Source organism: Macaca mulatta, chromosome 2 (assembly GCF_049350105.2).
Source record: "Macaca mulatta isolate MMU2019108-1 chromosome 2, T2T-MMU8v2.0, whole genome shotgun sequence".
NCBI lineage: Eukaryota > Metazoa > Chordata > Mammalia > Primates > Cercopithecidae > Macaca > Macaca mulatta.
The window spans coordinates 8,189,928-8,251,888 of NC_133407.1; the positions used below are offsets into that span (position 1 = coordinate 8,189,928).

The 61,961-nt window shown below is 35.9% G+C and overlaps 1 protein-coding gene across 1 annotated transcript; it reads left to right on the top strand.

The window, feature by feature from the left end:
- The first annotated feature begins 25,977 nt into the window (after nt 1-25,977).
- Nucleotides 25,978-48,552, top strand: TMEM207 (transmembrane protein 207). The gene is made up of 5 exons (XM_001093355.5): nt 25,978-26,178; nt 28,070-28,107; nt 34,562-34,606; nt 35,932-36,074; nt 45,590-48,552. Exons 1-5 carry the CDS (start codon nt 26,104-26,106, stop codon nt 45,724-45,726), a joined length of 438 nt encoding a protein of 145 aa, XP_001093355.3. The 5' UTR covers nt 25,978-26,103; the 3' UTR covers nt 45,727-48,552.
- Nucleotides 48,553-61,961: the final 13,409 nt, after the last annotated feature.

Sequence of the window (61,961 nt, forward strand, 5' to 3'; positions counted from 1 at the left end):
TCTGCAAACAAGGATAATTTGACTTCTTTCTTTCACTTTGGATGTCCTTTATTTTTCTCTTGTTTGATTGTTTCAGCTAGGCCTTCAAATACTGTGGTTTTTGCCATTAAAAAATGGCAAAAAACCAGTTACTTTTGCAGCAGCCTAATATGTTGAACAACAGTGGTGAAAGTGGACATCCTTGTGATGTGCCAGATCTTAAAGGAGAGACTTTCGGTTTTCCTTATTCAGTATGATAATGGCTATGGGTCTGTCATATAGGGCTTTTATTATGTTTAGGTATGTTCCCTCTATCCCAGTTTTTGAGGGTTTTTATCATGAAGGAATGTTGAATTTTACCCAATTCTTTTTCAGCATCAGTTGAAAGGATCACATGGATTTTGTGCTTCATTCTGTTGATATAATGTACTGATTGATTTGTCTGTATTAAACCAATCTTGTATCCCCGGATGAATCCCACTTGATCGTGGTGAATAATCTTTTCACATGTTGTATAATTCGGTTTCTTAATATTTTGTTGAGAAGTTTTGCATTTATGCCCATCTATGATATTGACCTGTAGTTTTCTTTCTTCCTTTTTTTTTGTCCTTATCTGGTTTTAGTGTCAAGATAATGCTTGTCTTGTAGAATGAGTTTGTAAGTATTCCCTCCTATGTTATTCAGTTTTTGCATTACTATGAAAGAATGTCAGAGACTGGGTAATTTATAAAGAAAAGGGGTTTAATTGGCTCATGATTCTGCAGGCTGTACATGCATGGCATCAACATTTGCTTAGTTTCTGCTGAGGGCCTTAGGAAGTTCACAGTCATGGTGGAAGGTGAAATGGAAGCAGGCACATCACATAACAAGAGCAGGAGAGAAAGGGGGGAGGTGCCACATACTTTTAATCAACCAAATCTCACATGAACTAACTGGGTGACAACTCACTTATCACCATGGGGATGATGCCAAGCTATTCGAGGGGGATCCTTCCACCTGATTCAGTCACTTCCCACCAGGCCCTGCCTCCAATAATGGGAATCACATTTTAACAACAAACATCCAAACCACATCACCTTCTCTCTTTTTTTGTTGTTGGAAAAATTTGGCTAGAATTGGTATTACTTCTTTTAAATGTTTGGCACAATTCTGCATTGAATCCATAAGGTCCTAGATTTTCTATGATGGGAAAATTTGTATTATGGCTTCAATCTTGTGACTCATTATTGGGTTATTAAGGTTTTCTGGTTTTTCATTGTTCAATCTTGGTAAGTTGTACGCTTCTAGGAATTTATCCATTTTTTCAAGATTTTCCAATTTGCTGGTCCATAGTTGTTTATAATAGTCTCTAATAATTCTTTGTATTTCTGTGGTCTCAATTATGTCTTCTTTTTTATTTCTGATATTATTTATTTAGGTTGTCTCTTTTTTTTCTTAGTTTAGCCACAGGTTTGTCTATTTTGTTTATCTTTTCAAAAACCCAACTTTTTGTTTTGTTGGTCTCCTGTATTCTTTTTAGTCACAATTTGTCTCTGCTCTGATATTTATTATTTATTTTCTTCTAATTTTGTGTTTAGTTTGTTCTTGCTTTTCTACTTCCTTGAGGCACATTATTAAGTTGCTTATTTGAAGTCTTTCTACTTTTCAATTTAGGTATTTCTCACTATAAACTTCTCTTTTAGCACTGCTTTTGGTGCATCCCATAGATTTTGGTATGTTGTACTTCCCTTTTTTTTTCTCAAAAAAGTTTAAAATTGTATTCATAGTTTCATCATTCACTCATTAGTTATTCAGAATCTTATTGTTTAATTTCCATGTGCTAGTGAAATTTGCAAGGTTTCTCTTGTTATTGATTTCTACTTTTCTTCTGTTGTGGCCAAAAAAGGTACTTGATATAATTTCTAATTTTTAAATTTCTTTAAACTTTTTGTGGACTAATTTGTGTTTTACTCTAGAAAGCATTCCACATGCTAATGAAAAGAATGTGTATTTGGATTAAATATTCTGCAAATATTAGTTAGGTCTCTTAGGCCTAATGTGTAGTTTAACATCAATGTTTCTCAGTCTTTTTTTCTGTCTGGATGATCTGCCCATTATTGAGAGTAGAGTGATAAAATTCTCTATGATTATCATATTGTTGTATATCTTACCCTTTAAATTTTATTAAAGTTTGCTTTATATACTTGGGAGCTATGATGTTAGGCATATAGATATTTAAAATTGTTATATTTTTTTGTTGATTTAACACCTTTGTCATTATATAGTTACCTTCTTTATCTCTTTTTACAGTCTTTGATTTACAGACTATTTTATCTGATATAAATATAGTTGCACCTACTTTATTTTGGTTTCCAGTTACATGGAATATCATTTGACATCCTTTTGCTAACACACTATATGTACTTTTATACGTGAAGGTCATTTCTTGTAGGCAGTGTGTAGTTGGGTCTTGATTCTTTAACCATTCAGCTACTCTATGCCTTTTAATTGAATAACTGAGTTAATTTATAGCCGTTATTGCTATTGACAAGTACAGACTTATACTGCCAATTTGTTGATTTTAAAAAATTTGTTTTACAACTCTTCCTTTTTTCCTGTCTTCCCTGTGGCTAAGTAATTTTCCCTAGTAGTATGTTTTACTTTGTTGCTTTTTATTGTTAGTAAATTCATTATAGATTTTTGTGTTATGGTTACTATGAGGCTTATAAAAACACTTCATGGATATTACAAGTTATTTTAAGGAGATAACAACTAATCTTAGATCACAAAGAATAGAAACAATTGTAAAGAAAAAGAAAAACCTCTACACTGTAACTCTGACCTCCACTACTTTTGACTTTTAGTTTTCTCGATTCATTATTTTTATATTGCCCATCTCATATCACGTTGTGGTATCTATTATCATTGTTGATAGGTTTGTCTTTAGCACTTCACACTACATCTATGAACAGATTGTGTACCACAACTTCAATTGTTAGAGTATTGTGGGATTGTCTATGTATTTAATTTTACCAGTGGGTTTTATACTTTCTTTATACTTTCAAATTTTTGTTGTTGTTGTTTATTTCAGATTGAAGAATTTCCTTTAGCAGTTCTTGTAATACGTGTCTGCTTGTGGTGAATTCTCTCAACTTTTGCTCAAGAAAAGATTTATCTCTCATTCATATGTGAGAGATAACTTTACTGGATATGATTTTCTTGGATGGCAGTTTTTTTCTTTCAGCACTTTGAAAATATAAAGTCATTGAACTCTATCCTAGCCTGCATGGTTTCTGTTGAGAAGTCTGTTGCCAGAGAAATTGGAGCTCCTTTATATGTTATTTGATTCTTTTCTCTTCCTGCTTTTAGGATTCTCTCCTTGTTCTTGACCTTTGAAAGTTTGATTATTGTATGTCTTGGGGTAATCTTCATTGGTCAGATCTGTTTGGTGTTCTTTGAGCTGTCTGTACCTGGATTTTTATATCTTTCTCAAGTTTTGGAAAGTTTTCTGTTATTATTTCTTTGAAATAATCTTTCCACCACTTGCTCTTGCTAAATTCCCACTTGAACATCAGTAATTCATAGCATTGGCATTTTGAGGTGATCTTCTATATCTTCCAGAAAATTTGCATTGCATTTCATTCTTCTTTTTTTCTTCTCTGTGCATTTTTTAAGTAGCTTGTCTTTGAGCTCACTGGTTCTTTTCTTGGCTTGATCCTTTCTGCAGTTGAGAGCCTCTAATTAATTTTTCAGTTCTGAAAATGTATTTCTTAGTTTCAAAATTTCAGCTTTTTATTGTTTATATCTGTTAAATTTCTCTGATAAATTTCTAATTTCTTTTTATTTCTTATCTTGTAGATCATTGAGTTTCATTAAAATTACCATTTTGAATTCTTAGCGAACTCACATATTGCCATCTCTTTAGGGTCAGTGACTGGTTTCTTGCTTTGTTCATTTAGGGAGATCATGGTTCTCTGTTTTCTATTGTTTATTGTGGATGAATGCCTATGTCTTCGCATTGAAGGATTATTTATTTATTCCAGTCTCCTCTGCCTGGTTTGTTTTGGTTTTTATTGAATACATTTGTTTAGAATAACCCATATATTAAGTTTTTTACCACTAAGTCACTGCCTCCTTTTCAGCTGTAGGTGATGCCTTAAGCCAGGTTTGTCTTAGCTCTTGTAAATGATGAAACTGCTGTCCTTCTTGAGTAAAAAAATGAAAGAGGCTCCAAAGAAGATATCCTAGCAGTGTGGGAAGGCTAGCCAAAGGGTTTATGCCCAGGAGACTTGTGGGATATACCTCTGACCCTGTGGTGCTGCTGAACAGCTATTTTGATTTGATGTGTCCTTTGGCCAATTACAGAGCAGAGTTCTCTGGGCTGGGGATGGTGGTCCCACCTCCCGGCTTTGTCTCTGCCTGTTTTCAAGGATATTGTTTTCTTTGGTTGTTAGCAATGCTTCTCATAGGTTAAGGCAGAAATAGCTCTTTTGCCAAGAAACCTAAGATGGTGAAGAAGCTGGTTGTCCACCTCCATCTTAAATTTTCTAGTGTAGAAAGAGTGATTTAGGGGGAAAACTTTCCATGTGTTTGGGGCCAGGCAGAATTGGGGGTGGGGTGCTGCAGATATGGAAGTCCAATTCTCTTGCCATCTGCTTGAAGTTTTTTCAATTCTCCATAGTCCCAGGAACCACTGTCTCATCTTCATAGTTGAGTTCTGAGATATTTCTGATGATTATCTTGGTACTGTAATTTTGTTTGTTCATTCTTTGGGAAGATAGAGAGTGAAGCCAACTTGCTTCTTTACCACCATTTTGGAGCCATACATTTGCCCTTGTTTCTGAGTTTCTGAGAAAAAACAGCCTCACTCCATTTGTGAATGTCTCTGTTTCTGCATGTGCATGTGTATAACTCTAATAATAATCTTTTTGGTTCTTTTGTGGCTTAATTTTTATATTCTAACTCTAAATAACTTTTTTAAAATATAGAAAGTAGGGTAGGTAGTCACTGTAATTTTATTTTCTAATATGTATTTTTAGATTATTATATTGTCATAATAGGCTTTATATTTGGTAGTGCTAGTCATCTCTTATTTCTCTACTTTTTCAAAGTCTCCTGAATATTCTTTCTCATATAATTTTCTATATGAATGTTAGAATCAGTTAATCTAGTTATTAAACCAAAATTGTATTCATATCTTTTAAAATAAAGGAGTAGAACAAAATAAATAGGCAAAGTGTATTAGCCTGTTTTCACACTGCTGTAAAGATACCACCTGAGACTGGGTAACTTATAAAGGAAAGAGGCTTAATTGACTCACAGTTCTGCATGACTGGAGAGGCCTCAGGAAACTTACAATCATGGTGGAAGGTCAAGGGGAAGTAAGCACCTTCTTTACAAGGTGGCAGGAGAGAGAAGAGAAAGCGAAGGGACAAGAGCCTCTTGTAAAACCATGAGCTCTCATGAGAACTCACTCACTATCATGAGAACAGCATGGGGGAAACCACCCCAATGATTCAGTTTCCATCTACCAGGTCCCTCCCTGACATGTGGGGATTACGAAGATTACAATTCAAGATGATATTTGAGTGGGTAAACAGCCAAACCATATCACAAAGGTTACGTCCGGAGACAGGCAAAGACTAATGTTCCAAATCAAGGCAGTCAAGCCAGAGGAGCTAACACTGATAATTAAAAATAAAGCTAAAGAAAACTTCACAGAAAAACAATACACTAATCAAAGCCCTCAGAGAGATTAGAGAAAATATTTCATAAATAAAATCACAACAAAATGCTATGGAAAATGTAAATTGAGTACAAGAAAGAGCTCCTGGGATTTAAAAATAATTGCTGAAATATACAATTCAAGGCAAGTTTCAAAAGATAAATTTAAAAATCTTCTATTTTATGCAAACCTAATATGATTCTTCATTTTGGAAGGAAATAATTTTGTTAGCATTAATGTAGACACTACAGTTTTAGTGTGTTTTGATTTACTTTATGAAATCTCCTTAGTTCCTCCAGACCAAATAAAACACACTTCAAAGTACTTTGTTATGTGTAGAAAGCAGGTGTTCATTGTTTGTTTTTTAGTGATTCTGAGAGTTAACTTTATGTGTCAACTTGACTGAATCACAGGGTGACCAGACATTTCGTCAAACAATATTCTGAGGGTGACCATGAGGGCATTTCTGGATGAGATTAACATTTGAATCCCCAGAATAAAGAAAGCAGAATGCCCTCACTGATGTGGATGGACCTCATTCAATCAACTGAAGACATGAGTAGCCCAAAAGTCTAAGCAAAAGGGAACTCCTCCTGCTTGACTGTTTTGAGTTGGAACCTTAGTCTTTACCTGCCTCTGAATGTAAACTCAAACATTAGCTCTTACTGGGCCTTGAGTCTGCACATATTTAGACCAGATCTACACCATTGGCTCTCTTGCATCTCTGGCTTACTGACTACAGATCTCAGGATTTTGGGCCTACACAATTATATAAGCCAACTCCTTATAGTAATGCTCTGTATACACACACACACACACACACACACACACACACACAAATACACACAATATTGGTTCTGTTCCTCTGGAGAACAGAATTTGGTAAAACATAACACAATTTGGTAAAAACATGCTGACCCTTGAACAATGAAGGTTGAGGAAGGGCAACGGGTTATAATGGAAATTAATAGACAGAAAACTGAGTTCCAGTCTAGGCTCTGCTAGGAACTCTCTGAGACACTGTCAATCACTTTACCTATCTAGAACCTCAGTTTCCATTGTCTATAAAATTTGGAGTTTAAGTAGATGAACCCCAAGGTAATTTTCTCCTTTACATTTCTATGACTTCTTGAATTATTTTTCTTTCTTCAAATTCTAACTCACTGCCATTTCTTAGGCAAAGCTTTCTCCTTTAAGCCAAATTAGTCTCCATTTATTTTGGCTTCTTTTTGCATAATTTTCCTCTCCTATTTTTGTTTAAGTATGTACTGTATTGTACTATAAATTATCCATTTATACATTTCTCTCACTCTTACACTAGAAATTTATAGAAGATAAACTGTTTATACTTTTAACACAAATTCCAAGGAAAGTACATAGTACACAAGACACGGTGGTCACTAAGGATTGCTGTTGAATGAAAATTCAGTTAAACAAATGCTGATTTACTGTGTAGCAGACACAATGCTGCATATTCTACATATGGAATCCAAGATGAGTAAGACACAATCCAAGATGCTTACAACTAAAAGGAAAGAAGCTAAAAATTCCAAACAAAACACATTATACACAAAAGCAGAATTTATCATTCTTAACCACATCACTGTTGATATTTTGGGCCAGATAGTTCTTTGTTGTGGAGACTCTCTTGTGCATTGTAGGATATTCAGCATCATCTCTGGCCTCCCCTTATCATAAAATCCTCCAAGTTGTGACAACCAAAAATATCTCCAGATGCTAACGAATGTCTCCTGGTGGGTATAATCGCCCCTGGTTGATACCTCTGAGTTAAAGTAAGGAGATCACTATTATATAAATTAGAAAGAGAAAGTGATTTAGGGGTTCAAAACAGGGAGAGACACACCTAAGTGAAAAGACGAAGAAAATTTTTGTGGAAGAGTTGTTTGAGAGGGGCCATCCTTAGAACTATGTCTAAAGCACATTTGAAATTCCGGCTGAAATATTTATCTCTGGCGCTCCAAGCAAGCTTAATTTGTTAGTGTTGAGCATGAGTGTCAGCAAAAGAAATTTATAAAGCTAGAGAAAAATTCTGCTGTTAATATTTTCTAGTATATAAATATGAACAAGAGAATACTATTACTTAGTAAGTTCTTTTTATATTTTCCAAATAAGTTGTTTGATTTATAAATTTTTGCTATCATTTTGAAAATACAATTCGCTAGCCTTAACGATATTCTTAATAAATTATTTCAATTTTCAACATTTAATAACCCTATTTATTCTTAATAATACATTTTGCCTTAATGTCTTTTGCCTATTATTAATATAGATAAACCAAGCATTCCTTCGGTTAAAAGTTTTGTATTTTTTCCCGCTTCTCTACTTATATAATTATTTTTATTATTATTTCTTTTTTTTTGTAAATAGTATATTTTGTTGCTACTTTTTAAAAGTCCATTCAGAAAGTGTTTTAAAAGATAACTTTATACTTTTATATTTAATAGGCAAATTTAGATGTTTTACGTTTATTATTATCACTGATATAGTCAGACTTACTTCATCATGTTAATTTTGTATATAGAAAATTTATAGTGGTAAAAGATAGGACTCTAAGGCCAGACTCACTGGGTTTACTACTTACCAGATGTGTGAATTTGAGCAAACTATTTAATCATTTGCATGTCAATTTTCTCATCTTAAAAATTAAATAGTTATATTTCTTATTTGACATCTTTATAAAAATTCAATGAGAGCGTACCTAACACAATGATCATACTGCCTAATTTTACTGTATGCACTCAATAACTTTATGGCATAGAAACTACGATGCAGGCCCCCAGGGCACCTGAGGCTGCCCTGTAAGCAGACCTGACCAGGCTAGGGCCCTTGGAGAGGCCAGCAGACCAAGGGGTGGTCAGGTCAGAGTGGCTCTGTCTGATGGGCAAAACTGTTCTATAGAGTTCAGATCCAACAGTTCCCCTAGGACTAAAGCCTCCAATGGGAGCAAGTTGAGTTTAGGGGGAAGGCTGTCCCTGGCCTTGCTCCACTACAGACACACCTACACCAAACCCTCTGGGTTCCATATCAGCTGGCTTGCTGCCCCTACCACTTCTCTTAGTAGCTCTTCCTGCCAATTCCAATGTCCATGGTGGTTGAGGGGTCTCCTCCTGCTGTGATTCCAGAGGTCTATGGCCAGAGCAAGTTGCTCCTTGCTCGTTCAACTCACCTATTCTTCCAGAGACACTGGCAGCCAGGAACAAGTCCCAGTGCACACTAGCCCTGTGCAGCGTTTCCAGATTCCTCCCCTGTGAGTCCAGCTTCCATGTCTTCCCTCCATCCACTCTCTATCCTTCCCTCTGAAGATCTGTTAGGAGTGTACCAGTCATCTGGTGCCTTAGTGGTAGCTGTTTCACCAGTCTGTGTCTAGTCGGCCATTTTGCCCCGTATGTATTTATTTAATTTTCTCATACCATTCTTTCTCCTTTGCCATTTTTCTATACTTTCATTAGATTAACTTTAGTGTAATAGAATGTATCTCCTTTTTTTTGAGAAAGGATACTTTAGTTTTTTTGACACTATCTAGGTAAGTTTTCAAAACTGACAAGTTTTCACTACAGGGACAGGTACTTATACTTCCTCTTGGATTTGTATCTAAGAGGAATGTATCTCCTTTTCTTGCCACTACTAATTTAAAACTTTTACATTTTCATTTACATATTTTTTTGCTTAAATTTAACTTCAGATTTGATGTAAACTTCAGTCAATAACTTTACCTTTCAAACAAAAAACATGAAAATAATAAGAATACTTCAATGTTTATATTTTCTCACACATTTCTTAATATTTTGCTCACCATTGCTTCTTATATTCCATTTATTTCAGGATGTAAAACCCTTCTTCCTGAATAAAAGCCCTACTGGGGAAAATCCTCTCAGTCTTTATCTGAAATTTTCTTTATGACCCTTACTCTTGATTGATTAGCTGGGTAGAGAATTATAGGTTAGCAGTTATTTTGTCTTCAAACTGAAGGTGTTTCAAAATCTTGACCTTCATTGTTTTCGTTGCACTATCTATAGTCTAACTGCAGTACTTTAAATACATAATCTATATTTTCTATTTAGTTGTATTTTGCATATCTCTTTGATTTGACATTCTGAAGTTTCACTAAAATGTGTCTAAGTGTAGAATTATTTATTCTTTATATAACTTTTAAACGTTATATAAAAAGTATGTAGAATTTTAATTTGAATATGTAGCTTTTGAATACGTAGAATTTTAATTCTGAAAAATTTCAACCATGATCTCTTCAACCGTAGACTCCCTCATTTTCTATTTTGTGTTCTGGAACTCTTATCAAATATATATTGGGCATTCTCATTCTATCCTCCCATTTCAGAGCCTGTCTTCCACGTTTTTATCTCATTGTCTCTGCTAAATTATAGATAATGTCATTTAATTTATTTTTAATTCTCTAATTCATATTTTAGTTCTTACTAATTTCTCATAATCTACTTTTATTGTGATATTTTTCAAAAGGCCTTCTTCTGTGAGATTTCTTTGTGGCCTGAATTGTAGAATTTCTCTTGAGAGTTATTTTGGATTTGCTTTTGTTTGGCACACACTGGTTTGTGATCAACTTTTATCTTAATGATTGAGACAAGGATTTCTATATCTTGCAGTTTTGGGCAATTTAGACTCTAATGTTTGGACTTGAGTTCAGATTTACAAATTCTTCTATTTTTTTTTGTTTTGATACAGAATCTAGATGGATAGAAACTTCATTCTTTTCTGTCTGCTTCCAATGTCAATGTGAAGATTTTATTTGTTTACCCTTTCACTGAGGCTTCAACCCTCTTAGGGGCCAAGGCCTAGGCATCAGTCACTTTTACAACTTTTTACTTGAGCAAGCTAAATTTACGTCATTAAAATCCAAGTGCTAGGTAGACTGAATCTGCTGCTCAACTGTTCTGTTTACTCTATTCCATGGTTTCCAGAGATTCAGCCCATGAATATATTACTCTTCATTTCTAGCAGTTAGAGATTCTTTTCCATCCTGTTAGTTCAGCTACACCCTTTCTGTAGTCTATTAAATCAAGCATCTTTAGTTGTCCATATAGGGAGGAATTTTATGCTGCTTAGCTTACCATTTTACCCAAATCAGATATGGTGTAACTGTTAATCAACATCAATAATTTATATATCGAAATATCAGCTTGCACAAGACATCATGGGAGAATGAGATGACACTTTTCAAAGAGTGTCATTTCAAACTTCTGCTGTGGTAATGGAACAAGATTTCTCCATTTAGAAGTGGTTGGAAAGCAAGGGGTTACTTGGTTTATCAAAAACTCATTCAACAAAACTCAGAGCAAAACTCAGAAGACAACCAGAGACGACTTCTAGCTTTACTTCTAGGGTCTTCCTATATATCACACAATTTGAAAGAGCAGAAACAAATATTCAGGACACCATAACACAACAAATCATTATCATAGTTCCAGAGATTTTACTTATGAAAGAATTATAGGAAAAAATAAAGATACTGAAATTATGTTAAAGTGAGAATTATGGACAAGTTCTTTGAAAATCTAAAATGAAAAAAGAAAATAAATTATTCACAGTCATTAAAATTCTGAGGTTCTCAACAATCATTTTTGGTATTTATCAGGCTGCATTCAAATATACCATCCAAATGTAAAATTTCAAATACAGTATTCATGAACTAGCTGATAAAATACCTTTAAGCAGAATATATTTCAGTATTCATTGCTAAATGGCTTTGCCAAGGAAATTGACTTGATAATGCTTCATGAAAAGTGCTGGTTATTATCATATAATTTCAAAGTCCAGTCTAAAACTATGTCAGTCTATCAAAAGGGAATAAAAATTACAATTCTTATATTAAAAAAAAAAAAAGTCATTTGCTTTCCTTCTGTCCTTTCCTTAATAGGATTAAATGAAATTTAAGACTTGAAATCTCAAATAACTTATTTTTGTCAGAGGTGTTTTATCTGTATGCCAGTTACAAGTAACATCTGGATACAAATTCTAGTAAACAAATGGGTATGCAGAAATACCATTTGTTCTGTAGGCAGAAATAAAAGTAACTGGATGAAGGATCAAATGTAATTTAAAAATTATTCCTTATTCCTTTACTGAATACCAAAAAGCTTATAAAGATAAAAATTATAGTCACAGTGGTTTTCATCTTAAATCTTTAAATTTCAGTTGTATTTTATTGCATAGCTATTCTTCTAAGTGATGAGGACCATAAAGAGCTTTCAAACAGTCTATTTTTCTGGGTTCATCATATTTTTAATTGCCTTCATTAAAAAATGAAACAGACCTATAAGTTAATAATCAGATAAGATAATTTCTAATTTAGATACTTAATTCCAAGCCTGCCTGAAATCTTGGCAAAGAAAAATATGCTTAGGGCGTGATAGATCAGCAGACGATGATTACTTTAGCTTTAACTGTGGGGGTGGCAACAATGTAGATAAAAAACTCATGCCTGTAGGCTTCTTAGTTTCCTCTTTTAGCTTTCCAAAATGGATGCATTAATGCTACAGTGCTTCTTAATAATCACAGATAGTAAGTAAAATTATCTGTTGAGATAGCTGTTTAGGATTGCGAGTGTAATAATCCCGTATTTTCTATAAAAGTCTGGAATTCATAAAGATTTGCCACAGGAGGTCTGATAATATAACCCCAAGTAAATTGCGGTTCTTAGAAGCAACATCCCTTTTCCAAGTACAAACAACTAAATAACTTCAACTTTGACTGAAACTCAGACTTTCCTTTCCCTGTACTTTGAACCTCGTCATTTACTAGAAGTGTAGGATAAATAATTGAATACAAATTCTTTTGTCACAATTCTTCCTCCTTTCCTATAATCCAAAATGTAATATCCTATAGAACATATGACCAAAAAATAAAATAGAACACATTCCAAAGAAAGCAGTGCAAGTTCCAGCTCTAGTACTGTGTGAGCTCCTAATAGTCCCACGATCCTACTGATTACAACTATAAATGCTACACAAAATAAGACAACTACCTTTTGCTTAGTCGGGATAGTAAACCAAAATAAATAGACTATGGAATGGAGTCAAAATGTGGAGAAGAAACAAGAATGGGGATGGGTCATCAGATTTTGTTTTTCGTTTGGTGGTACTTGAAAATGAACCACAGCTACAGAGTGGCACCATGTTGTCAACCAAGGCTCCAACAACCCAGAGTTTTTTTTGTGTGTGTGGCCACAGGAAACAAGGAAAGGAACTGAGATGGAGTAGGATTGTGGCTGGAGGGAAGACAGCAATAGCAATAACCCTTAATTATGGGAACGAACCCATAGAAGTCTGAGTCTAACTGCCTATACCAGACAGACCCAGAATTATAGCCAGAATCCAAAGTATAGAACAAAAAGTTGGAGAAAGGGTGAATTATATCTTTCTTTTGGAGCTGGGACTTTCATCTCCTCTCCTTTTACACTGGAACTTTACTGATTCTCATGCCTTTGGACTCTGGGGCTTATACCAGCATCCTCCTACCTCCTTCCCAGGCTCTCAGGCCTTTGGGGTCAGATTAAGAATTACATCATTGGCTCCCTTAGTTCTCAGTCCTTCTGGCACCGACTGAATTACACTACTGGCTTTCTCGGCTCTCCAGTTTGCAGATGGCATACTGTGGGACTTCTCAGTCTCCATAATTGCATGAACTAATTCCCATAAGAAATTCTCTCTTATATATCTATGTACAGATGGTCCCTGACTTACAATGGTTCAATTTACAATTTTTCAGTTTTATGATAGTGTGAAAGTAATATGCATTCAGTAGAAACTGTATTTTGAGTATCTTTGTGATTATCTGGTTTTTCACTTTCTGTGTAGCATTCAACAAATTATGTGAGGTATTCAGCATTTTGTTATAGAATAGGTTTTGTGTTGTGTTAGATGATTTTGGCCAACTATAGGCTAATGTTAATTTTGTGGTTTTTTTTTTTTTTTGAGACGGAGTCTCGCTCTGTCGCCCAGGCTGGAGTGCAGTGGCCGGATCTCAGCTCACTGCAAGCTCCGCCTCCCGGGTTCCATTCTCCTGCCTCAGCCTCCCGAGTAGCTGGGACTACAGGCGCCCGCCACCTCACCCGGCTAATTTTTTGTATTTTTTGTAGAGACGGGGTTTCACCGTGTTAGCCAAGATGGTCTCGATCTCCTGACCTTGTGATCCGCCTGTCTTGGCCTCCCAAAGTGCTGGGATTACAGGCGTGAGCCACTGTGCCCAGCCACTAATGTTAGTTTTTAAAGTGTGTTTGAGGTAGGCTCGGCTAAGCTATGATGTTGTAGAAGTTACGTGTAGGGAGTGCATTTTCAACTATTCATATTTTCATCTTACAATTGGTTTATCAAGAAGTAACCACATTATAAGTCATGGAGCATCTGTATATCCTAGTCATTCTGTTTCTCTGGAGAAGCATAACTAATATACCACCAAATGTCATACAGACATTAAAAAAAGATAATGAGAAAATATTAAGAACATCCTGATGCCAAAAAATTTGACAATTAGACAAAATTTGCAGGAAAAAAATACAATAACAAAACCTGACTCAAAAGAACAAAAAATAAATATCTTTATATCACTTTTATAAATTAAACTCATAGTTAAAACATTTTCTTAAAACAATCCCAGGCCCATGAGGCTCATCAAATTTGAGAATTTACTGGTAAATTCTGTCAAATCTTCAAGTCAGACTTATCATCAGTTTTACACATAGTTTTGCAAAAAAAGTAAATATCCAAAGAAGATATATGAATGATCAATAAAAACAAGAAAAGTTGCTAAGATCATTAGTTGTCAGGAACATGTTAATCAAAACCACAATAAGATTCAACTTTATACCTACACCTAGACTGGCTATAATTTTAGAATGTCAATAATAGGTATTAACAATGATGTGGAGAAGTCAGAACCCTCATACGCTCCTGGTGGGGGTGTAAGTTGGTATAGTTGCTTTGGACAAGAGTCTGGAATTTCCTCAAAAAAACTAAATATAGAGTTACCATTTGACCCAGCAATTTGAATTATTTATTTATGTATATGAGATATGTAATTATTTCATAAATAAACATATTTATTTCTTTGACTCTACATATGATATGTATCTGTATGAGATATATAGAAAGAAACATTTGTCCACGCAAGAACTTGTACATCAATGGTCATAACATTATTCATAAAAGTTAAAAGGTGAAAACAACTCGAATGTCCATCAGCTGATGAACACAGAAATATAATGTGGCAAATTCATACAATGGAATATTATTTAACCCCAAAAAGGAGTGAAGTAATAATACATGACACAGAATGGATGAACCTTGAAAACATCATGTGAAGCAAAAGAAGGCTTTAGGTAGAATATATTTCAGTATTCATTGCTAAATGGTTTTCCAAAGATTTTCCTATTTTGCATATATAACGCAAATGAAATCATACAATATGCAATCCCAGAGATCACATATTGTATGAATTAATTTGCATTACATATGCAAAACAGGAAAATCTATGGTGATAGGAAGTAGCTTAGTAGCGTTTAGGGATGGGGAGGATAGAGAGTTGGGAGGGTGGATGATAGCTAAAGGGTACAGGGTTTCTTTGGGGGATGATAAAAATATTCTGAAATGATGATGTAGCACAGCTCTGAGAATATATTAAAATCATTGAACTGTACACTTTAAATGGTAACTAGTATGATACCTGAATTATATACATCTCAGTAAAGTTGTTACTAAAAATAAGGTCGTATGTTAAGACCGATTCCTATCTTAAGAAAGCAAGGAGGTAGAATTTGTGTGTTGTGGTGGGGTTGGGAGCAGACACTGAGAATGACGGTATAACAGGGGTAACTATGTTTCTTCTTTGAGTGATGGGGTGGATAGAGATGATGTATTCAAGTTGAGGACAGATTTAGCTGGAAGGATAGGTGAAACTTCCAAGTAGCTATGTCTGTGAGACAGTTAAATACACAGGTCTGCAGTTCAAAACTTTATCTAGAGATAGAAATCTAGAAACATTTAGCATATAAATGGTAGCTGAAGATAAAGGGCAGAATGAAGTCATCTAGTGTATCTTTAGAGAACATGGCAAAAGGATAAGCTACTGGGAACATTGTTGGTAAAGGGGTTGGTTAGTAACAGAAAAAGAATCAAGAGAAAATGAAAGAAAATCTGAGATGCAGGAAGAAAACCAGAAGAGAGAAATGTCTCAGAAACTGGAAGAGGAAAAAATTGAAAAGATGAAATGGCCAACATTTTCAAATGTCGATTTGGGATGGTCACATTTTACGTGTGGCAACTGAAGTGTTTAATCCAGAGAAGTGAAGACGATCGAACAGAAGAAGAAGTAAGTGCAGAGTTAGTTACCTGATATCTGAAGATTAATCATATATAAACTGGAATAGATTTGTCTCTTTGTGGCTCTAAATGCCAGAGACAACATATCCATTTCCTCAGTGGCTCATTGTTTCTTTGTGGTGAAAACATTTAAAATCCATTATTTTAAGGCCAGGCGTGGTGGCTCATGCCTGTAATCCCAGCACTTTGGGAGGCTGAGGCGGGTGGATCACGAGTGAGACCATCCTGGCTAACACGGTGAAACCCCGTCTCTATTAAAAATACAAAAAACTAGCCGAGCGAGGTGGCGGCGCCTGTAGTCCCAGCTACTCGGGAGGCTGAGGCGGGAGAATGGCGGGAACCCGGGAGGCGGAGCTTGCAGTGAGCTGAGATTGCGCCACTGCACTCCAGCCTGGGCGACAGAGCGAGACTCCGTTTCAAAAAAGAAAAAGAAAAAAAAAATCCATTATTTTAGCTATTTTGAAATATGCAGTACATGACCAGCTACACACCCCATATTGTGTAACAAATTACTAGAGCCCATTTCTCCTTTGTGCCCTTGGCCAACCTCTCCCCTTTCTTCATCCATGTCCCCATCTGCAATTTCATTTGATAATTACAAATTAAATAAGACAACATTTACTAAAAAGACTTTAAAAATCCAGAATTAAAATCAATGTGTGGAAAAAAAATCAGTTCCATTAAGGAAGAAAAGTTATGTATTTTGTGAGAATTACCCAAAGATAAAATAGACTTCTCCAGTGGGTTTTTCATACTAGAGTGATAAAAGTGTCCATGTTCAGAGATATCATATATCTATCATCATCACCTAGACGTTCTTAATAAATAGTAGGTTGAATCATATATAATTGAGAGTATTAAATCATTTCAACCAACAAAATATAATTTTATGTGGTTCAATCTAATAATTATTGAATAAATAGAGGAATAAATGAATATTAGAGTAGGAAGTCCTTTTAATTTTCAGTAGATAAAAATATAACTCCTCTCAAAAACAGTTTTAGCAGTACGAAAAAAAATAAAAACACAAATTTACTACAGAGCTTGCCAGAAAAAATAATCTTTTCTTTCCCTGTGTGGTAAACATTTTTGAATAGATCTAAAGCAGTGTGTTAGTTAAGTATTGCATGTATATTTATTTACTGGAGTAGATTTACTCAGAAACATTACATTGAAAATCCATTGTGCATTTTATATTCTGATAAGCAAAATTATTTTACTATTTATTATTATTATGAATAATGCCCCAAAATGAAAAAAGCTACCTAAAAAACTATGTGAATCAGAAAATGTAATAGCAAGGTATTTTTTTTCATTTAAAAGGAAAAGACCTTATCCTTTAATTCAGCTTATATAACTTATATGATTCAATATTTGTCATCTTTGCACAAGAATCTTAAGCTTCACAGAAAGAAAGAAGTTGCTAGCTTAAAATGTTGTTTTTCAAGATTCTAAGTTACTCTGAATATAATTTTCTTATGTTGTTGCCAGGGAGTCATGAATGTCACCACAAGTGCAATTTTTTGTTCTTCTGTTGATTTCCATTAACTAAGCCTTTCCCTTTTCAGCCACTTAGTGTCACCCTATCGCAACCCAAATTACAGTCTAAATTACAGACACAAAGTGCTCCTGTCCTCAGTCATAGAGGAATGCAGACTTCATGGAGCAGAAATTCTCCCTAGGGCATTCACTGGTCAACCTTTGCTTTTCTTTCACATTCCTCATTCAAGGGAATTTCTGTCAAAATTATGTGATGGGAAAATGAATATTTGGTTTCCTTGATATTTTGGTACATTTATAGCCTAAATTACTTTCATCATTCTGTTAAAAATCTGATCAACTATTAACATGTTTAACACCTGAATAAAAACTAAGTAAAGACATGATTAATTATTAATAATATGCTGAAGTACGTGCAACCATTTTGTGGTTTAGATGTTAATAGTAGCAAGTACTTCACTTGACATTTTCTCCAGCCAGAATGATCTCTAAATGAGATACTAATCATGGTATCACTTTGCTTAAAAATCCTCGAAGCAATTTCATTTCCTGAAGAGAAAGACTTGTTCAGTCTTCTTATTCTGATAATCAAAGCCTCCACAGTATATCCCCGCATTCCTGTTTCTAGCCTCATTGAAGTCCCTTGTTGCCATTCCCCAAGTATGTCTTACACACTCTTGACTCTGTACCTTTGCTCATCTGTTGTCTTCCACCTGAGATGCTCAGAACATTCACTTTTCTTTATGCATACTTAATGATTCATCTCTGATAATGTCTCCTCCATGAAACTTGCTATGAAATAGACACAAGGTTTTAAACGCAAAGAATTCAGAGTCAGAAAGTTTCATCATCCTCCAGTTAATATTTTATAAGTGTGGAGAAATGTTTCTATAATCCGAATTCCCCATAGTATATTTCTTCTCGTGTCTCATTATCTAACACTGGACACACCTAAACTAATACTATGTCTAAACCAATTGTTAACAAGGTGAATGAATGTATACCACAAATGGTTGAGCCTTCCATGGGGATAAAACCTAAGCTACATGGAAGAGGAGTAAATAGTTCAATAAAACCATTGCTATAAGAGGAATCGATTTTGATTAGGCAGTTATTGTTTTTAGCTCTTTCCAATGCAAAAACTAATTGCTATCTCTTTAAATCCAAATTGCATTTTCTTTACACAGTTATTAAAGAAAACGTATTCCAGTCCTCTGTGTGTTTGACATAAGAAACAGACTTGAGACTTCATCTCTGTATCCCCAAAATCGAGCACACAGTGAGTACCAACAAAGGTCTGTGGAAGCAAATGCCATCAGTGTATTCGTGACTAACAGAATGATGACTCTGTATGTACTTCATGTCTAGACAGCAATACATTGAAGTTAAAGAGAGAAGAGGAGCATTTGTGTACACATGCTGCTGGCAGACATGGTCGTTTCTTTTTCCAATTCCTCTTCTCTCACTTGCTAGCTATATGAACGTTGGCAAGGTGCACAAGTTCTATTGTTTTACCATCTCCATCTGTAAAATGGAATGACTTTACATGAAAGTAAGTTACGGTAAGGCTTAAGCAATCACTAATTGCAAATAGCTTATCCAGTGTCAGAGACTTGGTTAATAGTGGCGACAGTTAGTACGATCTGCTTAGATCAGAAAGTTATGGCTATTTTGGTCGGCGTGATATGTGAAAATAAAAGAAGCTTCCAGGAGCTTGTATTCTCTCCACAAACCAAACAGAGCCAATTTTCATAGTGAGGGATGGGCCTAACAAGTCACATTTGCCCTTTACTAACTGTCGTGGAAACAGCAAAATTGATAAATTCTGAATTCTCTCATCACCTCTTCTGGATTTAAAACAACAAAACAAACAGCTTAAAAAGTATTCTTTATTATTTTTAAGATAACCCTGACTCTAATATTTATGTACAAAGTGAGAAAATCTGGCAGCCCAAAATGAAAGTAGGAAGGGAGGTATGTCAAATGAGATATAAAAGAACTAAGAGTATTTATTCTTCATACATTCACAAAAGTTTGGGTAATACTCTGCATAACCAATTTTGAAAGTTAGAATTCTAAACTTTTAATATTTTACAATGAAGAAAATTCCAGTAAAATGTGTGAAAGGAATCATGGAATAGAGTTTAATATCTGCCACATTGTATTTAGTAGACCAGTAAACTCACCTATTAAACAACGGCAATGTTTATTCAATGATTTTAAAAACAAACCAGAATTTGCAATTTATCAGGAATTCGATAATGTGGTCAGTTAATGAAACAACTCCTACCCTTAAACACATCTAACCTAAGCACGGTTTGTCAATTATTACCATAAGCAGTGCCACTTATAGCAAATGTTTAACTCCAAGTTATGTCAAAGCACTTTTCAGAGTGATATAATTTGTGTTAAATTTGCAAAGGACTACATTTAATGGTCCATTTCAGACACGGCCTCTTAGTTACTGGTACAATCTAGTAATGAATGTCGAACAAACCAATGTCAAGTTTTCCTATTCGAAAAGCTGTAGAGATACTATTTCCCCAACCTGGCCTTAGATTCATCTACCGACTGTGCCTTTGTGGCAACATTGATTCTCTTCTTTCCTCTTCATATTTTTCTGGTTAACGGTTTCTTATATTCACATGACATTAGCTTAATCAGTAAAATTCTAGCAAAAGTGACCTAAGCAGTTTCCTTTCTAGTTAGCCAACTGTTATGATGATTTTTAACCAGCCTCTAGTCCAGGTCACTTAAACATTACTTAGTTAATCAACTAGTTCATCTATTCATCAAATATTTATTGAGGACATAGTATGTGAAAGGTTCTATTTTAGGTACTGGAGATACACAGTGAATAAAAGAGGCAAAATTCCCTTTCTTCATGAAGTTTACATTCCAAATGATGGGGAAAAATAATAAATAAATACTGTATATGTAGTATTACAAATGAGCATTTTCCAAAATTTTTTTGAAAACATAAATTACAAACATAGGATAGAGAGTGTTGGCTGAGAGGAGATGGTTGTGATATCGATTATAGCAGTGGAGGAAAACATCAATGAGAATGTGGCATTTCAGCAAAGACCTTAAAGAAGTGAGGAGGGAAGCCATATGGAAAGTGTGAGAGGTGCATTTCAGACAAAGGGAAGATCATAGAAAGCCCTGAGGCAGGAAAATGCCTGGGAAGTTTGTAAAAAGGCAAGAAGGCCAAAGTGCCCAGAACAGATTGACTTGAGAGAAGATTAGTAGGCCAGAAAGAGAAGGGAGAACAGACCTTGTGAGGCCTACTAAGCCATTATAAAAAGTATCTTCATTTTACTTTGCGGTAATTAAGAAGTTACTTGAGAGTTTTGTGTGGAGAAGTGACAGGATCTGACATAGTTAAGAACATCATGACTGGGTGCGGTGGCTCATGCCTGTAATCTCAGTGCTTTGGGAGACTGAGGCAGGTGGATCACCTGAGGTCAGGAGTTCAAGACCAGCCTGGCCAACTTGGTGAAACCCCATCTCTACTAATAATACAAAAATTAGCCAGGCATGGTTGTGGGCACCTGTAATCCCAGCTACTTGGGATACTGAGGCAGGAGAATCGATTGAACCTGGGAGGTGGAGGTTGCAATGAAACAAGATTGTGCCACTGCACTCTCTAGCCTGGGTGGAAGAGGGAGATTCTGTCAAAACAAAAACAAAAACAAAAACAAAAACAAAAACACCATCATTCTTGTTGCTATATTGTAGATAGGCAAATGGAAAAACAGAAGTACCTGCTAAGAACCTATTGATGGTAATTTTGGTAACATATGAAGGTGGTTGGTGAGTAAGTTAGGTAAAAAGTTGCTAGTCAAGGTAGTAAAAAGTGTTGAGGGTCTGTATATATTTTGAAATTTGAGACTACAGGATTTACTGATACATTAGACATGGCACATGAAGGAGAGAACTAAAAAATATTTATAAGATTTTTGGCCTGAGAAAACAAAAAGGGTGTTTTAGCTTACTGATATAGGAAATATTTGGAGAAAACACAAAGGATAGAGAAGAGATAAGAAAAGTGAGAAGCTAGGTTTGGGTTAAGTTTATTTGCAGAAGTCTAATATGTCCAATGATGACATGGATGTGATGTGACATGTGATGTTTCCTCAGCTGCTACCACAACAATCTCCTCCCCAGCCAACTGACAGTCTCTGCTCAACTCCGTCTGTTCTAGGCACTCTGCCTTCTTGCTTTTCCACACACTTCCCAGGTATTCTTCTGTCTCAGGGGGCTTTGCATTTGATCTTTCCTTTGTCTGAATGCACCTCTCCCGTTTTTCCATGTGGCTTACTTCATCACTTCCTTAAGGTCCTTGCTGAAATGCCACATTCTCAGTGACGTTTTCCTCAGCAGCTATATTAAATATCACGACAATCTCCTCCCCAGCCAACTGATATGGAGTTGATTACATGAGTTCAGGGGAACTATCTGGATTGAAGATACAAATCTCAGAGTTGTCATTTTATGGATGATAATCTGTAAGACTGACTGAGATTCTTGAGAGAGTGGATGTATATAGAAGAGAAAGAGGTCTGAGAGCTGAGTCTGAAGGCATCCCTAACATGTCAGGTCTAGAGAGTTGAACAGAAATGGTCAGTAAACTGGGAGGCAAATCAAAACGCTATTGTTCTTGAAGCCAAGTGAGGAAGGTAAAGGAGCAAGAAGTGATTAACTGTGTCAAATGTTGTCCATTACTTAAAGTAAGATGACTAAAAGTTGATCATTGATTTGGCAATGTAATCAATATTTCCTTTCACTGCGGGAAGAAGCAAATGGAGAAACTAGAGACTCCGACAGCTTGCTGCCTCATTTTATGTCCTCCTTGTATTACCTCAACTCCTATTGTTTCCATGGATCTCTGAATTAATTTTGAAATTCTCGTTTATTTTATTTTATTTTGTTGTGTTTTATGCTCTAGTAATCAACATCTTACATCTGTGCGATATCTGATTTCATGTTGATAGTTTCAATGTGATCTTTAATGAAATTATTTGAGAAAGATAATTCAATATTATTATCATTATTTTAGAAAATGCAGCTTTTATAAATAACTGTTATTGTCATACTGCTGCTTATTAGTGACCAAGGCTTCCTAACTCCTAGAACCTTAACTTGCACTTTTAATTTTGATAAAGAGAGTAGCTGGTGCTCCCTTGCTTGCCCTTTGGACCTTCCTTTATGCATGCCCACTTTTATTCATACCTTTTATTTATTCTTGCTTAATTCCTTGAATTTTGGTCCTCAATCCTTTCGAACAGCTGCATGCCATGACCTTTAAAGACAAATATTGATATGACTTCAGAGCTTCAGGGAATTTTGACTTATGTCAGGCTCCAAATCCAGAGTATAGTTTTCATATTTCCTGAATTCCGGCCATTTCAGAAGGATTAATTCCTTCTCACAAAGAAAAGAGACAGGTGAATAACCAGAGCTGTGAAGTTGAATATATGTGTGCCCATTCTCTTGCAACAAAGACGTAGATGAAAGGTCCGCCATCCAAGTACTGGGCGAATTTTATACACTGTCACAGTGCATGTCCTTTCCTCTTCTACAGATTCAAGTTTTGCTTACTTCTACTCTTATAATCAAACATAAACAGTCCCTAGAATCTTAGTGATCTAAGAGACCATACTGCTATGTATAGCACTCATCCATCTTCAGCTTGACTTTCCAGTGATGACAATTCACTACCACAAGTTCATGCACATAAGGATGTAGCTGGACTTATAAAATTAATCACACATGTTAAGTGATAAAATATCACATGTGCCCCATACATGTGAACGACTACTATGTACATAATTTTTTAAAAAAATCATACAGATGGTGGATTTTCTCCATGTCAATTTTCCGGTTGTGATACTGTATAACAGTTATGTAAGATGCTACCACTGGGGTAAACTAAATGAAGAGTATATGGGATCTCTGTAGTAGTTCTTAAGACTGCATGCGAATTTAAATTTATCACAAAATAAGCTATTTTAATTGTAAGTATCTATTTAAAAAACTTTGCAGGTAAAATTGTACTTATGGTCAGGTTTTCTATTCCGTGACCACCACACTGTCATGATGCTAGGAAGGAAATATAATGGAGAAACTACTGTCTTAGAAAATATTATGCTGGACTTTGGAAGTGGCGTGGGGAAGTCACAGATGTAAATGGATAAATGGCAATTTGGAAATAGAAAGGTGGAAATGAATGTAAAATTTGATTTTAGCACCAAATATAATAGTGGTGTTTGCGTTACTGTTGTGACTATAGACTCCACCTCCACTCAGCTACCATACTCCTAGTCAGGCAGCTGCTGCAGAATCATGCTTTTTTTTTTTTTTTTTTGGACAAGAATTATCTAATCCATGTATCTAGTTGGTCATTATTGCAGTTTCTGAAGCAAAACCAAATATGCTGCCCTTATTTCCATTCTCTTTTCCAGTCATCTGGCCTCTTCCTTTCCCAGAAATTCTTAAGATCATTGACTCCACTGACGGAAGTCAGGCTTCTGACTGCCTAATAAATAAGTTCACCAGTGAAAAGCCTATTTTTCATTCTGTTTAATTACAGGCTTCAGAGACACTCAAAATGGAGGGTGTCTTAGGGATAAATAAATCTGTAGATTTGGTTTACTTTTCTCCTATTGGCATTGGCACCAAGCCTTCCTCTGCTTTGAAATGCATGGCTGTGACTGTGGCTGCATACTAAACAGACCATGGTCACCACACAGTTGGCTTCACCCATCCAGATGCAGCTCAACTAGTCCGTACACTATGATGGCCAACTCTGTGCAGTAGTTTAGATAACTAACACTGCTGGTTTGTTTCTAGAGTAATCTATGTGTGTGATCATAAATGGGTTCATATATTACAATTTGAATTGGACTTGGTGAACTACACTGGAGCTTGAATTATAATATTCTCATTCTGCATTGTAGATGATTGCCTTCAAAATTGGCTGTTAGAAGTGAATGTATGTATAAAATAATTAGATGACATCTAGACATTGTAAAAAATATCAAAAATACAAGGAAGTAACAGTGAAAAGTAAATTTCCTTCCCACTCTTGTTTTCTTAGTTTCCAATTTCCCTTTTACAGAGCAACCACTGTTAGCAGTTTCATGCAGAGACAGCCTATGCATATATAAGCATATATGCCTAAGCTTTGTGTATGGAGAGAATACTATAGCTCTACCTTCCTATTTTTGCATACAAAGGTAACATGATGTACACAATATTCTGTGATTTTTGTACCTTTTACTTAATAACTGTTAGAGACCTCTCTATATCAGCATCTGTGATCTGTCTCCACCTTTTAAAGCAGATTCCTAGTATTCTGTTAAATTTATATAACCATTTTGTACTCAGTCACATTTTCATGAATATTTGCTGTTTCCAATATTTTGTTAACACCAACAATGCTCTGATGAACATCATTGCATATAATAATTTGTGCCATGTGTAAGGGGTACGTTCACGTATCTTGCGAGGAGAATTCTTGCTGTCAGGGCATATTTATTTTTTATGTTGATGTATATTGCCTACTTGTTTTCCACATAAGCTGTACAGTTTTCCCAAACATATAAGAGAGTATTTGCTTCCCCATATTTATCCCTCCTCCCTATAGTATCAATTTTTTGAATCTGCCAATCTGATTATAATTCTAAGGTATGTTTATCTAATTATGACTGAGGTTAAGCATCTTAACAATCATTCGTTACATTCTTTCCACATAACCATTTAGTTCTTCATTGTACCCTGAAAGATATCCATCTTCTCTCCACTAGTTTAAAATGGAAGCTTAAATAAATTTGTTTATTTGAGTCTAAACTCTCCATTTCTAAACTCTCTATTCTTTTACATTTACCTTATTATTTACATGTATCAGTATTACTTTTTGTCAAATGCATAGATTAAGACATCTTAATATACAATAGGTTAGTGCCTCTTCTTTCTTTCAGAATTTCCCTAGATATTCTAGCTTTATTTTTCAGTGGTAGTGATGGAGTTGTTTCATAAAATAAACACTGAAATAAACCTGGTTTAAAAGAGGGATATTATCGCAATAAAACAGGGAAAGCTTTATGCCTAAGGTTGGGTTAGACCTGGAACTGAAAATGGTGTGTAGGAGAACAAAGAGTACCAACAAAGGAAGAAAATTGACTAAATGTTCCAAATATGAGATAGTATTAGAAACTCAGAAGTTTCCTGGAATAAAACATGCACTTGGATGCGGAAAGTTATTAAGTAGCCAGCTAGGGCTGGAGGTCAGCATTTATAACCCCTACTTTTACAGGCCTTGACAAACAGTACTGAAGTTCTGACCTTAAACTCCTTGGGCTCTTAGTACCTGTAAACATGTACCCAACATTCCTTCCCCTAGCACGCACTTTATCAGTCACAAGGAGCCATTATTAATGCATGTCCTGGTAGGAAGCGTAACTTACAGGGAAGCCAGTAAGTTCTGAAAAGAAGGAAATAAACACAGGCACCAAACCATGATCCTAAGCTGATTGTCCTTTAAATATGTCAAGATCCAGACTTTTCAGTGTCACTTCAGTGATCTCAACAATAGGGATCTTGTGTTTGCCACTATTCCAGGTAACTCTCTCTCTTTCTGGGTTAAGGTTTCCAGAGGTACTCTGAGGACTTGATTTGCTATAGGTTTATATGTGAGCAACTTAACTGTTCTACATTTAAAAGATTTCTTTCAAGCGTTACTAGTATCTTATGATTTCTTGTATTCATTGGTCAGAGGGACAAAACAAAATGTCCATGGCATTAGTCTTATTTCTCCTTTAATTAGTTCTATTGCTACTGAAATAATGTGATTGCAAATTTAACCTTTGTTTAACTTTGCTATGCTGTAATTTTTTTTTTTAATTCAAAATGCTATTGACACAGAACAAAATGCTATGGCTGGATTAATTTAAGACGTGTTTACTATTGCCTGCAACCATACTGGATGCTTGACAGTTTTTCAATGCTGACTGATGTAGACAGAACCATTTTAGGATTTATTTCAGTTCCTCTGCTCCAGCATCCCTTTCTGACTAATACGTGCATCTCTATATCTGTGCTACTTCAATGTAAGGTACCTGAAATATTTAGATCTAAAGTAAATTATGGCTTTTCTTACCTCTTCATAATAACTGGAAGTTTGAAAGGTAATGTGTTGGCAGTTAGGTGCTAATAATTTAATACTGTGTACTATTGCTAGGTTACAACACACACAAAAGACATGGAAGTGACCAGAAAGTGAAATGCTGGCATCATTTATCTGTTAAGCTGGATCCCAGATGATTTCATCTACTCATAAATAAACTTTCTTTATGGACAAAATGTGAATGTTCACTTTCCTTTCACTTAGTATGCAAATCTATTTGCAGCATCCTAGCAAAAAAGAATGCAACTCATTTTCTGTGCTTATAAATTGTTCATTACCATGCTCTCTGATGGCCAATTCATGGCTCCATCTGCAACTCCACAAATCTCTTTGCCCAGATAAACTTGGTGGAGTAAATACAAGGTGCTGAAGAAGATGTATTTGGGATTAAGGGGGGAAAAGACACATCTCACATAGAAATCCCAAGTCTATCATTTTAAATTTTGTAACTTCTTTTACTTTTATGTGCATGTTATAGTCCAGGAAAATAAATACTTCAACTGACCTCATCAACGAAGTATTTAGAGCTACATATAAATGCTATTTAAAGACTTTCTCATTGTGCGAGGAAGGAGTCCTGGTTCAAAGGGTCAAGCAAGCAAACAGATAATAAAACCTTTAGAAAGAAGCGCCTTTTTCCTTGTGATTTGGTGTATGAGATGTTGTAACCTATGACACTCAGTGCAGACAGCTAAGAGCATTATTTTAGAATGCTTATAGTATTGGTCTTTTCAAACAAAGCAAACAAAATGATTACTTTTTTCCTCTTCTCTGATAAAGAGAAGACTGTAAATCTCAACTGGAATGTCATGTGATCTTAAATGGATCTTACCCTTAGAGCAGGTTAAAGTCACCCTTTCATGAATATATATTTAATACCCATTAATGCTGATAGGATTGACTTCTGTTTCCATGTATGTACTTGGAACTTTTTTTTTGCGTGAAAATAATACTCACTAATAATGAACCGCTGTCCTCCAGCTAAAACATGAAAAGAAAAAATGCAAGGTGCACAAAAGCTCTTTAGAGCAAGCAAAATCTGCATATAGAAAAAACAAAAATTGTCGTAAAATCCATTTATACTGGTATGTAGAAATGGAATCTGGTTCAAAACATACATCTTCTGCCACTGCTGAGCTTAAGAATCTACCCAGAGATTTTTTTCAATTAAAATTCTGTGTACCAACAATAAAGTCTGCTACAGAGCTTTTAATTAAAAAAGCAAACGAAATGATATAAACCCACATTGTCTCTAGGCGCTGCTTGTATTAAAGGATTAGATTGATGAGATGTTTGGATTTTATTGTTCTACAACATGTGTTTCAGTTGGTGCTCTCGGACCTACCATGTGAAGAAGATGAAATGTAAGTAAACACCAAAAAACTACATGTTTTTATTTAGCATTTAAAAAATTCAAAGTATAAAAAAGGCTCAAGTCATTAGAAAAAGCCCAGCTGAGTTACAAATGATCATTATAATCAGAAGAAAAGTAAATAGTTTGTAAATGCAGATTGCTCAATTTTTTTTTTAAACAGGAAAGGTAATTTTCATTACGATCAGCTTTGTTAACTAAATAAGAGGTCTAGCTGATTTCTAGATATTTTTGCACACTGAATTTCTCTTCCTCAAGGTTTCAAGGGTATTTTAAGTTCATAAAAGAATCACGATGTTATCTATGGCTGCATCCACACTCAAAAATCACAGTGACCAAGGGAGGCAGTTTTCTGTATAACTCAGTTTAAAATACAAGCAAATTAATCAAAATTCTAACCTGTACTGTGTGTATATTTCAAAGTGCTCGTGATATGAATTATGTGAACAATTGACTCAGTTTTTTCACTTTTTGTGCTATAGACTTAATGGTTCTCAGAATTCTATTCAGGAGATGAAGAGAAGGTGCCATTCATAATGGTACCGATAATTAATATCTGTAATTCATTGTTATTTAGTGTCAGAAAAGCACTTCCACCCAGCACTATCTTCTCCTGGTTGCAGCCCTTACTGTTAGCTGTTTTCATTGCCTGTTACCCTCAAAGCCATGCTCCGTGTATAGCAGGATGCTTATGCTTGTATTGCACAGCAGGGATTGGGACCATCCACCTGTTTCTGGTAGATCATCTTATGGTTAACAATCTGCTTATTAAATTTGTGCTGCTCTTTCAGCTTTTGCGTGGCTCTCGATTGCTATTTCTTTACGTTAATTTTGGAACTGCTTTTTCACTCTGTCTTATGCTGTTTGTGATGAAACAGAGGATTTGATTGTTTGCATGCTTATCTGACTCCGGATTTCCTGGCTGCCCTTATCTTATCTCCTTATCTTCTGCCTTTGACCCACACTAACAAAATAAAGAAGTTCAGAATTGGAAAGGATCTTAAATGTTGAATCTAACTCTAATCAACGCGACAGAAAAAATATGATATTAAGAAAGTTTTTATGCTGACTTTAGAGCTACTGAGGCTACTGCTCTCCCTTTTAGGTGAAGGAATTGAAACTTAAGAGAAATAGTAAATTAGTAGTAGGGCTTCAACTGGTACTTAGGTATCACATTCTTTGGCTACATCATTTTGCATCTAAGTGTCTGTAATGTTTGTCATTATTTAGTACAATTGCTTTTGAGTAAAAACAACACAAAACAAAACCCTCAAATGAAATGTAAATGGGCAGAAAATAAAAACAAAAAAGAGAGTGGCTGGGAATGTAGGGTGGTCGTATGAGGTAAGAAAATGTATTGAAGATGGGCACAATATCTCAAATCTTTTGTTATCACAAGACAGTGTCAGTGGAATGAATCTATAAGGAAAGTCACGCTGTTTTCTGCAGGAGTAAAAAGTCCCCTCCAACAAAATCCTCTTTCTCTAACTATATTTATACAAGAGACTTCAGTTTAGAATCGCTTCTTTGATCTGGGACATTATCTCCTGTTAAAATACACTACCCAGCTAAGAGACCATATTCATCCATTTACCAGCACTGCTATTAGACAGTAACACACAAACATGGCAGATTACAGTGAAAAGGACCATAAAGATGGCCTACTCTAAATGTCTTTCAGAAATAAGAAACACAAAAGGACAGTAACTTGTCCAAAGTTCACGTGCAAAATGGACACCGGAAAGGGAGACTTGGATTGGAATGCAAGGGAGTATCAAAGTAAAAACACGAAACACGGGTCGCCTAGGTAGAGGCCATGGTGGAGGAGGTGCTGATTAGCTAGAAATAAAAACATTTGTATTAGTCAACTTCCATGTTCCAAGAATTGTGCAAAACAATTTGCATATATTTTCCATTAAAAAAAAAAAAAACTGGTCGATCGACCAGGTGCAGTGGCTAACCCTGTAATCCTAGCACTTTGGGAGGCCAAGGTGGGTGGATCACCTGAGGTGGGGAGTTCGAGACCAGCCTGGCCAACATGGTGAAACCCCATCTCTACTGAAAATACAAAAATTAGCCAGGTGTGGTGTCACACACCTGTAATCCCAGCTGATCAAGAGGCTGAGGCAGGAGTATCACTTGAACCTGGGAGGTGGAGCTTGTAGTGAGCCGAGATCGCACCACTGCACTCCAGCCTGGGTGACAGAGCGAGACTCCGTCTCAAATAACAACAACAAAAAAACTGGTCTATTTTATTATTACCTATTTAAATTTGTTTTCAAACACCAGGGTATGTTTTTCTGATCCAATCCAATTATTTTACTTTTATAACTCTATTTTTAACATGAACAAAGCATTGGTGTGCTGTCTTTGTATAAAATTTAAATGCTATCAGTAATTTATTTTATGAAATAAAACATGACAGAGCCCCTCTTATCATACTTCTAACTTAGTCCTCTTCTGATAAATTGCCAAGGACACTGATGTGCATGAATCTACAAAAATAGATTGATTTATGAAACATAAATATGACTATACATATAAAAGATTCTATAAATTAATTGCATTGATAGATTTTCTAATGACATACCACATCTTGCTTGGCTTCGATAAAGAGAAATAGTTTACTCAGGAGTAGGAAAGCAAATTAAAAGGCAGAACTTGGACTTGGACCTGGGACTGACTCCCGAGCCCAGAATTTCAACCACAAAGTTATATTGTATATCCAACATTTAATCAATTACACATCTGGTGAAATACCTGAGAGATACACAGTCCATTCATTCTTTGAGATAGTGTACAATTTACTACCAGTTTCTGGGTGATATGATTTGTGACTCATCCATCCCTCAAATTACTGTAGCTGAATTGTACTTTGGCCTATGTTGTGAAATGACTTTTTAAAAATAACAAAAAAAAAATCATGAAATTTGTTGTTGAATTTATTCTGAGAATACTATGGAAAACACTGTTCTTATGTTAACAGTGCTCTCTTTGTGAGGCCTCATAGCTTGAATTTTTCTCTCGGTTCTATGCCAGGAATAGTTGTACATCTGGTGAGTAATGCTGTTCATTTTGTTAATTTTAGAGGACACTACATAACCAATATTCTCTCTCATTATGTTAGCTGCTAGGAAGCTTAAGTCAGATCTACAGTTCAATTCAAATTTTATATATGGTATTTACTATATTCGGTTTACAAACTGATCTCACTATTGGCCTATTCTCTTTGTCTGATCCTCACCAGGCTCTCATTTCCATTTTTTAAAAAATTTTCAGTATTTCCTTAAAGCATTTGGAACACGGGATATTGGATTCACTCAGGCAATACTCCACACAGTAATATGAGGTTAGAACTGGCTATTACTGTTCCCAGTTGCACCACTACATGGTGCTAAGAGACATGGACTCTGCAGCCAGAACATTTGAGTTTAAAACCTAGTTCTACCACTTCCAGCTATGCTAACTTGGGCAAGTTACTTAATGTCTCTGTGACTGAGTTTTCTCAGTTGTAAAAGGAGAATTATAATAGTATGACCCAAACGTATAGGGATGGAAGTTTGAGAGTCCGTTATTTCACATATAGTTACACATCTGATTTTAGAAGAGTGTCTGCCCCAGAAAATGCTGAGAGATGTGACAGAGAAACCAGTGGAGCAACTCTGCATATTTCTTCCTGAATTTATCAAATTCGTAAACGTAGAGTTAATCTAAGGTCCACAGATTCTCAGCACCAAGAAGAAGAATAAAGATCAACTCATCTCACCGTCCGTGTAGCACAGAAATCATCTCCATGACATCAGAGTAACAAAAGGAAATCATTCTGATAAGGACAGAAATTATCTCCTTCAACAACGAATTCCAGATAATTCTTATTCCAAATGTCTTTCTCACACATTAGAGTCAGCTCTCAACGCCCCCGATGATTATATTTCTTTTTAGCATAATCATACCGATTTGACCAATCTCTGAGGAATAATTTCATTTTCAAAAATATAACGTTTCCCATACTGACTATCTTGGAAGTAATATTTGAGTAATTAGAATACTCTTAGTTTTTTAGGAACTCAAAAAGTATCTGTTTAAAACTTGAATTTAAGAGAGAAATGGAAATAATGTTTAGGGAGGGGAGCATATGGAGCCAGAAGACACATGTGTAGTTCTCTGACTAGGTAGTGACCTCCCCACTTCCTTTCTCCACCTTAAGTCTCAGTGGTACACTGTGCAAAATCCTAAAGGTGAATAAGCGATCTCAAAGGTGCCTGCAATTTAGAACTTAAATGATTACTGCATTTCTCCAGCTAACTGCTTCCTAGCCATGTTATTGCTTATCAGAAGCTCCACCAGAGGGTGCACCAGCTCAGAAAGAAAAAGTGAAACAAGTCGGTTTGGAAAATTGTTAGCGCAGAAAGAAAAAAAACAGAGGGCCTTAAAAATTAGATTTAAGAAACAAAATGAGGTGGTTAATATTTAGAATTGAGTTCAACTATAAGTAAAGGGGCTATTTTAAAATAGAAAAAAAGAAAAGGAAGAGGAGGGAGGTGGAATAATCCGTATTCCTGGTCATGAGCTTAGATGTCACAATTCAAAACAAAACAAACAAAACAAAACAAAACAAACCCTTCTGCTTTATTCACTGAATCAGGACACCAAGAGAATTTCCCCACTTCTGCCTCTTAAACAATCTATATTTTTAATGTTTTAATTTTTTAACGTAATATTTTAAAGTTCTTTTTACTACAAAGTGATTCATGTACATTACAATAATTCAAACAATAGTAAAGGGATAGAGTTCTTCATAATGCCATCTTCAAGAGAAGTGGGCACTTTAGTAGTTTGGTGTATATTTATGTCTGGTAGTAATTTTGGTGAAATCATTGTACTTGTGAAAAATAATATATACAAAGTAAGATTGAAGTCTCTATACTACTTAGCAAGACTTATTTATAAGCATGTCTACATTATTTTTGATGATTTAATAATATTCCTCTGTAAGTATATCCCATTAATTATTTTTCACATCTTTTATTGATGGTCATTTGTCTTAGAATGCTTTTTAAAGTCTTACTTCAGTTGCCATTTTTTTTCCAGCCATACTTGTGAATTTTTTTTCTTTTTTTCTTTTTTTTTTTTTTTTTTTGAGATGGAGTCTCGCTCTGCTGCCCAGGCTGGAATGTGGTGGTGCTATCTTGGCTCACTGCAAGCTCCGCCTCCCAGGTTCACGCCGTTCTCCTGCCTCAGCCTCCTGAGTAGCTGAGACTACAGGCATACCTGTGAATTTTGCTAAACACTCTGTGTGCTCAGAACAAAGAGCAAACAAACAAAGAACAGATAGAAAAAAAAAGCAGCAGAGATTTATACGTGGAGGGGGATGAAATCATCTGTAGGCTGGGTGATTGGTTTCTGTCTTAAACGTTTGTGATAAAATTTTTAAATGGACACCTCACATATGTTAAAAGTCATTTCTGACTGATATGATGATGTGATGACACCCTGCCTCCTCAGGGAAGCTAGACGTAATAAATTAACTGACATTTATGAATGTCTTCAAACTGAAATGAACTGAGTTATTTTAACAACGGCTGAAGAAGATATGATTAAGTATAGTGTCTTCTCAGAAGCGTATCTGACTGTGAATAACAGATTTCCACTGCTGAAGCACAGAATACCTTAAAAGTAGTTCGTATACTGAGGTATGAAAAGCGTCCATCAGCCCACTTACATTTAGTGTGCCACGTTAGGCATAGTGAGGGACTCTACGCCTGCCGAGTTATACCTCCCAAAAATCACTCTGTGAACTTTGTCTGTCTGTGACCTTTTAAAACTTGTCTCAAGAATGATTGAGTTGTGGCTAGACACACACAGGAGGGTCAACTTCCTGACTGAAGGAATCCACTTCTAACTCCTTGGTAAATGGTAGGTATGGTCACATTCATTCATTTTCCTCCTGGCCTAATTTCTTTCCTCACCAATTGTATAACAAGAGTGCAAACAGTTGTCCGATGCCTCCTGTTCTCTACCAAGATGTTCTTCCCTGGAGAATTTGAGTTTTACGTGACTGTGGGTTTCTAGATGAACAGTATATAGCTATAATGGTTATCTGCCTAACACCCGACACCTGTGATTTGTTGTCCCTGAAGAGTTAGTCACTGCCTTCTCAATGCATAACAGTATTTGTAACTCTAGAATCAAACCCATTATAATGCAATTATCTGTTTATATATAATCTGATAATTTCACATTTACTTGTATTCTCAGTGCCTTGAATTGAGTGGGCATAAACATTTGCATAATTGTGCTGGGTGCCGGGAGGTGTGGGCTGGTATGGGAATAGGTAGATGATTGTTCTGGAGAAACAAGTGTGATCAATACCAATGTTATTGGGTGAAAGAAATAGGCTTTGGCTATCCAGAGTTCCAGGACTAACCCTCTTCCTTTATCACCAGGTGTGTAAATTATAATGATCAACACCCTAAAGGCTGGTATATCTGGTAAGGATATCTTACTTCTGTTTTACATGACAGTTGGTGGTATATACACACTCTTTCTCCTAAATAATTCAAGATGGTACATGAAATCATACAGCTTAAGGAAAGATTAGGGGTCATGCAAATGAATATAGAAATATCACTTGCAGATTGTTGGCCAATGTTTCCTTAAACACTTCTTGTGACAAAGGGACTCACTATTTTTAAAAATAAGTTTATTCTAGAGTTGAAAATCTTTAACAGCAAAATAATTGTTATTTTTGAAAATATAGTAGAAAAAAACATTGTTATTGAAATCTCCTTAAATGACCCTCCACTGATACTAGTTCTGGCCTTAAAAGCCATTCCAAATGACCACTAGCTCTTCTATGAGATAATCCTACAGATTTTTTTTTGTTTCGAGACAGAGTTTTGCTCTGTCACCAGGCTGTAGTTCAGTGGCATGATCTTGGCTCCCTGCAACCTCCGCCTCCTGGGTTCAAGCAATTCTTCTGCCTCAGTCTCCCAAGTAGCTGGGACTACAGGCATGCACCACCACATCCAGCTAATTTTTTGTATTTTAGTAGAGACAGGGTTTCACCATGTTGGCCAGGATGGTCTCGATCTCCTGACCTCATGATCTGCCCACCTTGGACTCCCAAAGTGTTGGGATTACAGGCACGAGCCACTGCACCCGGCCCCTTCAGAAATCTTAACCTCTTAAATCTTGACATTTGTATATTCTAAACTTAACATTGTCAGTTCACTCAATTAGCGGGTTATCTCCTTAAAGGCAAAGACCCTCTCTGCCTACTTTTGAATTCCTAACCCCAATATCTAAAGTGTGTGCAGTTGCTTAAATACTAACTGGGTGGATGAAAGGATGGATGGATGGATGGATGGATGGATGGATGGATACATGGATGGATGGATGGGTGGATGGATGGATGGCTGAAGGGATGAATGAATGAATGGACGGATGCATGGATGGATGAATGGATGGATGGATGAAAGGATGAATGGATGAATGAATGGATGCATGGATGGATGAATGGATGGATGGATGTCTGAAAGGAAGAATGGATGAATGAATTAAGACACTGCCTTTTAGAATAAGCCTCCAATTTCTAAGGAGAAAATGATTATTACCACCTGGAAAAGGCCAAAGAATATTTCCAGTTCAATGGAAATGTATGGGTGGTGGTAGGAAATTGTTTAAGGAATTCGGTGTCCCACATTGCTTGTGGCCAGTCTAGCTGAATCCTCACCCCACTTCTAGGTAGTAATGGAAGCTCTTAATTTCCCCGCATGCTCTACCTCATTCTTTTCTCGGTTACTTTTGGAGTCAGGATCCTGCTGCTGGTTTTGGTGGCAGCTCTTCTCTGTGGAGCAGTGGTTCTCTGCCTCCAGTGCTGGCTGAGGAGGCCCCGAATTGATTCTCACAGGCGCACCATGGCCGTTTTTGCTGTTGGAGACTTGGACTCCATTTATGGTGAGTTGTCTATACACTTCTGGACTCTTTTTTGATACTTTGCGGTTTTGTGGTGAATTGAGAAGCTGTTCTCCCAAAAGCAGATGTCTGAACTTAGAAAAAGATGTGGCTTATTGGAGACACCATTGACTGCATTGAGGAGACTTTAAAGGAGAAAATGTCAAAAGAAAGGCAATCCCAGAAGAAAGAAAATGTGTCTGGGGAACTGATGCACAGTTGTATAAGGAAAGCAACTAAATAGTTTGTTGTTCAGCAAGCAGAAGAGAAGGAGTATGCAGGGCTGGGCAGTCCAGGTGAATGGTAGGGTTTAGGGTACCGAAAAGCATCTCTGAGCTTTTATTATCAACCTATCTTAACTTCTATTTATAATCTCATTTACTGAGCTTTCTATGCTTTACTGAACTCATCTGAAGTAACATTGAGCAACACTTTCCAGATTGTCTGCGGTCAAGGCAGAATCTGAAATTCCGTGAAGTGGTCTGGAGAATGTCAATTTTCATCCCCTTTCATCTCAGCATCCTGATCCTGTCAGCTTCCGAGCCCCTCCCAAAACCATGCCCTTCCCTTCATTTTCCAGTTTACATAAGGAAGTAAAGACTGCAGGAAATTAAGGGCTTAGAGTTATTTGTAGCTGCCAGCCTTAACTGTGAGCAGAAGAAAAAAACAACTTACTGATTTCTGGGAGGCCGTAATTGATAGCTATTTCCTCATCTTAAGTATTGTCTCAACCAGGACTGTTGTGAGACTTTATTCTAAGGTGCTGCATTACACACCACAGTTACCTCGAGAGTGCTTAACAGAGATAATAGCCAAAGCCATCTATCAGAAACTTGGGCCACCATGAAATTTGCAACAGATGGAGTAGGGTGTTCCCTGAGGAAAACTAACAGCAAGATGAAAAGTGGGGTAAAAATAAACAAAAATGTGTTAACATCAAACTTAGTTTTCTAAGATAATGATTATATTCACCTCCAACATTTTTTTTCCTTCAAAAGTTATTTAACAGAGGCAACACATTATCAGTTTGGGAAGTGGTTATTTTAGGAAGGATAATTAAAGTCTCCAAAACAATAGTTCTTCCTCCTACAAAAGCACCTTCCACGGGGCATAGAGAGAAATAGGATTACTGATCTTTTAACAAAATATGTTAGTCAAAGGAGTCAACATGATAACATTGGACTATTTTTCTTTATTTACGTAGAGGTATTTAATAAGTCAATGCAATCATGCTGCTTTTATCTGAGCTTAAGTTTCTAAAAAGAAAAATGCAGCCTAGTATTTTCAGCTCTTCTCTCACTTTGAGAAAGACCTTTTCCTCAACTATCTTGAATCTTAAAAGAATTTTGTTTTTAATTTTAAGTGTATTATTAAGCTAACAGTTATACTGTTAAAAATTTTAAAGCAGTTTATGTGCCATGGTTATATACCTCTTTATCTAATGTTTTTCTATTTCTTGCATGGCAGTTTCCATACATGCTCTTGAACTTGGCTGAACAGCCATGAGTGTGAGAGAAGGTGTTGAGGCTGATGTACTGCTTTAGCACACTGCATGTGCTAGCACTGAGTGATGGACAATAGACTCGCATTCTCTATATTACTCTGAAATCATTCAGAACAGGCACACACACAAAAAAACAACCCCTTGGGGGTAAACTGCTTTTTAAAAAAAATACGGTCACAATTTTTTTTACGTCTGTCAAATGCTAAGCAGTAATTTGAGGATTTTCAGATATTATCTCTAACTCCTAAATATCAACTTGGAAAAGCGACTATTATTTATCTTAGAGGATGTTATTTACTTCTCTCACTCTCAAGGGGAAGCATGCATGCATAGATGTTTACTGCAAGTCAACGAATCGAGCTTAAACTGTCCAGAATTGGGAATAGGGAACCTATGAAAACGTAGGCTGGTCACTGACAGCCCAGCCCATCCCTGGACACTAAGTACAGCCTCACTCTTTGAACACCTACAGTTTTCGATAGAGCAGCTTTTCAGTGGTAGGGCTTTTGCTCCAGGATCTTCATGCCCATCCTTACTCTGTTCTTTCCTCCCAATTCCACTGGTTTAACTTCTGGATCTCATTTTGCTCAAGAAACATTTAAACTCTTCCATCCTGAGATGCACTGCAAATCTCTCTACTATTGATTCCCATTACGTACTCTGTCCTATTTATCTTTTCTTGTGCCTACGCTGAATTGATTGTTAGGTTGTTCCACCCACTGCCCATGTTCCATCGTGTTCCAGGGATGCTCAGGATGGCAGGACAGGCAGGGAACAGCCATTCATACAGTCTTTGATGTGGATATGGTGCCCAGAGCTGAGCTTTGTGGCATTCCTGTTTCTCTTCTCCAAAACAAAATACAAAAGAGTAATTTAGGAAGTGGTGATCTCCCATCTCTAGCGACTTCTTACCTAGTAATTTCTGGAAGTAAATTTCAGGCAGTCAATATTTTAAGACAATTTGAAACCTGGACCCATGCTAAATTTACGTTCCTCACTGGATCTTCATGATACCTTCACTTCTCCATACAAATGATTCTTCCTACCTAGTATTTCTATAAAAAGAAGCTGCTTTCCAAAAGGGAAGTTAAGAGAACCACTTGCTTTTGTGGCTACAGAAGGAGGTGAGGGTCAAAACCGCAGCATCTACCTCCGCAGCTCCCACAGAGTATGTGCTCACAGTTAAGAATTGAGTCCAGCTGCCTCAGGATTCATACACCCACACTGAGGTTATGGGACTGTGCTTCTGAATTTCCCTCACAGTCCCTGTTCAGAAGAGAAAGAGAAAAGTGAGAAATCTCTGGAATGACACAGGTGACATGTTAGAATATAAAATAAGGTTTCTGAACTCCCTGCCATTTCTTGAGCACAAAGGAGAAGATGGGATGTTCCCCACTGAATACAGAATGTGGGAAATGGGTCATTTGAAACATTTTAATGGAGAGACTAGATTTGATATATTAATGTTGGGTTCCTCCCAGAACTTAATTTTTAAAATTTTTATCCAAACTTATTTTACTTAATTATCACCATTTATTGAATACATTAATTGAAATAGCTCGGCTCTTCTGACCTGTGGAGCAAAGGTTTGACCCTCAGGATCTCCTGGAAGCTGCCCTCAACTAAGCAGAACTCAGAGGAAACTTTTGACTGAGAAACTGAGGTGGTCAAATTGTGCTAATGTTAAAATACATAAAATAGAACATTTCTTTCAATCAGAACTACTGACACTATTACATGGCACAGGTTGCCAGTTATTCTGATTAGAAATACTAAACAGAAAGAAGAAAACACTTGGCTTGGATCCTTATAAGAGGTATTTAAGGAAGGTGTTGCCAACACAGCCCATCCCAATGTCTGGTGAGATTTCCTGTCTGGGAGAGGTCTGTGGGATCTCACCCAAACACCGCAGACCCCAGTAGCATTTCCTGGACTAATGTTCCCGTCTTTTCACAGTGCTCTGCTGATTCAGTCTTTAGATAACTGGTCTTCCTTCCTCTTCATAGGATCTATACCCCTGAAGTGTGGGTCCTTAGACTCGGGGCTTCTCAAAAGTCTTGGATTCAGTAGAAAAGATCCTGGCACTTACTGTGCTCAATGGACACTCTCCGTGTCCACAATATGTCAGGAAGCTCTTACCCTTCAGAAAGGGAAAAATATTCCCTCTGATGCCCCCTGTTGTGGGCTGAGCTGTCCCCCACCCAATTTCATATGTTCAAATTCTAACCCCAGTTTCTCAGAATATGACTACATTTGAAGATAGCGCCTTTAAAAAGACAAAGACAATGAAATTAAAATGAGGTAATTGGGATGAACCTTAATTCAATATGGCCAGCATTCTTATAAGAAGATATTCGCACACAGACAGACAGGCACAAAGTAAAGACCATATAGAGACACAAGGAGAAGGGTGGCCATCTGCAATCCAAGGAGACAGGCCTCAGAAGAAACCTACCCTGCTGACACCTTGGTCATGGATGTCTAGACTCCAAAATTGTGACAAAATAAATCTCTGTTATTTAAGTGATCCAGTCTGTGGTACTTTGTTATGACAGCCCTAGTAAACTAATACAACTCCTCTCTTGGGGAGTGAGGAGGAAGAGGGGCTGTCAGAGAAAGAAGAAGAAGAGAAGATCAGAAGAAAGTCAAGAAGGCAAAGAAGGAGAAGATGCAGAGCAAGAGAAAGAGGAAGAAGAGAAGAAACAGTTTAAATCAGAGATATTTTAAGGACTAAAATTCAAACCTACTTATTTTATACAGACTCTAAATTCTTCTTTTTTTCTTCAGCCCCACTTCCTCTTCCTGGTCACAGCTCCAGAATTCCTCCTCTTTCTTCTCCCCTTGTTATGCTCCCCTGAACTTAACTCATCTTCTGGATCTGGTTCTCCTTCACCATCTCTGCTATAACCCAGAAAGCATCCACTCAATGCCTTCATGTCTTCTCAAATGGCATCATCCATGCTGTAGCTTCTGAGACCTTATTAGTTCCTTCTCTGAACTGTCAAAGATGAATAATTCTAGTATTATGTGGGTGTATTTTGTTCAGCATCCATGTTTAGGTAATTTTTTTTCATTCGTTTCGATGTTTTCTTATCTTAGTGTATCAGTCCATTTTCATGCTGCTGATAAAGACATACCTGAGACTGAGCAATTTACAAAAGAAATAGGTTTAATTGGACTTACAGTTTCATGTGGCTGGGGAATCCTCACAATCATGGTAGCAAGCAAGGAGGGGCAAGTCACATCTTACATAGATGGCAGCAGACAAAGAGAGAGTAAGGAAAATGCAAAAGTGGAAACCCCTGATAAAACCATCAGATCTTATGAGACCTATTCACTACCACAAGAACAGTATGGGGGAAGCCACCCTGCCATTCACTTGTCTTCCACCAAATCCCTCCCACAACACGTGGGAATTATGGGAGTACAAATCAAGATGAGATTTGGGTGGGGACACAGCCAAACCATATCACTCACTATCTTACCTAATTTAATAATGCCTTCAGAATATCTCCTAAGTGATAATACAACTGAAAACACAGAAGACTTCCTGTATTAGTCCATTCTCACATTACTATAAATAAATACCTGAGACTGGGTAATTTATGAAAAAGAAAGTTTAAAATTGGCTCATGGTTCTGCAGGCTGTATGGGAAGCATGATGCTGACATCTGCTTGGCTTCTGGGGAGGCCCCAGGAAACTTAAATCATGGCAGAAGGCAAAGAGGGAGCAAGCACTTCACATGGCTGGGCCAGGAGGAAGAGAGAGGGAGCGGGGAGGTGTTACACACTTTTAAACAACCAGATCTCATGGGAACTCACTATCACGAGAACAGCACCAAGGGTATGGTGCTAAATCATTCATGAGAAACCATTTCCATGACCCAGTCAACTCCCACCGGGCCCCACCTACAACATTAGGGATTACAATGCAACACTGGATTTGGACGGGGACACAGATCCAAATCATATCAATCTACAACCAGTTTTTCCCCCCTCTCTAAAATGTGGAAATGGGAAGTGAAAATACACATTGAGCCACAGACAGTGATTTTTTAAAAGGAATGTATGCAAATTTTTAGTAAAGATTGAGGAAAAAAAAAGAGAAAAATCATGAAAATTCTCACATGACCGTCTGTATCCCAAATCTCTATTGTTTGTGATCATTGCTCAGCAGTTCATAAATCCAAGGACTATAATTATGACAGGATAAAACAGATATTAAAAATAGTTTTTAAAAAAGATAAGGATTTTGGTTTTATTGATTAGGTTAGTTGTTTTGTTTTGTTTCTTAAATTTGTATATTAAAAGTAGGCAATGTCAAAGGAATTTTGGAATTTATTAAAAATGAAAGGTTATTTTTATTTTAATTACTAAAAATGAGGATGACAATAATGTTTTATTAAAAATAAAGTTGTGATGCTGAATAAAAATCCGTATTAATGAGGAAGCAAGACATCTAAAGATAATGGAAAATGTTTGGAGTTTTGGAGGTGAGAAAAGGACAAATAGAGCTTGAGGCAGAAAAACAATTAACTATGCATTAGAAAAGAGAGAATTGGAGAACATAGGAGAGGGACCCCCACAACTGTTTGTCCGTGTTTTTAATAAAACATAATCAATCACATAACATTTAAATAAGGGTCCCTTTGCCTCTATGCCATGAGGTCTCTGGATTGGAGCTGGGTTCCCTCAGGCTTGACAAGGCTTCCCGATGAGGTTCCCTGCCTTTCCTGAGCTGATTGCAAGATGAAGCCCAAGGGGACACCCGTCCTAGGGACACTTATCTTGGCTTAGCTTCTCATTGGGGCAGATTGCTTGATAATGCAACTATACAATCTCTCTGACCCCATTTCTTCTGCAGTTTCAGGGATAATCTTCCCTCTTTCTTATTTCTGGGAAAATAGAAATACCAGCATTCCAGCAGTGATTACATATGAGTGCTCTGTGCTGGGGATAAAAAAGAGGGCTCCAGAGAGGTGAACAAGAAGCAAGGTCTTACAGGCTCTGCTCTCTTCTCCCTCCAAGTCTCCCAGGATTCTTTTATTTTATGATTTTTCAGAAATGTCATTTCCCTATGTTTCATGTTGTATGTGTAAATATTCTGTGACTTATTTTCAGTAATAAAAAAGGAAGTATTTCATTCACAGATTTTCATGGAAAGACGCGATAATAGTAATGACTCATTCATTGAGCATTTCCCAGGAGCCATGCCCTGTGCTAACACTTGACATCCCGAATCTCATTTATTCTTCCTTATCACTCTATGAAAGTTCACTATCATTCTGACCACTCTACGAATGAGGGAACAAAGGCACTTAGAGATTAAGCAACATAGTAAGTAGATGGCAGAACTGTGATTCAAATTCAGTTCTTCTGGCCACTCCCATAGAAGAGAAAGGAATGAAGTAAAGGAAAGAGGAGAAATAGGTAGAAAGAACATATAGAAAGAGGTGAAGTCTATTTGAGTGATTCTTAAAAACATAGGAAATCTCCACTCTGGCTATAAAAACTAAGCAGTAAGTGTATTGGTTTTACAAAATTAAACAATAAACTCTGATATCTTAGACAGCAGTTCTGTAAAAACTATAGGATTTTTGCTGGCATTTTTTATTCAGTTCTCTCAGTTTCTTAATTTGTCAAAAGATAGAAATGTCTGCTCTCCCCAGTATCCAATCACTTGATATTATATGTAAACATGCTTTGAAAAAAGATTGAAAACTGATATAACCTATATTTGGTTTTCAAAACTTCCTGAGCACATTGGCTTAATTATGTTTACCCAATGCCTTGTGGTTTTAATAACAAGTTTAAGATCAACAGCAAAATTTGTAGTAAGAAGATAATGAAAGTTTTCTACAAAAACAACTATGAAGACTCTATCACTGGCAGCACAATATTGACAGTGGCAATCGTAGACATAAATTGGAGCTAGTACAAATAATAGATGTGTCAAGTAGTTTGGTTGACCATTTCTAGGCAGAAAGAGAGTTACCTTTGACTTTGTACTGAATACACTAGGTGCAGTTCACCAAGGAAATAGCCATCATTCATTGCAAGTATTCACAATGGAGGAAATTACTGGGACAACTGTATTTTACCAGTGTTAACTCTGATTGATCAAGTCCCACAGACTTATCTGACATCAACCCAAACTTACAAACTGCAAAGGGCTCTAACTCTGTAATACTTTTCATTTAATAACTTCTATATTATAATTAATAATGATAATGTCTAAATCATTATTTAACTATGAAAAGAGGATGGATTGAAAAATAATATTGTAAATAAAAGAAGATACATGCACGTTCCTAGCATTAGTACAGTTCTTGACATATTGTAATAATAATAGTAAACCCTGATGCATAATTACTGTGCCAGGCCTTGTTTTAAGTACTTTATACTCATTTAGCCTTGCTTTTATAGAGGTAGACACTAGTATTATACCTTTATTGTCTAAGAGAAAACTGAGGTAAAAAAAATTATGTAATAACCCAAAAGTAGACTATTTAATCAAATAGATAACTCTAAGAAAAGTGCTAAACCAGAAGGTGAGACATATATTCTAAATATGCTCCACCCTTTACATACTTGAATTATTAGTCTTTGCTCTGGTACCTGTGAGATAAGAAATAAGACAAACGCAACTGTATGAAAATCCATCATTCTAAATTAACATTATCCTCTTCAAAGTAATCATTTTGAGTAATCTCCATATGGATCCTAGTGAAGCAGCTAATGTCTAATATGCAACTACTCTTTGAATTCTTTTGATCGTTGTGGCATGTTGTTTGGAATATTCCTAATGGCATCAAATCTTACTCCTTTAAGGAAGGTCAGCAAACTTTTTCCATTAACAGACAGATAGAAATTATTTTTGGCTTTGCAAAATGTATGGTCTAGGTGGGGACTACTTATCGCTGCCATGGTAGTACAACAGCAGCCATAGACAATATGTAAATGTATGAATAAGATTATGTTTCGTAAATCCAATATACAAAAAGACGGAGGCCAGATTCAGTTCAAGGGACTAGTTTCTTTTTAAAGATGAATTTTTAGTGGTTGCTATTGTTTTGGCAAAAGGCAGTCAAAATCATTTAAAGGTGGGTAAGGATCCAGGTGAATATATCCAGGTGAATACATATTCTTTATATATAAGCATTTATATATATGTGTGTATGTATGTGTGTATGCGTGTGTGTGTGTGTGTATATATATAAACCATCTTTATATATATATATAAACCATCTTTATATATACAGCCATATATTAATATAAAGATGGTTATAAAATAGCACTATTTTTTTTTGTGTTACCCAATCTTTCAAGGAAATACTAACAGGCAATTTCCAAAAGAGCCATTAGAGTAAGCATATTGTCTTTCTTTCAAAGTTACCAGTTAGTGAAATAAAAGGCCAGTTTGTAATAGTTAATGTCCTGTATTATGCCTAATCTAGAAGTCACCAGCTTTGATTTCAAAGTATTTTTTTAAATTTTAGAATATATTCCTTTATTGTGTGTATACTTTAAATACATGCTTTTCATCACCGAGCTTAACATTTTTACTATTTACTAAAGAGGAATAATTAATTACTTGTATTAGTTGAAGTTTGCAAACATAAATGTAAAATAATACAATTTCAAAAGTGATATTTTAATTTTTCTAATGCAACTTACATTTCCCATGTTGGGAGCATTAGCTGAAATGCTATTAGTGTTGAGGAATCCTGTTTTGTGATGTACAAAAGAGAATATTCCTTCTAGTTTCAGTTGCTAAATTGTAAATGCTTCTTGATGGGTTAGACAATGATGATTTCATCGATTCAGGTAAGTGATTTTTTTTTTGCTATGGTGACTAAACCTTCCCTGCAAAGAGCAAGATAGTTGTAATTTTTTCTCATAGATACAAATAATTTCCTGTTGCTTCAGAAATGCCAGATTTTATTGGGCAGTTCCTGTACCTATGTTTTATGCTCACTAGAAAGATTACAAGTCTTCATCTTTCTCTTTCCAGGGACAGAAGCAGCTGTGAGTCCACCTGTTGGAATTCACCTTCAAACTCAAACCGCTGACCTATATCCTGCTCCTGCTCCATGTTTTGGCACGTTAGGCTCCCCACCTCCATATGAAGAAATTCTAAAAACAAGCTGATTTTAGGTGTGGATTATCAATTTAAAGCATTAACGACATCTGTAATTCCAAAACATCAAATTTAGGAATAGTTATTTCAGTTATCGGAAATGTCCAGAGGTCTATTCATATAGTCTGAGGAAGGACAATTCGACAAAAGAATGGATGTTGGAAAAAATTTGGGTCATGGAGATGTTTAAATAGTAAATTAGTGGGCTCTTGATGTGTCACTGCTGTGTCATACTTTTATGCTACACAACCAAATTAATGCTTTTCCACTCACACCCAAATAGGCAACGATTAGGTGCTGAAAGTTGTTTCCATCACGTTTAGGGCTCCACTGCAGTATACATCACACCATTTTCTGCTTTAAACTCTTTCCTAGTGTGGAGTCCATAAAAATTATTATAATTTAACAATAGCCCAAGCCAAGAATCCAACATGTCCGGAACCAGAACCAGAACCAGAAAGATAATATTTGAATGAAGGTGAGGGGAGAGAGTAGGAAAAAGAAAGGTTTGGAGTTGAAGGGTAAAGGATAAATGAAGAGGAAAAGGAAAAGATTACAAGTCTCAGTCTAAGAGGTTTTATGCCTCAGCCTGAGGAGGAAGAAATTGTAGATAGAAGGTAAAGGAGATTGCTGAAGATTTGGAGCACGTTTAATGACAATACGGGGAGAAAAGAAAAGTTCCCCTTTTACAGGAATGAATGTGGACTCCATAGTCCATAGTGTTTCCCTGGAGCCTCAAGGCTTGGCATTTATTGCAGCACCATTCTAAGAACCTTCGGCATAGATACCTGTTCTCATGAGGACTGCAGAAGTAGCAATGAGATATCTTCAAGTGGCATTTTGGCAGTGGCCATCAGCAGGGGGACAGAAAAAAACATCATGCCATATGATCTTCAGCTGACAAATTTGTTGAACAAAACAATAAACATCAATAGATATCTCAAATTTAACTTGACCAAACTTATTTCCTAATCTCCTTTTTCCAAATCTGTTTTATCCAAACCTTCCCCATCTCAGTTAACTGCAACTGTTGCTCAGGCCAAAAAAATACTTGGAGCCATAGAAGCTAGGGTAATCCTTTGTAATAAACTATCTTAAGAGCAGTTTTAGGTCCACAGGAATATTGAGCAGAAGGTAGAGAGATTTCTTATATACACCCTGCTTTGACACTTATATAACCTCCCCCATTACCAACATCTCTCACCAGAGTGATACACTTCTTATAATTGACGTGCCTATACTGACATCATTATCATCCAAAGTCCATAGTTTATATTATGACTCACTCTTGGTGTTGTACATTCTCTAGGTCTGGCAAATTTAGAATGACATGTACCTACCATTACAGTGTCCCACAAAGTAATTTCACTGCCCCTGAAAGTCCTCTGTGCTCTGCCTATCTATCCTTTCTTCTCTCCCTTCTAAATCCAAACAACCACTGGTCTTTTTATTTTCTCCATGGCTTTGCATTTTTAGAATGCCCTATAGTTGGAATCATACAGTATGTAGCCTTTTCAGGTTAGCTTCTTTAACCTAGTAATATGCACATAAGTTTCCTCTATGTCTTTTCATGGCTTGATAGCTCATTTCTTTTCAGGGTTAAATAAAATCCATTGTCTGCTTTACCAAAGTTTACGTATGCCTTCACCTGGTGAAGGATATCTTGGTTGCTTCCAAGTTTTGGCAATTATGCATAAAGCTACTGTCAATATCCATATGCAAGATTTTGTGGAGATATAAGTTTTTAACTCCTTTGGGTAAATACCAAGAGCATGTTTGTTGGATTGTATGTTTAGTTTTGCAACAAAACCACTAACCTATCTTTCAAAGTGTCTGTACCATTTTGGAATTCTAGTGGCAATGAATGAGAGTTCCTGTTGCTCCACATTCTCACCAGCATTTGATGTTGTCAGTCTTCTGAATGTTGGCCATTCTAATAGATATGCAGTAGTATTCCATTGTTGTTTTAATTTGCAATTCCCTAATGACACATGATGTAAAGAAACTTTTAATATGTGGAGTAATCTTTTTATAATATAAGGAGCATCATGTACTTTTCTACTGGTAGTCTGGTATGTTTCTTCCAGGGCTAGAATGTAAATCTTCAAGTGAAGGAAATCATTGCCTGTACTTAAGTTTTAAAGTAATGTTTCCTAGTTCTGGAAATCCCCGAAAAACTGGAAGAGGATTTAATGGGGGTAAGGCCTTATGAAAGTGAGGGTGAGTAAAAGCCAGACACAGCTGACTTAGTGCTGTTAACATAATCTCACTTGTATCTGCTGATGAAAAAGATATGAAGAAGCTTGTGTTTATGTACTGCAGTAGTCCCTGGTGTGTGTGTAGGGCTATATGGTGAACAAACTGCTTTCATATATGCTATCAGATTTTATTCTAATGACAATTTTGTGACCTGGCTATTCCTAACTTCAAATTAAACATGGCAGAATGAACACGTCTACTCTCTTCAGAAACCTACTGATTATAGGAAAGAAATTAAAATGTTTTTAAGTCACAGAGACAGAGATAAGAAGATGACAGTAAGAAGAAAGTTAATCATAAGATTTTAGTAGTTGGAAAGATGAATGAGATGGACACAGATGGTTGTCATGATTGACTGAGACTTTGAGTTTCTCTGCTTTGCTAAGTGTCATGGAAGAAATAGAATGATTAAGCTAATATTTGCTACGGCAATCCAGAAATGTCCAAGCATTAGAGGCAAAAGAAGTGAAGAGAATTCTGAAAATGATAATGAAGTTAATCTATAGGAAGACAGTATTGCAGCAGCCCGAAGAAGAGCCAATTCCAATCAGAACATAACAGCAATGAGCTACAGAAAATAAGAGGAATGATTAAAGAAAAATATACATGTAACTTCAATGTTAAATTAGTAGTAAGTAGAAAACCGAGGAAGTGAAAAAAGGCATTTATTAAATCCATGAAAAACAAAAATTAAATTAACTATAAAATGGTTAAGCTATGAAAATTACAAATAATTAGTACTGTTAAAAATGGTTAAGTGATGAATAATGTAAGTAATATTTAAATTAATTAAATTTTTTAAATTAATATTTTAAAATATGTATTATTTATATTAACAAGATAGGCAAAGGGAAAAGGTTTGTGAAGGAAGGTGGCGGGATACAGTAAGAAACATAAATGCTAATCTCAGATGGTGGAAATTTAATTAATTAAAGGAAAAACCAAATGGTGCTAAAGCACATAATTTTAGAATTAGATCATAAATATTTGTAACAAAATACTAAAAGAGTTGAAAATTGTCGTCTCAAGAAATTGGACTCAGAGATAATGTGTGGGATTAGGTATGGCAGGAAAGTTCTGATTTCTATTACGATTCTATAGTACTACTTGACTTTTAAAATGAAGTTCATTTATTTCTTAAATAGAAAGAAATATAAAATTAAACAAGTACATGATTTGGCAGTGTTATAGCTTGTGATTCCAAGCCAACAAAGGAAGTCATACTATAAAGAAGTAAAAAATGTAAAACATATCTTCAGATAATGGGGCTACAGGTGATTTCATTTTTTATGTTTCTCGATTTTTTAATTTTTCAATAATGTATATATATACTTTTATAGTTGAAAAGCTCACAGATTCTGTTATAAAAAATAGACACAAAAGATCTCTCTCTCTCTCTCTCTCTCTGTCTATCTATCTATCCATCTATCTATCTATCTATGCATGTGTGTCTGCTTTCATTTAACAGATGAGAAAGTGTGGACCCTGGAAGAGGATTTGACTTGCCCAAGTTGTATAGCTAATTAGTGTAAGAAGCAAAACTAGAGACTAGTATTGTCATCTTCCAGTTCCTATTTCAGATATTTTTCCACTATGATCTTCTAACTTTAAAAGTGACTATAATAAGTAAACATCAGAGAATGATCAATATAACTACATTGACCTCAAATGATTGACTCTAAGAAAAAGTTTTTGTTTGTATCCTATGAGCTACATATGTTACATCCCATTCCGTTTGCAGAGCAGGCAGTGGTTATAATTAACCCTTAGAAAAGTGTAAGCACATCTAGAAACAGGGCTAATGATTTAGCAGCTAATTTGCCTAAGACAGTAGTGAAAGTCAGAGTTGAAGTAATCGGAATTTATTTTAAAGTTACTTGCATTTATGGGTCAGTGCACTTCAAACAAAAGTACCTATTTGGTGTTGGTTGGTTGATTGGTTTATTTCTGTGTTTGTAATAGGACTGAATTTTTTTTCTTCCCATGTTAAAGAAAGTTAGTTATTTATCTATTTTTGGAGACAGAGTCTCACTGTCACCCAGGCTGCGGTGCAGTAGTGCGATCTCAGCTCACTGCAACTTCCGCCTTCCAGGTTCAAGCAATTCTCCTCCCTCAGCCTCCCGAGTAGCAGGGATTACAGGTGCCCCCCACAATGGATGGCTAACTTTTTTTTTTTTTTTTTGTATTTTTAGAGGAGACAGGGTTTTGCCATGTTGGCCAGGCTGGTCTCGAACTCCTGACCTCAGGTCATCCGCCCACATCGGCCTCCTGTTATTACAGGCGGAGCCACAGCGCCAGGCCAAGAATGTTCATTTTTCTAAAATGAGGTTTTTGTTTTTTTTTTTGTTTTGTTTTGTTTCATTTTTACTAATGAGTGTAGCAGTTTCTTTGAGCATCCACCAGAGGGCATGAAAGCCAATCTATGATTCCAGCCCATTAGCTAGATTTGACTTGATGGCTAGATGAAACTATGAAGCTGAATTACTACTGATATCAAATTTTTGACAGACCCTAGCAGAACGGAATAATAATGAGGTTCACATTTGCAAAAAGGTATCTGGTTTCTTTCACAAGATAGCTGAGCATCCGGTGAGATGCCTGGCATCAGAATGTAGAAAATTTGAAATAGAAACCATCTTTCTAAGGATGAGACCTATGAGTTTCAGGTGTCTACAAAGGTAGGCTAATTTGTGCATATAATGCCCACATGGTATACAATATCTACGACACAAGCCTTATAGGTCTAGCCTATATCATTTTTACCTGACTGCAAGTTACTTTTTAATTTTCAGTTTCGTAGTTCCAAATTTGTTTCATTTACGTTAAGACCACAACTTTATAAGAGACAACTTTAAAATTCAGTATCTTTCACAAAAATGAAATAGAGCTGGGATAGAGTTAAAATAGCATTCGTGTGGACAATAAAATGAAACTCACTCAGAATATTATATTTAAGGCAAAATGTGAAATTCTTCAGAATTGCGTAAGAGAAAATGAAATAATGAAAATGTGTTGGGTATAAAACCACTCTGTTGAGAGTGATTAAACAAAAGAAGAAAGAAAAGAAATATACTATACATTCCAAGGGAATCTTTTACTTTCAAATTCATTTTGCTTTGTGATTTTGTACAAAATAATCCTATGCAGGCATTTTTGAATGATTGATTAGTATTAGATGATGATAAAAAGTACCATTTTTGTTATTAACAGAACTAGCTACAGTTCTGTGAAAATGAAATAAATGTAATGCCCCGTTACAAAATGGAATAGGATAATAAATGAAATGAAATTTGTATTTGTGCATTTGGAAAATAGTTATTTTTTTCTCTGAAATTATGCCAATTTATGCCTGTGATCTAACTCATGAAGAAAATAATCTGTATCAATCAAAATGCTAGATTTTTATGTTATTAAGATAAAAATGGCATTGCTCAGAATTACTCGCACTGTTGATGAACGCAGGTTGCTTAATTTTACTATTTTGTTTGTTGGGGAGGTTTCCTCTTTGGAAAATCTGTTTTGAGACATGATAAGCAAAAGTCATACGAGTTCCCTTTTTCTAATAATTAATGTAATAATGTGTCTCTTTATGTTTAATAAATAGCCAACTTTTCCCATAATATAGAAAAGCTGGCCATACAAAATGAAGTCATATCAATTTAGATTATTCTCTCTTTTATATACCTACACCTAGGTAAACTTATAATGTTAGAATAATCTCGGGTACTACTAATTGTCTTCTACATTTAGAAGGGCTAGAGCTATTATCTTATTTTGAAGAGTATTGAGAGTTGAAAAATAATTTTTTAAAAGCCTAAATATTTATTAGAAATAATCAGTGTACAATTTCATGCTTATCTAATATTCTGTGGACTGCTTTGCCACCTGTGACATGGTCAAAAACTATATTGATGCTATATGAAGAGAGCTGGAGTAAGAGATGTAATGCCAGTCTCTTAAGAGTGGCAAGGCATTGCTAGAATGTTAAGTATCCCCAATAATGCAAAATTTCTTCCATCTTTATTTTTTCTGCTTTTAGCAAGGTTTATTGACTGCTTCAGTTTCTGCTATATTAACTAAATTAACTTATATGGTTCCTATTTACAAAATTTGAAGATTTCTCTTTCTGCTATAGAGATCCCCTCTAACACCCTCCTCTAATCAATACTTCCCATTCAATAGCTTTATAAAGAAAAAAACACACACAGACAGTATAATATTTATTTTAATTAAGAAAAAGGAAAACTACCATTTGAAACTAAGGGATTTCTCAATCCCTTTTCCCAATTCGCTTAGTTACATGGGCTTAGCTTTGCATACAATAACCTAATTTAGAAAACAGCAGAAAAATTTGATGATTTTAACAACTACTTTCCATCTATGTTTTGTAGCTAACTTAGGTTGACAGTTAAAGGGGTTAAGGTACTTTGCTTTGTCTTACTTTATTTGTACTTTATTAAATATAAAGTCTTCCTTACAAAAGCATCCCCTTTACTTGATTTTTGCTTCTATTTTTCTTTTCAACTCCAATTTTGTTTTTTTCCCCAATTATCATCAACAAATATTTAACCTGCCAGTTTTGTGAAGGTAGGCTAATTTCTGCAAAAGTAATCTTATAGTATTTCACATCTTCCAAAAATCTCCCAAGCCCTGAGGCAAATAAAAACTACAGAAATTAAAATTACAGTACTCAGGCATGACATCAATCCCAAAGTGTGAACCATTTTCGTTGTTGAATTTTGGATCCAACTGAAACATAGATCTTACAGACTACTGCAACAAAATAAACATGGAGAAAATTTATATTAAGGAATTGTTGTTAGTATTGTTGAATGTGATATTGTATTGTGGCTATGTTGATAAAGTCTTTATTATATAACTACAATGAAGTTCTTATGAGTGGAATTATATGACTTCTAAGATGTTTTAAATAAACAAATATATTTACTTTCTTATATTTTGGTTGTGGATAAAGCCTATACATTGAATGTAAACATATGTCAATTTGTACTTGCTAACTCTGATACTATACTATTCTATTTATACTTGCTAACTCTGATACTATTATGGCTATGCTTTGCATAAGCAATGAAACTTAATAAACTATCTTTCCTCTTGCTTAGTGTATATTTAATGGTGAGAATAATACATGTATTAACCCAGTATGTACCAAAATTCAGTTACTCACATACAGACTGAAAAGTATTTCTACTTATATTATTTAATGTATTCTAAAGTCAAATTAGTTTCAAACTGAAATGTTTTTTAAATTGAATCTTTGAATTATATTACAAATAGAAAGTGACTTTTTCCCAAGTCTACATAAATATAAATAATGGCTATAAAATAAAAATATTCCATGTACCACCTAAATACGTTTCAAATGCCATTTGTAGTAAGTATGTCACCCTTTGAGAAATTCATTCATATATATGCTACCAAATTGGATACACAACATAGGATGAACTAGGAACAAGAATAATATCTTTATAATTCCCCATTTTCAGAAATACACGTGCAAACAATTAGTAAAAATAGAAAAAGTTGCTCAATTGGCTCCATTGTGCTCAATTTAATTAAATAAATGCATATCAAAACAACAATATACGACTACTGTTTATCCATAAGATTGGCAATATTAAAGATGGTTAATATCTTGTTTTGGCAAGAGTATGGGGAAACAAGCACTTTTATACAACAAGCACTTTTATAGTGTTAGTGGATGTATAATATAGTGCAGCCTTTTTTGAAGGCCAACTTGGCTATGTGTATCTAAAATTTTGATGGATATTAACATGCCGTCAACATTTCTACTTTTGGACACAGTTAGATATTAATTCTACAGCTATAATGCTACAGGAAGGCAAAGATGTTTCTAAAAGTATATTCATTGCAACATTGTTTATAGTAGCAAAATCTATCAACAGTGATGATGTTTAAGGGACATTTTAGACAAATATTGGTATATTGGTACAATGAACTATGTAACTATTAAAAAGAAGAAGGTCATATAAAACAAATATCCATGAATAATTAACTCTAGTCATCTTACTACACAGTAGATCTCTTAAATTTATTCTTTCTATCTAAATGTAATTATGCATCATTTGACCAATATCTCCCTACCCCTCTTCCAACTAACCAAGGATCCAGGCTCTCATGACCACCACTCCACTCTTTATTTTTATTTATTTATTTATTTTTGAATGGAGTTTTGCTCTTATTGCCCAGAATGGAGTGCAGTGGGACGATCTTAGCTCACCACAACCTCCGCCTCTCAGGTTCAAGTGATTCTCCTGCCTCAGCCTCCCAAGTAGCTGGAATCACAGGTATGTGTCACCACGCCCCAGTCATTTTTGTATTTTTAGTAGAGATGGGGTTTCTCCATGTTGGTCAGGCTGGTCTTGAACTCCTGACCTCAGGTAATCTGCCCGCCTCAGCCTCCCAAAGTGCACGATTTCTGACTCCACATAAGTGAGGCCATGTGGTATGTGTCTTTCTGTGCCTGGCTTATTTCACTTAATGTAATGTCCTCCAGGTTCATCCGTATTGTCATAAATGACAGAATTTCCTTTTTTTTAATGGCTGAATAGTATTTATTGTGTATAGATTTTTATAGACTTAGACATAGCATTATTGCATGTGATGCCATTATTTTTAAAGTCTCTATATTTTTATTATGTTATTATAAAAAATAATGGAAAGTAAGCACCTTTGTAGAAAGAAATAGTTAAACATGACCTCAAAAACTTGTTCTAGGGATAAATCGGTATTATTATATACATCTAAATCACTAATATAGTAATTCTCTCCTAGATTTAAATTTTTTCTGTTACATTTAAAAAGTTTTGAAAGAAAATATCTATGTTCATTAATGTCACAGTATGTGTGTATAAATTTCTAGTTCTATGAAGAATTAGCTAAGACACTCTGTGGCAATTAGAGTCCCATTTCTGTATTTACCTCTTTCTAAAGTTAGATTTAAATGAAAGCAAATTGATTCAGATAATTAAACCAGTAGATGTCAATATAGAAGTCTGCTTTGCAAATACAGCAATAATCTAGATAAAATTATCTCTCTCTATACTGTTTTAAACATGTTTTGTATTTTTAGAAAATTTTCTAGAATGTCTTTATCATCATCTTCATTTCTTTCTATATTTTATATTTTTATATAGTATCTAACTTTCAATAAGAGGCACTGAAAAGAAGTTAGTTATCTTAACATTTAGTGATTGGAGTAGTTGTCAAATTAAAACTACTTTTTCAGGACTCCAGTCGAGTTTTCTGTGAAAAAAAATACTAAATAAACTACTTTTATAAGAAGTATGTTAAAGCCAATACATCTTCTTATAGGAGGCATGTGTAAGTTATTTTTTAATGACCCTGTTATTGGCAAATAAAATGATGGCTATGGCAATCATTCATTTTATTTCTTAAAATATAATTCTTCAAAAATATTTAGATTCATATTTAAATTGAGCAGCAAGTCAATTTCTAAAGTGAGTAAGTGGTAGAGATTTCTACTGTACTTAAAAAGAAACAGTTGTTCATGCTTTCAAGCAAATTCAAGTTTGAGCCTTTATGACATCTCAAGCATTCGTAAAATAAAACTTATGTTTAGAGGAAATCAAAGAAATACTCCCTGACTTTATAGTCTAAATAGACTACTTGATTTTAATCCCAATAAGGATCGTGTGTGTGTATACCTTTGGACGTGTATGTATAGTCAATTATTTTTAGTAATATATCTGTATGTAAGCTAATATTGATCATTATGTTTTCATTCAATATATTTAATAAGTTTAAAGCTTCCAGTACTATAAACCAGAAAATTGGCTGGGTGCAGTGGCTCACACCTGTAATCCCAGCATGTTGGGAGGGCAAGGAGGGTGGATCATGAGGTCAAGAGATCGAGGCCATCCTGGCCAACATGGTGAAACACCATCTCTACTAAAAATACAAAAATTAGCTGGGCATAGTGGCACGTGCTTGTAATCCCAGCTACTCAGGAGGCTGAGGCAGGATAACAGCTTAAACCTGAGAGGCGGAAGTTGCAGTGAGCCAAGATCGTGCCACTGCATGCCAACTGGGTAACAGAGTGAGACTCTGTATCAAAAACTAATAATAATAAAATAAAATTACATGATGAAAAACATAATTAGAAAGCTGAATAGTTGTACTATTCAGTTTCCTTATATGAAAATAACTTTAACTCAGATCTTTTTCTTAAAGTAATTTTTAAACTTGAGTCAGTTAACTGAGACTATGCAAGCTGCAGAGGAATCATGTAGGGAGTGTATAATAAATAACTTCTGGAGTTCTGGTATAATATTATTTCTTGATCTTGATGCTAATAGTGTTTTCAGTGTGAAAAATTCATCAAATTATACACTTATGATTCATGTACTCTTCTGTAGGTATGTTATACTTGAATAAGGTTTGCACAAAATAAAATACAAGTAAATATTAAAACACATAATTTAGAAGGTAACAAAAGAATATTATCATGACTTTTGGTAGGTAAAGATTTTTTATCAGAGCACAAAATCTGACAGCCATAAAGGAAGAAAATAATAAACTGGACTACATTAAAAATAACTTCTCTTTATCAGAAAATATCATTAATAAAATAAGGATGTGACATATAAGCTAGAAGATATTTGCAATATGTATCTCTGATAAACAACTCATATCAAACATATATAAAGATTATCTACAAATAAATAAGAAAAATACATACAACCCAATAGAAAAATTAGAAAATAAATTGACCATGAAATTCAGTAAATATGATATCCAAATAGACCATAAACATATTAATGTGTACCGGACTTCATTACTTATCAGAAGGATGAAAGCTAAAGCTACAAATTTTTATTTGTGGATAGCAGTACATATAGACACTAGAATGGCTAAAATGAAAAAAAAAGATAGATTATACTAGGTGTTGGGCAAATATGTGTAGCATTGAACTCTCATATACTACTGTGCAAGGGTAAATTGGTACAAATGCTTTGTAAAATTGTTTGGTAATATCCACTATATATGAACGTTTCTATACCTGTTATATGGTTTGGCTCTGTGTCGCCACCTAAATCTCATCTCAAATTGTAATCCCCATGTTGAGGGAGGGACCTGTAATCCCCAAGTGTTAAGGGAGGGAGGTGATTGGATCATGAGGACAGTTTCCCTCATGCTGCTCTCGTGATAGAGAGCAAGTTCTTGTGAGATCTGATGGTTGTATAAGTGTTTGACAGTTCCTCCTTCAAACATTCATTCTCTCTCACTGGCTGCCATGTAAAATGTGCCTACTTCCCATTCTGCCATGATTGTAAGTTTCCTGAGGCATCTCCAGCAATTCAGAACCATGAGTCAATTAAACCTCTTTTCTTTATAAATTAACATTCTTGGGCAATTCTTTATAACAGTGTGAGAATGAACTAATATAGTTAATTTGTATCAAGGTAGTGGGATACTGCTATAAAGATACAGAAAATATGGAAGCAACTTTGGAACTGGGTAACAGGCAGACGTTGGAACAGTTTGGAGGCCTCAGAAGAAGACAGGAAGATATGGAAAAGTTTGGAACCTCCTAGAGACTTGTTAAATGGTTTGGACCAAAATGCTGATAGTGATGTGGACAATGAAGTTCAAGCTGAGGTGGTCTCAAATGGAGATGAGGAACTTAGTGGGAGCTGGAATGAAGATTACTCTTTCTATGCTTTAGCAAAGAGACTGGTGGCATTTTTGCCTCTGCCCTAGATATCTGTGGAACTTTGAACTTGAAAGGGATTATCTGAAATTGGATCTTACGTTTAAAAGGGAAGTAGAGCATAAAAGTTTGGAAAATTTGTAGCCTGACGATGTGATAGAAAAGAAAAACCCATTTTCTGGGGAGAAATTTAAGCTGGCTATAGAAATTTGTATGAGTAATAAGAAGCCAAACATTAATAGCCAAGACAATTGGGAAAATATCTCCAGGGCATGTCAGAGACCTTTGAGGCAGCCCCTCCCATCACAGACCTGGAAGCCTAGGAGGAAAAAATGGTTTCGTGGGCCAGGCCCCTGGCTCTGCTGCTTTGTGCAGCCTTGGGATTTGGTGCCCTGCATCCCAGCAGCTCCAGCTCCAGTTGGCACTAAAAGGGGCCAAGGAACAGCTCGGGCCATAGTTTTAGAAGCTGCCAATCCTTGGCAGCTTTCACATGGTATTGGGCCTGTGGGTACACAGAATTCAAGAATTAAGGTTTGGGAACCTGCACCTAGAGTTCAGAGGATGTATGGAAATGCCTGGATGTCCAGATAGAAGTCTGCTGCAGGGGTAGAGCCTTCCTGGAGAACCTCTGCTAGGGCAGTATGGAAGGGAAATGTGGGGTTGGAGCCCACACACAGATCCCCACTGTGGCACTGCCTAGTGGAGCTGTGAGAAGACAGCCAACATCCTCCACACCCCAGAATGGTAGATCCACTGACAGCTTGCACCATGTGCCTGGAAAAGCTGCAGACACTCAATGCTAGCCCATGAAAGCAGCCAGGAGGTGGGTGGTACTCTGCAAAGCCACAGGAGCGGACTTGCCCAACACCATGGGAACCCAGTTTTTGCATCAGCATGACCTGGATGTGAGACATGGAGTAAAAAGAGATCATTTGGGGGCTTTAAAATTTAATGATTGCCCCACTGGGTCTTGGACTTGCATGGAGGCTGTGGCCCCTTTGTTTTGGTCAATTTCTCCCATTTGGAATGAGAACATTTATCCAATGTCTGTAACCCCATTGTATCTTGGAAGTAACTAACTTGCTTTTGATTTTACAGGCTTCTAAGTGGTAGGGACTTGCCTTGTCTCACATGAAACTTTGGACTTATACTTTTATATTAGTGCTGAAATGAGTTAAGTCTCTGGGGACTGCTGGGGAGGCATGATTGGTTTTGAATGTGAAAGACATTAGATTTGGGAGGGACCAGGATCGGAATGATATGGTTTGGCTCTGCGTCCCCGCCCAAATATCATCTCAAATTGTAATCTCCATGTGTCAAGGAAGTGATCTGTATTCCCCATGTGTTGAGAATAGGAAGTGATTGGATCATGGAGGCAGATTTCCTCATGTTGTTCTTGTGATAGTTAGTGAGTTGTTATGAGATCTGATGGTTTTACAAGCCTTTGACAGTTCCTCCTTCAAATACTTGCTCTCTCTCACCTGCTTCCATGTAAGATGTGCCTGCTTTCCCTTCCACAATGATTGTAAGTTTTTGAGGCTTCCCAAGCCATGCAGAATTGTGAGTCAATTAAATCTCTTTCCTTTATAAATTACCCAGTCTTGGGCAGTTCTTTATAGCAGTGTGAGAACAGACTAATACAACCTGTGATGGAGCAATCCTCATCCTGTGCATATTTCTAAGACAAAGGAGTGCACATGTCTCTCAAAATTGTGTCCAACAGTGCTCATAGCAGCACTCTTTGCAATTGCCAAAATCAGGAACAAATTAAATATTTATCTCCAGTAAAATGGATTAAATATTTGTGTTATATTTATGCAAGATAATATTCTACAGCAATGAAGATAAACACACTAAATCACATGCAACAATATGAAGGAATGTTGACCCTCACCACATAATAGTAAGTGAAAGAAGCCAGACAAAAGAGTTAAATACATAATAGTTCAGAAACAGAAAAAATAATCTATGACGTTTGAAATCAGGATAGGGGTTACCCACTGGATTGTGAGAATAATGACTGGGTCCAGAACTTCTTGCACAGTGGTGGTGTGGGGGAGAGTTGGTAGTAATCTGCTATTAATAGCAACAGGAGACATACAAATTCCTAGGCAGACAGGGACAGGTCCCTGGTGAAAACTGACCTTCAAGCCAAAGGCAGTTTAAAGCCTGAAAACTGAGCTGTCAGTTCTGGGAAGAGTCCATGATGGAAATGAGAACTTCCTCGATGTCTTTTAACCAATCAGTTGGTGCTTTTCCCAATTCACCCATGGACCAATCAGCATGCACTCCCTCACTCAAAGTCCATAAAAACCCCGGACTCAGTCTCACAGAGGCCTACCCACCTTCAGGCCCCCTGTCACAAATAGAGCTACCTGTTCTTTGGTCCCCTCTCCTCTGAGAGCTTTTCTCTGTCACTCAATAAAATTTTTCTTTGCCCTACTCACTATCCAGTGTCTGTGTGCCTTATTCTTTTTGGCCATGGGACAAGAACCTGGAACTCACCAAGCTGTGTGTGGCAGGAACAAGAGAGAAGTGTAACATTTGTTGATACTTAGATCTCAGGACACTCTGTGCAAGAGTTGTAACACTTCTTGGGGCTTCACAGTTGTTGGCATCTCCAAGTTTTCAGATGCCAACACATTACCCTTGTCTAGACACCAATGCTCAATGTGGAAGCTGCTTGTGGCATGCCTGGTCCAGCCACAGGCTGAGTGCAGAACCTATGGTGGGTGTGGGATCCAGGCCAGGGCATGAGCTGAGTTCAGTCTGCTGAGCCGAGTGGACAGAGTGAGCCTGGCAGGCTGGAGCACAGCCCTGGGCAGAGGTCATGGCAGCCAGAGATTTCAAGCTGGAGAAGCAGCACTGGAGGAATTCTCTAACACAGTAACCCTCCTTCCCGCTTGCCAAGCAATGGGGGAGAAAAAAAGCTACCAGGTGCCATTCCCTCCTGCTCACCAAACTACAAAAACTGCAACACTATTTCTTAACATAATATTGATTGTATAGGTATATTCACATTGTAAGAATCTATCTAGCTATAAACTTGTCATTTTCTACATACGCTTCAACATTAAGATTATTGAAAAAAAGTTAATGGGCCTGTGTTGAGAACACATAGGAGTTAGCGTAAGAAGTCTCTATTGATCAAAAATTTAACAATCTGAGTATCAAAACAATAATGATTAGAGTGGACTAAACATTGAATTAAAGAAATCTATAATTCTATAATGATACTCAGAAATGGAAAACTAGTAAAAAATTGTACACATAACTCTTTAAAGAGTGACCATATGGCCTTGCTTTCTGAGGAACATCCTGACTTCATGATTAATGGCACTCACTTTTGTTCTCAAAAGTGTACCAATTTGGAAAATAAATTATATATCATATCACTAACAAACAAGCTTCTCAGTTTGTATTAGTAAATTGGTGAATACAGGGAAAGAACTGAGTATTCATCCTACCCTTTCAGGCTAACTTGAACAGACTCCAATGAAGGGGCAAAGGCGTATTTTACAGAAGAATTTCTACGAAAGAGGCAGATGCAATAAGTTCTCTTTCTACAAATCTTTATGAAAGCATTAGCTCAGTTAAGAATTATCAGTTGTTAAATCATGTATATGGTTGATGAGTAATATGGTATTCCCATAGTTTCACAATAACACTACACTGATTACTTGTTTTTATTAATGAAATACATATATGTATTTCTTTACTATGGATTAATGTATGAATATATAAAATACTGCCATTTGGAATGGTAGACCCACTGACAGCTTGCATCCATGCATCTAGAAAAGCTGCAGACCCTCAATGCTACCCTGGATATATAAACTCCACTTATTAATCCATATTAAATCCATATATTATATATCCATATATTTATATATATGTATTTATATAGATTCCATATATATGTATATTCTCTGTGTGTGTATATATACACACATACATGCACAGAAAAATTGAGGGGTCAGCTAACCAACTTGCTAATCCAGTAAACAATGTTAGCATTTAAACTAAGAATAAATCAACCATGTATTAGGTCTCCAGGTATACTGTCATGTCATCTATGGTGTATTCTACAAACTATTTAGCTTGATTCCTTCTAGTCTTTAGATTTAAACTCCAATTACTGAAAATATAAGGCATTGAAAAATTAAGCTAAATGACATCCCCAGTCAAATCCAGAAGGTGGAACAAAGTGTACAAAAACTGGTCCTATTGTTTTAACAAGTCAAAGTCAGTGGGAAAAAAATGTAACTTGAT

Bases quoted from the DNA above. Each gene is read 5' to 3' on its own strand.
- TMEM207 (XM_001093355.5), top strand. From the start codon at position 26,104: ATGTCAAGATCCAGACTTTTCAGTGTCACTTCAGTGATCTCAACAATA. The intron at 28,108-34,561 runs GTAAGTAAACAC...CTTTATCACCAG, and splicing joins CCATGTGAAGAAGATGAAAT to GTGTGTAAATTATAATGATC. The intron at 34,607-35,931 runs GTAAGGATATCT...TTTTGGAGTCAG, and splicing joins CCTAAAGGCTGGTATATCTG to GATCCTGCTGCTGGTTTTGG.